Source organism: Eschrichtius robustus, chromosome 1 (assembly GCF_028021215.1).
Source record: "Eschrichtius robustus isolate mEscRob2 chromosome 1, mEscRob2.pri, whole genome shotgun sequence".
NCBI lineage: Eukaryota > Metazoa > Chordata > Mammalia > Artiodactyla > Eschrichtiidae > Eschrichtius > Eschrichtius robustus.
The window spans coordinates 161410061-161476597 of record NC_090824.1 but is presented as its reverse complement, the minus strand read 5'-3'; the positions used below and the strand labels follow the sequence as shown (position 1 = coordinate 161476597).

The window sequence follows — 66537 nt, the reverse complement described above, 5'->3', positions numbered from 1 at the left end:
CTGAATCATAGATGACACAGTTGGCTGATTCAGACCCAACCCTGAAACCCACCCTACATCTGGATTTCCAGTTCGGTGAGGCAGTAAATTTCCTTACTATTTAGGCCACTTTGAATTGGATTTTCTGTTTCTTGCAGTTGAAAGCAAATTAATAGATGCAAAGAGAAAGGCAGGTCGCCTGTGGAAAGAGTCATGAAATTCCTGCTGTCTGGGGACGTTCTTAGATTCAGTTCCAGTGTCCATGAGGCCCAGTTATGATTCCTAGTCTTGTATTTCTATAAGATTTCTGGCTCTCCTGTGCAGGCATCCCTGAGCTGGCCTGGCTGTTTCTTGTACCTAAAAGGATTATAGTTAAAATGGGAGGTAAAGCGCTCAGCCCATTGAGTGCTTGACCCATAATTAGTTCTCAACCCCTATGTGTTTACATTAACTTTGTTTCTAAAGGATTTAAAGCTGCTTTAAGTAAATCCTAGTGTCTTCTCTCCACAAATGTCCATCCAGTAAATCTCGAGAATCTTTGGAGAAACAAGTTCTTTGAAACCAAAATGTTTAAGAAAAGCAGAGACTTCAGGGGATGTACCTTCCAGATTAAATACCTCTGTCCTCTCAGCCCTACTCGGCAGGGAGCTGGCATGTCAGCAATCAGTTTGAAGCTGCTCTGGACCTTTGAGAGAAAGCTTCCATTTAAATTTAGCAGAACCTCTTTCATTTAGAGTCCTTACAGAGAAGCACATAAATCTGTGAAAAGCCTAAATTAGATAATTTTTAAAAGAACGGTAGCTTCATTATTTTCAAGTACACAGAGTAACTCCATGTCAGCCATGAAGCGTTCCTTTGTAGAAGCCCTTAGGGACTTTCCTTAATGAGTAGATTATAATTATTGGTAATCAGCATAATGGTTCTCTGCAGTGCGTGCTTCCAAAGCAATGGAGCGTATTAAGTGGTTTTGATGTTCTGGGGGTAATTTTGTTTACAACATTAATCTGCTCAGTGTATACCCTTTATAGCTATAACCCTCTGTTGTTTAAAAAGAAAACATTCTGAAGGCTCTCTCCATCGTACAGCATTTGATTATCAGAGGCAGAAACAATGTAGGAAGCAGAGAGATGCATAGTAGGACTCAGATTCTTTTTTTTTTTTTAAGATTTTTTTGATGTGGACCATTTTTAAAGTCTTTATTGAATTTGTTACAATATTGCCTCTGTTTTATGTCTTGGTTTTTTGGCCGCGGGGCATGTGGGAATCTTAGTTCCCAGACCAGGGATTGAACCTGCACCCCCTGTGTTGGAAGGCGAAGTCTTAACCACTAGACCGCCAGGGAAGTCCCGGACTCAGATTCTTTACAGAGCATGCTCTGATAGAATTATGAGAACAGCTCGGGCTTGCAAATGAGGTCTGTGCTACTGGCTTTGTAGCCCTGGGGTTGATAATAAGAACTTGACCAAAGTCTCAGTTTATCCTCCTCTAAAATGGGGATAATTTCTCATTTGCAGGGTTGATGCGAGCACTAAATGAGCATTAACTAAACACTCCTCCTTTCCTTGGTGACCAAGCAACATGAGCTTGCCCTTCTCCAGGTCCAGCCCTGATCACCCACAGGAGACTGGTGGCATCACCTCTGTCCCCACTTACCCAGGTCTGAGAAGATCAGAACACCCCTAACCCTCTTTGCAGCCAGACACATTGGACAGAGGGAGCTTCATTTGCCGCGAGTTTGTTGTTGTTTTTGATCGTTCGTGTTTAGTAAGGGCTTACCATGGACCAGAAGCTCTGCTAAGCACCTTACACGGGAGGGTATTTACCTCACTGCATCAGTTCCGGGATGCATTTTTCAGAATCGGAGTGTATCTAGGCATCTTGTGAGTGTCAGCCAGGCAGCAGTTGTGACGTCACTGCTGTCACCACCTGTGCATGAGCACGTTGAGCATGCTCTTCGTATTGTCATCATTTCTGTCAAGTGATATGCGTTATTGATGCCACATATGTTAAATGTATGTGCTGTGTAAGACGTCTTCCAAAAGACTGCACTGTGATTTGATACTACAAAGAAAGGTTATTTTGTACTCAGAAAGGTACAGAAGCAGAGCAGTGGGGTTCATTTCGGTATTAGTGAAGCAAAGGTTTGCCATTGGAGGAATGAACACGAGGTCATATTTTTTGCAAAGCAGCAACTAAGTGCTGCTTAGAACTAAAGAAAGAAAGATACACACTAGTAATTGAAATTTTACTGACATGCTGAGATTGGTGTGAAAGGTTTGCCTATCAAACACCAAGCAAGGTAAATGAATGAAGGGGAAACTGTTCCATCCTTTGGAATAAATGGAAGAATTTCTTAATGTAGTGAGAGGTCTAGTGCGACCATTTCATGCAGATCACAGGACTAATCATTAAGGTGTGAACCAATTTGTCAGAAACTTCATGCTGACTTTGAGCAGAAGCTGATTAGCTTCTGGGGATATGTGATTCAATATAGGAAGAAAATGAAACTAGAGTTGAAGTCAAATAGGAAACGATGATGAAGCTAGGTATTCTTCATCATGTCTCGGATGCCTCCAATCTAAAAAAGGCCTAAAATGCTCTTTGAATAGGTGTACATTTTAAGAGTATCGAGATTTGTTTTAATCAGTATGGTAAGACACACAGACATGGAGATGACTGTCATGAGGGAAGTTTGTTATACTCAGAGGTCACTAGAAATAGGAAGCATAGCATAGGGAAGCACCCAGGTCAATCAGGAGTCAGAGAGAGCGAGGGGAAAATGTGTGCCAGAGCCTCTAGGGTGGTTTTTATAAGAAGGAACAGGCAAGTCAGAGTGAATAGGCTTGGGATTGGCTAATTTGAATAATTTTGGTGGGCTCTGGGACAAAGGGCTGTCACTAGTTGTCTCATATCAGGCCCTGGGTAATTAGGGCAGCTGGATAGTGCCATAAAGGAGCTGGTTAGGTACTGACTCTGGATTGGTGTGTAATGAAAGGCACACTCCCAGGCAGGTTGTTTGCTAACCCTAGGAATTAGCTAACCCTGGGAGAGGCATTCCCTACAGGGTCAGCAAGGCCCCAAGATGTCAAAACATCAGAAAATAAAAGGCATGGTTAATACTGTACAAAATAGTAATTGCAAGTAATAAAAAGCATTGCCGTGGTTGAATTATCTGGGTTCTTTTTGTTAGTGATACATTGTGGTAACCAGCCTCCAGGATGGCCCACAGTGATCTCACCTCCTAGATTCATGCTCGTGTGTAGTCCCCTCCCAACATTGTATTTGGGTTGGTCTGTGTGAGCAGTAAACACAGCAGAAGTGGTGGTGTGTCACTTTCAAGACTCTGTTATAAAAGACATTTCAAGGCTTGGCTTTTGCATCTACCTCCCCCCTCTTGAATCACTCGCTCTGGGGGAACCAGCTGCCATATCATGAGGACACGCAGGTAACCTCCTGGAGAGGCCCACTTGGCAAGGAAATGAGGCCTCTTCCTGACTCAAAAATGTGCATGTGACTTTTTAGAAGCAGATCCTCCAACCCCAGTCAAGCCTACAGGTGACTGCAGCGTCATGAAAAACCCTGGTTGGCTTATTTCTTTCATTTATTAAACACTTATGGAGGACCTACTAAATGCCAGGAACTAGGAATATAAGGTTGTGTAAGTCATAGTCCCAACCTTTGAGTTTCTAGTCTGGTAATGTCTCCGGATACCGATCTCCTGCTCTTTGAAAGAAAGAGGTGTCTTGCCTTCTCCCTGGCTCACCCATCCCACCATCAGTAAAGCGACCAGGTAACCAGTCTTTGAGTGTGTGGAGTTAGGAAGGAAGAGCTGAGTGGTGGACTGCTTTTTCGTGGGAGTCCACTGTTTCTCCTTGTTTCATTAACTCCCTGATGATGAAGTTCTGTCCCCTGCAGGCAGGGTTCCAGTGCCCCAGGAGAGCTGTTTGAAACTGCTGCCTGGCAGTAAGTAGTACAGGGGAACTCTAACAGCAGAAGCGGGCTTCCGGGCTGGTCCCATTCGGCTTCCTGAGACTGGAGATTGCCTGTGTCTTCAACTACCCTTTCTCTTCCAAGCTTAGTACTTAACTTTCCAAGATTAGAAGAAGAGGCTGTCTCTTATCCTTAGTAAATTGTTGAAAGAATAGAGAGGGGTCTGTATTTCTACTAAAAGAAAAGGAAAAAAAGAAGGACGGAAGGATGGAAATATTCTGAACAGAGGAACAAAGAAGTAAAAGGTAATTTCCAGGCCTCCCCCAGCAGCTTTTGTTGGGCGTTATGAGGTTTGAAATATGTCCTTATGGAGGAATGTGTTGCTCAAAATAAATTGCTTCTGGATTGTTTTTCCAAGTCAATGTTTTTAAACTTTAAATGTCATTCTATTTATATTTTTTTAAAAATAAAGTTTACCTGAAAAGTGGTTCTCAACTCAGTGTAAGTTAGGGTTAAGATTGAAGTAGTGGGCATGCTAGAATCTTGATGGAGATTCCTTTTGAGAAAACAAGTCTGTATCATTTTTATTGAGAAAATGAAAAAATGCATACGTTTTCACATTACAAACTGTGGAGACATTGAAAAAAAAAACCTTATCTGATGAGGTTAAGCAGAAGACACAGGGATTCATAACCGGAACACATCCCCTCAAAATCCTAGAGGGAGAGGGGATTTTCCTGGTTATCAAGTAGGGAGATGACTTTTGGAAGACTGGAAAACATTTTGTTAGAAAGATGGCGAGTTTCATAAAAAAGATTGAATGGAGAAAGTTGGAGAAGGAACATTTCTATGAGTCTCCTGAAGAGAAGACTCAGGGAGGGTCAGGCAGCAAGTGCCAAGGTTGGAGAAAGATAAGGGACACAAAATGGACCTATAATTGCTGAGGTGCCATTGTCTTCTAGATTTCTGTTTATAATTTTGCAGTGAGTAAGCCCCTTTTAAGAAGGGGGAAAAAAACCTCCATAAAATTGAATACATACAAATGAGAACTTGGCAAAAAATATCAAAACAAAATCAAATGGCAAATGACAACCCATTTATCGAAGGATTGATTTCCTTAGCTTAAAACATTTAAAAAATATATAATAAAAAGATGAACAATCCCAAAGAAAAGATGGGCACAGAATATTATTATCAGGGTGTTCACAGAAAAAATAAATACACGTGGTCAACAACTGTATGAAAAATGCTTATAATATTTATTTTTCACCCATCAGATTAGCAAAGGTTAAAGATGTTTGATGACCCAGTATTGTCAAGAAGGTAGGGTGCTCTCACCCACTGTTAGTGGGAGAGAAAGTTGATTCAGATTTCTTGAAAGACAAAGAGTAGTGTCTTAGTAAATGTGCATATCTTTTAGCCCAGTTAAATTCTGTGTTATTAAGCCAAAACGTGTGCATATGTGACCAAGTTATATGCATAAGGCTTTTCATTGCAACTTTTTTATTATGAAAAAGTGGAAACTGCTAAATGTGCATCAGTAGAGATAGACTTAATAAATTATGAAATGTCCCTAAAATGGGGTCCGATACACCTGTCAAAAATAATGAAACAGATCCATACATATTGATTTGGAAAGCTCTCTGCGACACATTAATTGAACAAGTGTGTTTAGTGTGATGCTGTTTTTTATAAAAAAAGAAAAACGACTAAAATCTGAAATGAAATTGAAATCAATAAAGACATAAATACATACATGCTCTTAGAGTCATAAAACATTTTTGAAGGCCCACAGAATATGCTGTTAATGATGGTTCTCTGTGAAGAGTGGGCCTGGGGGTGAGGGAAGGTGGATATTTAATTTTTAGCTTATCCCCTTTATCTTTGTGATTATTTTACTGTAAACATGTATTACTTAAAATTTTTTAATGAGTTTTTTCCTAATTTGTAACTGGTAAAAAACATGTGACATGAAATTTACCATCCTAACTATTTCTGAGTGTACAGTCGAGTAGTGTTAAGTACATTCACATTGTTGTACAGCCTATCTCTACAACTTTTTTTAAAATTTATTTATTTATTATTTATTTTTGGCTGCACTGGGTCTTTGTTGCTGTGCATGGGATTTCTCTAGTTGTGGCGAGCGGGGGCTACTCTTCCTTGTGGTGTGCGGGCTTCTCATTGCGGTGGCTTCTCTTGTTGCGGAGCATGGGCTCTAAGCGTGTGGGCTTCAGTAGTTGCGGCACGTGGGCTCAGTTGTGGCTCGCGGGCTCTAGAGCGCAGGCTCAGTAGTTGTGGCGCACGGGCTTAGTTGCTCCGTGGCATGTGGGATCTCTGCGGACCAGGGCTCAAACCCGTGTCTGCTGCATTGGCAGGCAGATTCTTAACCACCGTCCCACCAGGGAAGCCCACTACACATTTTCATTTTGCAAAACTGAAACTCTACAACTTTTTCAGCTTGCAAAACTGAAACTTCTATACCCATTAAACAGTAATTCCCCATTTCCCCCTCACCCCAGCTCCTGGTAACCACCATTCTACCTTCTGTCTCTATGAATTTGATTACTTTAGTTACCTCATATAAGTAGAATTACACAGTATTTGTCTTTTTGTGTCTGGCTTATTTCACTAGCACAGTGTCCTCAAGGTTCATCCATGCTGTAGCATGTGTCAGAATTTCCTTCCTTTATAAAGGCTGGATAATATTCCATTATATGTATATAGTATTATACATTTTGTTTATCCATTCGTCCATCATTGCTGGACACTTGGGTTGCTCCCACCTCTTGGCTATTGTGAATCATGCTTCTATGAATAAGTGCGCAAATATCTCTTTGAGATCTTGCTTTCAATTCTTTTGGATATATACCCAGAAGTAGGATTTAATGAGCTTTTGAAAAAGTGTTTAACCAATGAATTCTCCTGTAACAGCAGAAGTGGTATTAGGTAGCTACTCTGTGGGCTTAGTTGAGCTGAGTAGTCTGAGGCCAGGATTTTCTTTACTTTACCAACCTCCTGGAGGTTTAGCAATTTCACTCCTGTCCCCTGAGCCTTTCCTCTGCACAGACAGGAGGGGCCTTAACAGGCTTGTGAACCTGCTGCTCCCTGCCTGCTCCTGCCTGCATTGATTCGGCACATTTCTATAGCTCCCTGAAGGAAGAGACGCTGCAGCAGCATTTAATTAGAGGCCAAGAACATGCTTTCCGAGGGACACGACTTATTTCTCAGCCAGCTGTTACCAGTTGCTCCCTAGCAACATGCAGCACTCACATCTGATTGCTTCTCTCCAGACAAGGTGGGTGGCCGGTCCACCTGCTGTCACAGCCTGGGGTGGGAGTGACGGGGGGTGGTCCCTGCATCTAGGGCTGGCTCTCCAGGGGAAGTGAGTGATCTGAACCTGTTATTCCTGCAAAGCCAGATATGGTGCTAAAACTCCTAACCTGCCTACTCCACCCCGCTCCTTCAAGTTCATGATTAGAGCAGAAAGAATGTCACCAGCTATAATACAGACAGAGCAACATGGTCCAAAAAAGTCTGCTGGGATTGTGAAGTGCAGCTGGGAGACTTTGGGGGAAGAGAGAGATTTGCCCCACAGTAGGCGGAGCCTACCTTTCAGGAAGGACTTGGGGGGTGTAGGAGGCCCTGGGGGCACCCTGTCCCAGGCAAGGGGAAAAGGAAAGCCTCGTTTATGGTGGCTCCAACTGCTCTGGGTTTCCAGGGGCTTTGGAAAGGGGCATGGGGACGGAGATATCAGCAGCAGCCCCAGCCCCGAATCTGAACTTGCCACTCCTCAAGGGGTGTGAGAGACGGCTGCTCAGGAACCAGACTCTGGGCCCCAGTTCTTCCCAAATGCTTCTGCAGAGGCTGCAAACTGGACGCCTTGAGATGAGATGCTGCTCAGTGACATGCCTTTTTGGTGTGTGTGGTGTTTTTACAGATTTGAAGGTGTATAAAATATCCTGCATTTTCACCTTGCCGTCAGGAGGCCCGCAGTCCCACGGTTGGGGCCATCTTAGACTGGGCGTGTGTGCCTCCGGCTTGCATAACCCACCTCACCGATCCATTGGCCTGTTTGCTGTGTGACCCCTGCACCCTTCTGTATCCGCGGAAGTGTGAGGGAGGCTGCTTCTGCAGGGGTCCTCTTGTGTTTACTCATTAATTCTTTTCACAAACATTTCTTGAGCTTCCGAGCATCGCAGCCTGAGCTAGGCACTGGGCTGAAAGGACAGTAAGCCATGGTCTTTGCAGACCTGAGTCGACAGACCAGATGGGGAGGCAGAGAAAGAAGCTCTGAGAGCAGGTGAGGATTCACTGGGAACAGGTGAGAGATGGGTGCATAGGAGCCAGGGGAGCAGACACCTGGGCACCTGACCGAGGCTGGTGGGGTCCAGGAAGGCTTCTGGCAGAGCTGTGGCCTGAGCTGAATTCTGAAGGATGAGAGGGGTTAGCCTGGTGAGAAAAGGGGAGAGGAGGGGAAATGGAAGAGAAGCGGACCCCAGCCAGAGGCATTGACCACTCCCTGCGGGAGGGAGTCCAGCGAGTGGCTGGGACTTTGGTCTCTAGAATTCTCATTCCACTCCTTCTCAGCCTCTGACGCTAGAGCGTCGCCTCTCTGAGCCCGTTTTCTCACATATAAAAAGGCATGATAATACTGACTTTCGAGGGTTGTTGTGAGGATGAAATTAGAGACTGCACATGTGGGCCCCCTTTGCTGTGTAGCTGGTGCCCAGTACCCATGGCAGAAAGCGCTCGTCAAGTGCCAGGCTAGGCAGCCCCTCTCCCAGGGAGCACACACCCTCTCCCCAGGCTTGGGTGGGCGCAAGTGAGTGTTTGAAGGGTTAATCTGGCATTTTCAAGTCATTCTACCCGTGGTGAGAAAGGACTGGCTTTTCCGTTTCTAGAGAGGCCGTGGGGGATGGCAGCCCTCGGTTCTGGCTTCCCTTCCAGCTGCTGCTTATGGAGGAAGTGAAAATAGGAAGCCACCCCCTCCCAGTTCCCCCGCTGTGCAGGCAAAGGCCAGCTCGTCCCGCCTGCAGACACCTACCAGGTATGTGTTTTCTTTTGGGCCAGGCACAACACAACAGGACGCCTGCTCAGGGGTGGGTGTGGAGGAAGGGCGGGGAAGAGCATGTCCTCTGCACACCTTCTCTAGAAAAGAGAACAGAGAGACTGGGCTCGGGCCACCCGGTGCTGCAAGGATCCCAGGACGGGAGGCAGTTGTGCGCTGCAGCATCACTGCGGTGAGGCATCACCGAGTCAGAGGCCGTGCAATTCAGAAACGCCCAACGGTTTCAGGTTCGAGGCCTCCATTCACCCTTACGTTGCCTTTAGTGGGCTCTCCCCCGCAGTTCTGCTTTTCAGACCATTGAGTGCCATTGTCATTTGTTTGCTTCCCCCAGCATTGGAACCTCTTTCTGGGTTTGTGGGATTCTATATTTTCTGAGTTCTAATAGGGAGCAAAGACCAGCTCCCCGTACAGGGGCATCACAGCTGAGGCTCTGCCAGTCGGCCCACCCGTGGCAGACTTCCTACTCCGCTGGACAGGAGGGGTACATGGGGAGCCCCTTTCCTAGGGCAGTGGCCCCCAAATACTGATATTTTAGTATAAAACTGTGTTTTCTAAATCCAGTTCACATCTGGAAACAGCATACAATTAGTGGGATTCTGCTGCTGGAGTAATGAGGATTAGGCAGCATGATTCCCAGGTTATGGACTAGGAAACCAACTAGAGAACAAGAATAAGGGAGTCACTGACAGAGCCAAAATTAGCGTGCAGGCCTTTCCACTAGATTCTGAAGGTCCTCATAGATTTCAGGACCCTTTCCGAAGAGGGTTATAAAGGTGCTTCTTTAGCTTTCCTTATCGAGTGCAGACAGATGGAGTTGAAGGCTCTGTTTGAGTTAAAGGGGAGGTCTGCTGTCGGGGTGACTTCTGGCGGGTCCGAGGGAATGCAGGGGTCTAAAAAGAGCTAGTTGGGACTTCCCTGGTGGTGCAGTGGTTAAGAATCCGAGCTCCCAATGCAAGGGGCCTGGGTTCGATCCCTGGTCAGGGAACTAGATCCCACATGCATGCCTCAACTAAGGAGCCCGTCTGCCGCAACTAAGACCCAGCACAACCAAATAAATAAATAAGTAAATAAATACAAAAAATAACAAAAAATAAAAAGAGCTAGCATTTCTCGGGCACCTGAGTCGGGCACTGTGTAAAATTCTTTATGTATGTTGACTAATTGACTCAGCTCAGCTCTCTGAAATGCTTTGTCCCCATCTTATAGATAAGGATTCAGGCACAGAGAGACTAAGTAACTTGCCAAAGGTCACAAAGCTGGAGCCAGAATTCAAATGGACTTCAGAGTCTGCAGCTCAGCCCCCTGCACCCCCCGCATGTGGTAAGGGGCCCTGGGGAAGGGCGTGGGATAGTTGAGGGCAGATGGCATATCTGGGACTCACTGCTGGCAGCCGGCCTCGTGGGAAGGGTGGAAAATCCCCATCCGAGCCACAGAACCAAGCCACGGGGATGGGAGGGGTGGTGCTGTGAGGGATAAGGGCCATCTTGAGGACACCTGAGCATCTCTGGCCAGGGAGGGCGGGTGGCAGATGGGCAGCCGTGGAGCCCAGCCCCGACCAGCTGTTGTTTGCAGAGGAGGGAAAGTGCGTGGTGACAGCTGGATTAGGTGTGCCCAGCAACCTCAGTGACCACCGGGTGGAGATGCACAGTGGGTCCTTCTGGCTGCCCCTTCCAGCACCTCCGAGCCCGGGGAGCTTAGTGCTTGCTAATCTCTGTCCCCATGGCAGCAGGAGGTGACAGGGCCATCGCTAAGGCCGTGGAATCTTCCACCTCTTGATGGCCAGGGAGCTTTTCCAAAGGATCAGAGAACCTCCTCCCTTCTAGAAAGTGAGATGTAAAGCTAAGATGATGGGCCCAGTGTCTGTCTGTAACTGTGGTGAATGGTCTCTCTCCTGTCCTACTCAGTCCCCCTCTTGTCCACGTCCTCTGTATCTGCTTTGATTTGGGGCTGCTGGTTTCATTGGTTTTGTCTGCCCTTCTGTCTGTTTCTTGCCTCATTTCACAAAGGATTTGAAGCAGCTCTCAAAAATACATTGAAAGTAACAGGACAATGAAATATATATTTGAGTAGCTTGGGGCCAGAGGACTATATGGGTAAGCCACTGGAAGAGTGTATGGAATGCCGCGATTCCTTAGGGACCCCTTTCCAGAGTATGGCTTCTGGAACCATTCTAATGTCTCATACTTTAAAACTTAGAATGATATTTTGGGAATATTTTCTTTTTCATATTACATAGGCAGTTGATTCATTCAATAAATATTTATTAAGTACCTATTTAAAAAAAGAAGAAGAAAAACATCCCCACTGTTTTCATTTCTAAATTCTTTTGTCACATTTTGGGGACATCAGTATGGTGTCCTTTCAGAATCAGACACCGGCTAATGTTTTGAATTCTAGGTAACACTCCAGAATCCACTCCTATGTATCATTTTAGTTGTTCATCTTGTTGGTAATCCAGAGTCTTCTCCTTATCGTTTTGGACCATTTCTCCAGAAATGTTCTAGAAAACCATTTTAAAAAATCACATTTTCTAATGCTCGCCAACATTCTCATGGCATTATCTGGAATATGGCTGAGTTTGCAGCTGGGTATCGGCTTCCCTGCAGTATGGGGCAGTCAGGGCAGCCTGGGTGACTGATGTTGGAGGTGAGGCCCTCACTCCAGCCACTGGCTCAGGCTCCTTCATTCGGTGAGATTTACAGGTGTTTACTGAGCACTTTCTTAGGCCCTGGGCACTGCAAATCCACAAGTCCCTGCCTTCATGGAGCTCCATTCTAGCAGACAAGACAGAACATAAACTAGGAAACTGATAAACAAGTGACATCATCTGGTTTATGTTTTGAAAAGATCTCTCTGGCTGCTGTGTGGAAAATGGGTTGTGCTCAGGGGAAGGGGTGGTAGGAAACAGGGAGGTCACTTAGGAGGCCAAGGCAACAGGCCAGACAAGACAGTAGACATGTGTAGCAGTAGACATGGTGAGAAGTGGTCAGACGGGGACATATTCTGGAGGTAGGGCCAGCTGGACCAGCTAATGAGTTCCCCATAGAGGTAAGGCAAAGGAATCCAGGACGCATCCAAAGTTTTTTGGCCGGAACTGGGTAAGTGGTTTCATTAGCTTCCTTACGTTAGACTGGGAGAGGGAAAGGGTTTCTGGGGAGGGCATGAGAATCAAGAGTTTTATTTTGGCCATACTGAGTCAAGATGTCATGTCAGTAAAGAGATCTGTAAACTTCTAGTGATCAGTCAGCACTTCAGTGAATCCGGACCGGGTGTGCCGGAGCAGAGGGATGGTCCCAAGGAACAGGCTGCCCAGTGCCGCACTGCCTGTGATCAGGGCAGCCCTGGACTCCCCTGGAACCCCCCCGCCCCCGCCCAAGGCAGCTTGCTCTAGGCTTATACATTCATTCATGCATGTGACACATTCAACACATATTTACTCTGAGTGCTATACTGGCTGTTTTCCATTTGCCCCTCAAAAACACATGCTTTTGGTGTGATCTAAATGGACAACATGTTCTTTTCTGGTGTTCCATTTAGTGTTCTGCTTTTGAAGAAACATGAAAGCCATCTGAGTGAATGGGTCTGTTTATAAAAGATAGTTAATAAGGCCCACGGAGCTGGGCTCCTATAATCCGGGGCTGGTGGGAGGACATGTGAACTTGGAACCCTTTTATCCTGTGTCTCTGCTCCTCGGGCCACCACCTCCATCTCCTCCTGATGCCGTCATGCCTCTGATTAGAGCCCTGCTCAGGATCCTTAGGGGCACCCCAAATTCCCTTGCAGGGCCTTCCCAGTCTGGCCTCAGCCCCTTGTCAGTCCTTTCCCTCAGCATTCCAAGCCCGACCTTGCCCCCTCTCTGCCCATCCTGACCCTCGCATGGCTCAGGAGGGCTGTTTACAGAGCATGCCGCCCAGCCTGGCCTTCCAGCAGTGGTTCCGCTGCTCCTCGCCCACCCATGATGCCCTCACCCTGTCACTGGGGCAGAGGCCCAGCTCGGCAGCTGCAGCCCCCTGCGCCTTCCTTCCTTAGTCCACTGCTGGGGTGAGCGCCTAGCCCCACCGTGCTCCTAAAGTGCTCGTCCGTTGAGGAACAGAAACCCTTGTCCAACCAGGAAGCACTGCTGGCTTGTGCCTGGGGAGCGGGACAAATCCTTTAGTCACCAGGCATGGAGAAGGCGGGAGGCTGTGTCCCCATGGCCCACCGGGCTCTGTGCCCAGTAGGAGAAGGCTCACTGATCCTGGAGGCCCCGAGGGTGTCTGACTCCTCTTTGCACCTCCCACGCACCTGGCCCAGGCCCCGCTTATGCAGGATGGTAAAGGGGCTTCTTCCTGCTGCCTTGGAACTTCCGCTAACAGCCCAGCTGAGGAGCACAGATGCTCAGCACCCTCACAAGCTAAAGCTGTGCTCTTGAGCATGTCTGGGGTGGGAATACTGCAGAGGCATTACCTGGAACTTGTCAGAAATGCAGACTCTCAGGCCTCACCCAAGACCCACCGAATCAGAACCTGTATTTTAACAAGGGTCCCCAAGGATTTCACGTGCTCAGTCGAGGATGAGAAGGGCTGATAAAGAGAGGGGCTAGTCATATCCATGCAGGACTTATAAGATGGCAAGACGAATCCAACAATCGCCACCCCATCCAGGCGAGGGAAGAGATGCGGAATTTGAAAAGGCGTCCGGTGCCAGTCAGGTTCGCGGTTGCAGGAAACAGAAACCACTGTGGCTGTTTTAGGTAGAAGAGGATTTGTTACTGGAAATTCAGTGTTTACAACCCTGTTGGAAGGGCCCAGAACACCCCTGCAGACCCTCTAGAGAGCTGCTGCCTCTGCCCCATCAGGAAGGCAGGGCTTCAGGAGTGATTGAGGGCGTGGGTGACCCCAGACCACTGCCTCTCTTTGACCCAGAGCTGGGGACGCCGCCGCGGCCACTGCCGCAACTGCCTCTCCACACTGACGAAAACCCCAACATCTCCCCAGCCAAAGCAGCGGGGAGGCCGTGGTCTCTGCCTCTCTTCTTCCTTCCAAATCTAGTGCAAGCACAACTAATTCGCAGGACTGCTTTGTACAGCCAGGACTGCTTTCCCCTGCTTTGAAGTCAAGTGATGGGGGAAGAGCTTGCAGAGTTTGGGGCACCTGCCAGAAGGGGAGGGTGGTGTCTCATGCCCTGGCTGGGAGCACACTGAGCTGCAGAAGACCAGAACCTGCTCCATGCCACCGCCAAGGCAGGGTTCATTTCGAGAGAGTCCTTGGCAGCAGAACACTGATGGTATCTCACAGGTAGTGGGGAGGGCATAGACATGAAGACGGAGGGTGGTGCCTGCTTCCAGCTGGGAGAAGCCTGGAGCAGGGAGGCTGGCAGAGCGGGGGCAAAGGGAGATGGGGCAGCAGCTGGGTAGGCCATGCCGCTGGCGTTTGGTGGGGCAGGAAGAAGTGGGGCATCCCTAAGGTCCCTGTGGCTCAGTGGGGACCGTAGGGGGAGCTGGGCTTGAGCCAGCACTGCCGGTACCCCACTCACGTAACGGGGCTCAGGGCTCCCCGTAGCAGCACCCTGGGTGGGGTGGGCCACAGGGCCAGGAGCTGAGATGGGTGGGGAGGGGTCAGCCCGAGTGCATGTGCTTCTTGCTAAAGGGGTCACGTGTGGGTTCTCCGGGGAGCAGACTTGAGACACTTGTGTGGGGATGTTTATTAGGGAGTGGCCCAGGAGTGGCCCTATGGAAGGGAGGGGAGGAGGCAGGGTGGGCAGAGGGAAGCCGAGCTGTGCTGCAGGCCTAAACCGACCCGAAGGTGCCTGTCAGAGCTGGCCAGGCCCTATGCCCGGGCCTCTATCAGCCATCGGTGGACCTGCCGTTGGAAGGGTGACAGCTCTCTGTGACTGTCCCTGGGGCTGACAGCAGCTGGGCAACAGGCCCTTCCTTTGGAGGGGTGTCTGGGCAGCCATCTCCATGTCCACCACAGACGGCCCAGGGCAGAGGTCTCTGTGTGGGTGGCGGGCTGGGGACTGGTTCCAGAGAACCCACCACGGGCCCACACAAGCCAGCCTGTCAAGACGAAGGTGTGACGGCCGCTGTTGGCCAAGAGAGCCCCACGGAGAGCAGGACGACTTTGCACTTCCCCCTCATTCCATCCTCCCTCATCCCGTTCCCGGAGGAGTGAAGATGGGGACCACAGAGGGGCGAGGGGAGAAGCTGTGAAAGGTCCGAGATCAGAGTTTTCCAATAGATTTGTCTGGACTTTTAGACCCCTGGAAGAGAGTTGAACTATCAAAATGGGACTTATTCTTACAACTAAAAGAAGGCCATGGACTCTTCCTGAGATGGGGGTTCAGGGGTACAGAAAAGGAGCTCTGACACAGTTGATGCGAGGCAGAGATGGGAGAAAAATAAAGTTGTACCCTGATAGTCCAAATTCAGCCTGTTTGCTGAATTTGGCCGTCACTGAGGGGCTGCACAGAGCTGGCGATGTCCTTGGTGGGGCACAGGAGGGGGGGTGGGCCTGCACTCTTTGCTTATTGCATCCGAGAGGCTCTGGAGCCTGTGTGGTGACCCAGTTTGCTGCCTTGTCTGAGCGACATGTGCTCTGATTATAGGGCTGTGAGGGCCCTAAATGACTGCAAAGTACTTTTCAATCAGACAGAAAATAGGTAAGAAATGCATTTCCATTAATGCCCCAATTATCCCGGTCCCAACAGGACAAAAACCTGTGCTATGCCGGCTCCCAGGGATGTGTCGTCAGGATCCCGACTGTCCTCTCCCAGAGGCAGCTTGCGCTCCGCTCGCACAGCTGAGGGGCTAGAGAGGGGTCCTAGCGATGGCTGAGGCTCATCCCTCCCTTCAGAGGCCCGGGTGCAAGGCCCAGGAAGGGAGCCCTGTCGGTCCCTCAGAGGCAGGGCCACCGGCCCAGGGTGTCCGTGTGAAGTGGGAGCTGCCGCAGCCCTACCAGTCCCTTTTGTTAGACATGCCCTGTGGCAGCTCTGGTGCTTCTCGGCCCCCTTCAACCCAGAGAGCAATTTTGCCTCGTAAACCTCTCTTGAATGGGCCCTGCGCAGCAGTCCTGACTGTCTGTTCTCGGTCAGACTCTCATCTCTCATCTCATCTCCAGGGGAGAACCTTTTCCTTGCCTCTACCAGCTTCTGGTGGCTCCAGTAGGTCCTTGGCTTGTGGCTGCATCACTCGTCTCTGCCGACGTGGTCACATGGCCTTCTCCTCCTCTGTGCAGTTACATCTCCTGCTGCCTCCATTTCTTAAGGGTACACGTGATCTCATTTAGGGTCCACCCAGGCAATCCAGGATAATCTCCCCATTTTTATATCCCTAACTTGATCACATCTGCAAAGACCCTGTTTCCAAATAAAGTGACACATACAGATTCCAGGGTTAGGATCTGTTATCTCTGGGGGCCGTTATTCAGCCTGCTACAGCCTCCTTTCCTCCCTCACATTATGTTCTAAACTGCTGGTAGTTTACTGCACAGACTGTCATTTCTGCCCCCTGCCCTTTGTCCATGCGTGCATCCTCTCTGCTGGAAACTACCCCCCTCACCCCTCATCCCCCGCATTTGCCTCCTAATGCTTACTCTTATTTTGAGCTCAGGTGTCACCTCCTCCAGGAAGTGTTCCTTGATACCTCTTCTCATCACACACACCCCTGTTCTGTGGTAGCACCTGCGGGATTACAATGGATTCTTTTCTGAATTTGTCTCCCCCACCAGCCTCGAAGCTGCTGAGGGCAGCTGCCAGGTTCTAGACATATTTTATCTGAGTATGGATAGATTTTCGAGGAAGGAGGGATGGAAGAAAGGCTCTTGAAGGATAGAGCTTTGGCTCTAAATTTGGCTTTTAAATTTAATTTAATTTTTGGCTGCAAATTTGTAACCATCTGGCTTAATCTACAATTGAGTGGGTTTAAGGGAGTAGGAGGATGGGTGGTTGGCTCCATCAGAACCTTCTCTGATTAAAATCACAGGAAAGAAAGCTTTGGGAATAGTAATAATAATAATGGCAGCAAGATGGGCTTGCATCTGCATCCACCACCATTCTCAGCCAGAACCCCACAGACTGGAGCCCACGGGAGCAGTGTGGGGAGAGCGCAGAGGCATCCTTCATGAGCACCAGCTGTGTACAAGCAGGTACACAGCTGTCTGGGCGAATGCTCCTAACAGTCCCGTGGACGTGGAGTAGCTGAGCGTCGGACTGATGCCGAGCCGGGGTCCCAACCTGGGCTGGGTGTCTCCGAAGCCCCGGCCCTCCCCACTGCAAGCAGGCAGGGGGAATGGAGCCCTGGGGAGAGCACACGGGGAGAAGAGCGAAGGGCATTTCCGCGGCATCCAGTCAGGCCTGTGCTGCAGCCCTGAGGGTCTCCCCCAGTGTGGGCTAGTGCATCCGAACCCGGGCTGTCCTCCCAGCCACAAAGGAGCTGTGGGTTCCTGGGTGCCAGAGCTACAGCCCACTCAACCGCCTCTTGGTCCTGAGGGGGAAAGTGAGGTCCATTTGGGGAAGGGGGGTGTGGCTGACAGCCTGCTGAGTCTGTGCTCAAGCTGGGTTGAGACAACAGGTGTCCTGCCAGCCAGGGCCCCCTGTGACACCACACTGCCCCTCAGTTGACATTTCCTTTCCGTTCAAGGGGATTACGCAAATCCAAGGTGGTTAAGCTGCCACAGGGCACTATGGAAACGGGGCGCTGTGCTCTGTCTGCCCCTTCCTTCCAGCCAAGCAACAATGACATGGAGGCCAACTTTTCTGGCCAGACTTGTTAGGCTGAATCACAGAGCATGTGTACAATTTAATTTGAACCTGGGCGGGCAGAGGGGAGAAGCCAGATTGATTACCAGAACAAATTTCAGAGCCAAGTCAGAAGTCCTCCCCCAAATACTGGGCCAGCTGCAGGGTGGGGGGGTGTTACAGATCTGTGTGTGTCAAAATGTCTATTGAAAAAATGTGATCTGCCCACTTGAGATAATTTACGTAGTGCCTGACTCTGCAGCTTCTACGCATTTCTTATAAACCAGTTTTTTATTTCTATTTTTATTTTATTTTAATTGATTCATTAATTAACCTGAATAAGCAACAACATGGACAACTGACCCTTGAACAACACAGGCTTGATTTGCGAGGGTCCACTTCTACGTGGATTTTTTTCACTAAATCCGTTCAGTACTACGACATCCAAGGTTGAATCCGTGGATGCGGAACCATGGATACGGAGGGTCACTGTGAAGTTACACGTGAATTTGCACTGCACGCAGGGTGGGCGCCCCTAACCCCGGCGTTGTTCAAGGGTCAGCTGTACATGGCACCCTCTTCTGAAGGTGGAAAAGGTAAAAAATCTTCTTTCTGCCTGTTACCCAGTCACTGAGTTTCTCTCCCTGGAGGGAACGCTCCCATTTGGGGTATGTCTTTCCAGATAGTCAGTGCATCCACATTTATGTACACATATCCTGTCCTTTTCTACAGCAGTTCGCAACTGTACTCTGCACTGTCTTGCCTGTCCCGCCCCCCAACCCCCTTGTTTTTCACTTAGCAATACATCTTGGCTTGTTTCAGGGCTAACATTCCGTTATCCGGATGGGCTGTCATTTCCTTAGCTAGCGCCCTGTTGATGGACATTTAGGTTCCAATCTTCTTCCGTTACTCGCAGTGCCTCAGGGGGTATATACCTCTGCCTACCCCCACCCACGTGAGAGCCTGTCTCCGCTGCACTGTCCGAGACAGTAGCCACCAGCCGCATGCCGTACTTACATTTCAGTGAATTTGAACTGGATAAAACCGAACTGCCAATTCCTCAGTCATGGTCCTGCTCGCCACATCGGCAGTGCTGAGAGTCCCGCGGGGCTGGCGGCTGCTGTGCTGGCCACGCAGCTCCAGGGCACGTCCGCGAGCAGGGACGGCGCTGCTCCACGTGGGAACTTCCTAGGAGGGAACTGTGAAGGTCTGTACATCGTAAGTGGTGAACGGTATTGCCAGATCTCCCTCTGAAGAGGCTCTAGCTATTTACATTTGAGAGCACTTTTATTTCAGAACAATTTATGGAATATTGGGAAAAAAAGAAAGGTTCCCTGTGTACCAATTGCAAGGACGTTCTGTTTCCGTTGTCAGTGCCACGTTGCTGGAGTTGGACGCTGCTGTTCCCGCCTGTCACTGGAGCCCCACTCTGGCTGTCTCCCCCTGAGGCCTGGCCTCCTGCTGCCTTGCTGAGGTCTGCTTCTCCCCAGCTTGAGGCCTCTTCCCTCCCCCCTCCCTCAGGTCCAGGGCTCCTCCACACCCCGACTCACAGCTGCCATGTCTCAAGGGAGACAGCCCGTCTCCTCATCCACCCCTGTTGCCATGACACAGCCTCTACGGAAGACTTGGCATCCTGACTCTCTTCCACCCTCCTTCCCTTCGGTGAATGGGGACCTCCACGTTGCCAAATCCATGGCCACTGCCCAGTCCTCACCTTGCTTGAGCTGCCAGCTGACCTCTCAGCCGCACCGTGCACCCCGACTGTTCCCTTCTTCTGAAGTGCTCGGCCCTTTGGCTTCTGAGACGCCACACCTGCTGTCTCTCTGATCGCTGCATCCCTGCCTCTTTGCAGCCTTGCCCTCCTTGCAGCATTTAACACTGGGTCGTCTTATTTTCCTCATTCTCTGCTTTTTTCCTGGGAGAGCTCATCCCCACTGTGGCTTGGATCAGCATCATTTGGGGAGTGATGGTCATGCATTTGAATTCCCATTTCTTTGATTACTTGTAAGATGGGTCATCTTTTCATGGCTTCCGGCCGTCTGTATTCTTTATGAAAGCAGCTTAGAAGCAGAGCAGACACTGGACACAGGTTCCAGTCCAGACCACAGCCATGGCAGGTCCCTGCCCTCACCCCCTCCAGGCCCTCCCCGGCCTCATCTCTCTCCACACCCTCTCAGCATCTGCAAAGTCACCAGGCCGGACACCCCCAACCCAGCCCACAGCCTGCATTCTTCTCCAGGACTCTCATCACCCCGCTCCTTCTTCTGTGGTCCCCAGGTTCCACTGAGAAGAGACAGTCTCTCATCACCACACTCCTCCCCATTCCTCCCCAACTCTGCACATCTCATCCCAGTGCCCAGGCATGGGGGTCAGCATGTGGCCAGTGCCTCATCTCCCTTCTGGGACATCGTTCTGCCACCTCCTCCCAACAGTCCTTCTCTTTTGAAGTTCATGCTGTTACTCCCCTCTTCCTAAACCCATATACTCCTTCCTGTACTCTGGCCGCTCTGTGTTGTTTGGGGACTTTGATTCTCCCAGACTTTTCTGTCCGCTGCCCTGATGCCCACTTTGGGGCTTCAGCATCAAGACTGACAGCTTTCTTTGTCCACGTCTCATAGTTTCTTGACTTAAACCTCAGTGACTCTTTCTACTCTATTTTAGATGCCCACACACCTACCTTCACCGCCTGCAAGTGAGCTTGACTGCAGCCTTCTACACGCCCACCTCCCTTTCTCCGTCACATCTTGTATGGCCACAGGTTTTTTGCCTCCTTCCTTTTCTCCCAATCCTTTGGCAAGATTTTACCCCCATTTGTCTTCCTATCATGACCCACCACGCCAACTAAGCCATATCCGGTAACCTGGGCCATGCTGCTTTGCCAGTTTCCAATCCTAAAGATGCTTGGTGATCCTGCTGGGATGAACTGAGGGGATCATCCTTTCACTCAAACACCAATAACATTCATGCCTTGTATGGAACTTCCTTCTGACTAATTCAGCCATGTGCCTGTCCCGCTTTCTTGGTCTGTGAGCTCCAGGACAGGAATGAGAGTGCCATATCTGTTCTCCCTGTGCTCAGCCTGTGTTTGTGCAATAGCCCATGTTTGCTCACTTTGGCTGGATAGACATTTTCTGCTTTGGCAGTGACCACTCCATCACTGTGGGCTGATAATACTCAGATTTAAAAAGCAAGGTATCTATCCAGGGTAGGAAAAAATGACTAGAGAAAAAGAATAAAGGAGTCCGGGGGAAGCCATATATGCATTAAATGCCTTTTAATTTAATATGCATTAAAAAAAAATGGACATACGAGAGTCAGGTTGCAGGTAGAGTCGATTGCAAAATGGTTTCTCCTAAACTGCCGAGTTGTATTCTGCCAGCATCCAGGTACTCTACTGTTAAAAAGGTTTATTTTGGTGGTGAAGGTACAGCTTGGTGTCGGGTGATGACCTTGGCCAAAAGAAGGGAAAACACTGCATCTATGCTGAAAGGAAAAAAATTATGTTTGCCTTTTTGCCTGCAGATGAGAGAAGAGAGGGGAGACGGGAGGGGAGGCTTTCCTTATGCAGCTAGTCCTGGGCCACCCGCTTTGCGCTTTGATGCACTCATAGCAATAACCCAAGGCCCTGCTGCCAGGAAACAAGGAAGTGTGCTGTCACACAAGTTGATGCCAACACTCTGCTTGTGCAAATACTCAGGACCCAGTGCCAGGCTCTGCATCTTCTCTGCCAGGGGGAAGTGCAAGCACACGGTCACCTGTGTCTCAGGACCGAGAGGCTGGCTTCAGAGAAGGGCTTGCGGCAGCAGGGGAAAGGGCAGCCTGGCATTTTGGGTGAACGATAACTGCCTTAAGTGGTCAGTGAAGGTCCTCCCCTGAGGAGGGGCCGGTCTCTGAGGCCAAGACCCCACGATTAAGAGGTGATAGAGTCTAAGAGAGCACAAGTTCACTGGCCTCTTAGAGCCTGGACCCAGCAGGGCACCGAGGCTCCCAGCAGCAAAGCTGTGTGCGCTCCCCCCAGGCGCCCTGTCGACGGTGCTCCCCCCACCTGGCTCCCGGCGGTGGAGCTGGGCTTCCATTTCTGGCCCTGAGACCATTGATCCTTTAGGGTCCCCTGTGTCCTGTCTACTTGTAGGCACTCTCAGGCAGTACCTTCCTTTTCAATGCTCTCTTGGGAATAAAATAACACTTTCTAAAACCACAGCGTACAGAGGATTTCACTTCTGGAATGATGGAGACCGCCTGTGCTTCCTCTTCTCCATGTGTCCCTCCAGATCTGTTCTGCTGCCTGGGAGGCTGGCCCTCCAAGGACGGCACCACCCTGCTCCCCTGCCTTCTGGTTCTTGTTGGGTTCAGCCACGGGGGACGTCAGGTGGTCAGAGGCTTGAGCCGTCAGGGTGTTTCTTTCCTCTCCCCCTGCCAGGCCGTGGCTTTGGCAGAGGCCGCATTCCTGTGACTATAGCTCCGGCCAGGTTCTGGGGACTGTTCCTTCCCCTGCTCCTGCTAGCCCTTGAGCGCTCCAGCGTGTTTATCCCCTGACCCTGCCCACACCTCTGTAAAGGACTTTCTTTAAGCTTCTCTTTTGAACCGCCTGTTTCTTGCTCTGTTAAATTAATTGCTCCAGGCCCTCTGTCCACCCGAATAAAGGCCAAACCATATCACATCACAGAGCGGCTCTCACGAGCCCCGTGTTTTTTACGCATCGTGTTTATATATAGTTTTAAAGTGTAACTCCTTCCGTCAGTGGTTTCAACACAAGAAGCCTCCAGTTGGGTTCCTTTAGTCATTGGTCACAAGTTAACCTTCATAGGTCCTGCTAAGGATGGAAGAGAAGGCAGTAGGGAGACATTTTCCTTCTAAATTCACATTCAGGTCTTGGTCCTTTCCCCTTCTCTAACCTGTGTAACTCAGCAGCTTTCCTATGTAAGAGGGCATTCGTGCACTTACCACACGGGGTTCAGGCAAATCGCAATGCTTGGCTGGCTGTGCAGGCGTGGAGCCCCTCGGTGGTCGGCAGGCCCTTCCTGCAGACTCCCCTCCGACAGACGTGCACCTTTTCATCTCCTGGTAATGCTCTCATCCTTGGTCCTCTCTGTCCGAGGAAGAGGGGGTCTCTCCTGCTGGGTCCCCAGAGGCCCCACCTTTGGCTTCTGTGTGGCATCCAGGGACCCCCGAGTCCCGACTGAGCAGTCAGTCAGTGCTGCCTGGGAGCCCGGCTGAGCCCGCTGTGTCAGCACCACCCGGACTCGCTTTCCTGCACGTCTCAATTTGGGCTCTGCTCTCGCCCATCCCTCCATCTCCCCTAATTTCTAGAGAACCCTGTTTATACCGCTCCACCCTCCCTCCTTTAGGGTCATGCAGTCTCGGGTGTTGGGGCTGCTGACACTCACGGAGTGTGTAACGCAGCCTTGACTGTGGGGAGTCTCTGATGGTTCACACTTAAGGGAACCCGATTCCAGGATCACTCTCCCGTATTGTTAGGGCTAATTAACTTCAGACACGCCTGCTAACAGTGAAACCTGCTATCAGAATGCTCCAGAGGGAGGAGGCACAAAGCTGTCAATCTGGGGCCAAATTACAAGTTAGTAAGAAAAGTTGCTAATGAGCTCTGGAAACCTTGGTTAAGGGGCTAAAAAGGAAATATGTGAAACCAAAGAGGAAGGTGCCTGGTACTTAGCGGCCCACATTTACATCTTAATCCTTCCATCGAGGGTCTCACCTCAATTCACAATCCCATTCTCAGGAGGAAGTGGGGGGTTACTGTTTGCAACGCTGGAAGCAAAAAAACCCACAAATTACTACAGATGGTGGAGATATTTTTATTTTTTTCAGAGCAGCTGCAGCATTTACTGGTTGGAGTCTGGGCCACAGCTGCCCCTGTAGCTCCCTTCCTGTCCAAGAGAGGTATGGCGTCACTTCTGGGCAAACTGGTCTCCAGTCGAAGGAACAAGCAAAGGCCATCACATAAGGAGGCAGAGCTCTCCCTTACTGCCTGAAGGGTCTCTAACAAGCCCTCCCTGGAGAGAGCTCTGACAGTGTGCTTTCCATGATGTCCAGCGGGAGGCGGGACTTGAGGTCAGGTTCAGGTGCAGGCTTCCTGCCCCTCACAGCCTCCGAGCCTTCCTGGGGCGGCAGCCGTTGTGCGGGATGGGGGTGTTGTCTGTGATTGAGATCACTTCCAGGCCCCCCATGGTCAGTCCCTTGATGGCAGACTGGAAGGAGAAGGAATAGCAGGATGGCACGGTCCCAGAAACGATGGCCCAGTGTGTCCAGACAGGGCTCGGAGAGGAACCGGTCGGGCGGGGCGGGGGGGGGGGGGTGCGGCGTAGGGATGAGAAAGCTCACTGGCTCTGATATCTACAGTACCAACGTGATGCCCTCACAGAGCTCTCCCTACCAACCCCTTCACCAAGCCCTCAACGCCGCCCACATCTCCAATCCCACCTGCCACGTCCCACCTTGCGCTTTACAATCTAAGAACAAAGACTGCTGTAAATCTCAACGCATCTTAAGCATTATGCTTTTGTAGTTTCCTCTGCCTGGAATGATCCCCCCACCCCCAATCCCATACGCATACCTGGTTAGTCCCTCGTCATTCTCAAAAAAATCAGTAGAGATGTCACCTCTTTGGGGACACTTTCCTGATCACACCCAACAGGCTCCCAGCACCCTGGGCACAAGCTTTACCACTGCACTCACTAGTCTGTACTGAGGGACCCGTTTGTGACAGTCCCCCAGGGGCCACCTTTCTGTTCCCAGTGCCTGGCACACAGCAGGCACTCCGTAAGTGTCTGATGAATTGAAACTAAGGGATCAGGGCTTGCTTTGAGAAGTTTAGTAGATTAGAGGCAATGGAAAGAAACTTCAAGCCGTTAGGGAAATCCACTACAGGGTCCACTCTCCCTCCTCTGCTCTCACCCCCGTTTCTCTCACTAACTGAAGAAGCAAGCACACATGCTAGGCTGTGAAGAAGCGAGGTCACTTACCAAGCGCCCTGGCCCCAGGCCTTTCACCACAACTCGGACGTGGGTCACACCCTTCCCCGTAGCTTTCTGGAGAGGAGCAGCAAGTGGTTAGTGCTCTGAGAGAGAAGTGCGACATCCAAGCCCCTTGCTACTGCCACCTGGAGCAACAGGGTTATGAGCTCCATGGAACAAGCACCCACACATGTAAACAGGCAGAAGACAGGGAAGGAAGCAAAGAGCAGATGGCTGAGGTGCAGGACAGACACCAGCAGTCAGCTGGGATCTCTTTCCGCCCAGGACAGCACTGCCACCTAGTGGAGACTTCTAAATATCGCTCAGATTTTTCCCAGGTGGATAAATGCAGAATTTCAGACCATAAGGTGCCCTGGACTCCAAGGCTAAGCCTCAGTACCCTCTTAGAAAGTGTTATCTTATCGTTTTAATCTTTAGTTATAGTTAAAATTTTCCTTCTTGTTTATAAAGGCAGTTTATTGCAGAAAGTCTGGAAAACACACAGGTCACTCAACCCACCATACAGAAGCCACCGTTAACACTGACATATTTCTTTTAAGTGTATAAACCTGCCCACTGGTGGCCATTTAGTATGTTTTGATGATCACTGATACATAGCAATCAGTATTTTGGGGCATCAAGCTTTGTCTGAAGGTCAAGGTTTTCCTTCCAGAGATACTCCCGGTTTGGCAGTGAACCTTTGTGAGGCCTGTGTGGTAGCAGACAGTGCCCAGGCCCTGGTCCCAGACCTGGTGGGGTCACTTCAGAGAACTGGACTGGCTGCATGGCTCTGAGCAAGCCACACACCCTGAATCCTAAATGACTCTTAAAAATGTGGGCAATACCGAGGGTCTTCTGAGGATTCAAGATAATGAACGTAAAGTGTCTGGCGTATAGTAGATACTGAATAAATACACCAGCTGCAGCTCACTGCCACCTTGCTTCTAGAAAGGTCCGCAACAGTTCACGCTCCCTCTGGTACTGCAGGAGAGTCCTCACATGCCACCCCTCCTCCAGATGGACCGTTACCACAACCACACCCCACCCACCGCACTGGGCTTTAAATCCAGGAGGCTTCGGTGAGCCTTCAGCACCTGGCTCCTGCCTCTTCTAGAATGAACCGAGTGTTTCACTTCTACTGAAGCTGAGAGAAAGAGAAAAGAGAAGCCTTTTCACACACACCTCTTCAAACCACCCCCAATGTTAGGGTAGCTGCCTCAAGGACAATTTTCCTGCCAGTGATCAGCCATGCAGAAAGTGGAGCCCAGCACAGAGGGAGCCGGAAAGAACACACACTTACCACCGCGGCAGCTATGCCCGCTGTTTGCGCTGCAATGCCCGTGCCCTTCTTGGCATTCTGAAACCCCTCCGTGCCACAGGAAGCGCGGGCAAGGGGCTGGTGAGCAGCAGAGACTACCTGGATCTGTGTGCTGGGAAAGGAGGGGAGGTGTACAGAATAATGGCTCTTCAGGGGAGTAAGAGAGTGCTAACCCATGCCCAGACAAGCCCGAGTGTGAAAGAAAAAGACCGTTAGCTGCTTTCACTCTGAGCTTATGAGATGAGTGTTTTTTGAACTCCTGTAGGAGGTGCCAGGAAAGGTCAGAATCAACCCCTAAACCTCACTAAAAATTGACAAGTCGTATAATCTAAAGAGAGCCATTATGCATGGAATGTTTGGGCTCCGCCCCCTAAATTCATGTTGAAATTCTAACCCCTAATGTGAAGGTATTGGGAGGTGGGGCCATTGGGAGATGATTAGGTCATGAGGGTGGAGCCCTTATAAACTGGATTAGTGCCTTATAAAAGGGACCCCAGAGAGCTCCCTTGCCTCTTCCAGCATGTGAGGACACAACGAGAAGCCAGCCATCTGCAACTTGGAAGAGCTGTCACTAGAACCCGATCCTGCTGGCACACTGATCTCTGACTTGCAGCCTCAGAACTGTGAGAAATAAATGCTGTTTAAGCCACCCAGTTTGTGGTATTTTGTTATAGTGGCCTGAGCTGACTAACAGGAGCTCCATAATCTGAGGGTGCTAAGTGTCATCCAGAGGAAAGGTGGCATATTTTCCTCCTAGTATCTTCCCTGTAGCCAGTGTTTTAAATTAGATTCAGGGTCCTTTCTGGCTTCTTTTTTTTCCCCTAAGAAATCAGATTTTCAGATCAGGTAATTTTTAATGATTTTTCATTGGTAAAGTTTCAGATATACACAAGAGTGGATAGAATAATGTCTGAACTCCCATGGACTCACCATTCAGCTTCAACAATTATTAACTCATATCCAATTTGGTTTCACCTATAAACCCTGTTTCTACTCCCCTCTATCCCCTAACTAATGGATTATTTTGAAGCAAATCTTAGACACATCATTTCATCTGTAAATATTTCAGTATATATCTCTAAAAGATAAGGACTCTTTAACAAGTTAAACTAAAATTAAGAATAACTTCAAGAAATCCTTAGACATGCTTTCCATTTCCCTCTTGATCACTGCCCAGTCTCCTGGTCTGAAGAGCTCCCTGAGAACTCACCACGGAGGGAAGTGGAGAGTGGTTATGGGGAGACCTGCTGGAGCTGGCCCTGGGCTCAGGCCACCTGCTGTTGGCCTGGCTACGGCTGCCATTTCCCTATCAGGGCTTCTTGGGTTTTCTACACTGAACAGAGTAGAAATAGACAAGAGAATGGCTTGTCCCTGAGACAACCTCAACAGAGATCTACAGAGTGGGCCACAGACCTTTAGAAAAGCAAACGAACAAAGAGAGCTTACCTGTGTCCTTAGTAGCCTGAGAAGAGAGGAAAATCCAGGGGCTCTCATTCTGAGCTTACCAGATGAAAGCTGAAATGCATCCTATGGCACCTCGCCTGTGCCTACCCTCTAGCCCTGACTACCAACAGTCTCTTGTATTGTTCTCTAAATTGCTTCATAGGCGACTGTTGACCAAACACCAATCCCATCTCCAAGTGGGGGCTGGTGTGCAAAGATGTTACTGACGTCAGCAAGGTTTCCGTTGCCAACACACAGTTGGGAACTTACCCAGCACTGTCTGAAAGCCACACAGAACGCTAGTCTTCCAACCTTGTGCAGCCCTACAAAGGCAGAGGTCGGTGCACGGTGGCCCAAAGCGAGTACTTTAGAGCAACTCTTATTTGGAGGTTTCCATTTTGCTTAGTTTGTTAGTAAATCATATATTCTGAAATAATCTCTCTCATTTATTAGTCACCCATCCCCAGTGCTAACACTTAACAAATACTTTCACAGAGGGACTTTCTGGCCGTAAAATATACTCTTCTCCAACTCTTGAGCAGAACCAGGAAATACAATTCCCAAGGACAGCAATGAAATCTTATGAATGTGATATGCCTAACCTAGTTCACATTTTCATGAAATCTGAATCAACTATATAAAGAGAGAGGTGGTCTCCCCAAACCAGGAGAGAGCCCGGGGGACCTCTGCATCAGCGTCTGCGTGCAGAACGTGGCAGCCTGACTTGCCCGCCCCCTCTGAAGGGGAAAGAAGCCCACTCGAGCCCTACCAGGTGCTCCCTTCCCTGCTTACTTGTTGTACGATGCTTTGATGTGTGCAATTGGGATCTCCTCAAATTTCTTTCCTGCCCACCTCAGAGAGCTCTCTTGTCCTGGAATTGGAGGGTAAATGCTGCAATTAGAAGAAAAATTTTAGGTACGGTTGTCCTGATTTTTTTTTTTTTAATTAAAAAAAAATTACAAGGTTTAAAAAAAGCCAACGGTACAGACAAACTCATACTAAAAAACAGCAGCTCTCTGCCTCAACCTGCTCCTGAGGTCACTGCCCCCAACCCTTCTGGCGCTGCTGCCACATCTGGGAACACGGTGCTTCAGCAGCCGTTTCCTGAGTTGTTGACTCTAGACACAGCTAGTGACTTTCTGCTGGGAGGAAAGAGAATTTAATCCATGCTCCCCATCTTTCCCTGTCCCTTCTAGTATAATCAGATCACTCTTTCCAGTCCTCTATAAGCTACTCTTTCTGCATTTAAAAAAATAAAGGCGAATCTCTATTTCTTGTTTTATCAACCACAGATATCTTGACTATAGTATTGTTCATTTGTACAAACAATATGATTTTTCATATCATATTGATATGACAGAATTATCTTAATAAAAAAAAGACAAAATTATCTTAATAATACTTATAAAAATCATTATTATAAAAAAAAAATCCAGTATTCCCTGGAATAGAGGTCAGCAAACTTTTTCTGTAAAGGGCCAGATAGTAAATATTTTAGGTTTTGCTGGCCGTAAAGTTTCTGTTGCAACTACTCAACTTTGCCACTGTGGTGCAAAAACAGCTACAGACAACAGTAAGTTAATAGGTGTGACTACTGTCCAATAAAAAACAGGAAACTGGCCAGATCTGGGTAGGGGCCAACTTGCCAAGCCCTATCCTAGACCAGCGGCTGTCCATGCTGGCTGAACAGCTGGATCACGTGATTCTTGCTTACACTCCACCCCAGACTTCTGGATGGGGCCTGAGAATCCATTTCTGAAGTAGCCCAAGTGAGTCAGAATGTGAACTCAGGGTTTAGCACACTGGCCTAGACATCACGTCGAGTTCAAGACCCCTCTCTATCTCAGTCCGATCTGTCCTCTGGCTGTCTCTCGGTCAGGACTCTTCACTTTCAGGTGGAGAGACTGAGTACAAATAGGGGAACAGGGTTAACAAGGGAAGCCAGGCCTTGGGTCAAGGGGCTCTACCCTGGTTCAGAGCTCTGCTCACCACCTGCGCTTTTTTTTTATTCTAGACTCGAGCAAACCTGCTGCTGCACCCTGCCTACACGTACAGATCAGATCAGTGTTTGTACTCCCTCAGCCACCTGAACTACAATGGGTTCTGATTTAGAGAATACACTATTATCTGAGCATTATCCTCCTGACTGGCTTTCCTAGAGAGATTTAAAAAAAACAAAACAGTAGCACAGTGGTATTCAAGAGCTACAAGTGTATTCTTTCCTGCTTGGCCTGATCTTAGAGATGATTTAGCATCTCAGCAGGTTGCCAGCTTATCAGCCTGCACTGAGGTGGAATGTGGACGAGGCTCTGAGATGACATTAATATTTAAAACATTATCATTTCCCCATTGATAATTTCCCCTATGGACTTGTGGGTCAAAAACTTAAGCCTTCTAAAGTCTGAACATACCAGCATAATGCCTTTTACATAGGCCAAGATTTTTGAACTAGGAAGGATTTGGAGCTTGAACCATTTAACTGAAGGCGCAGACAAGATCAAGCTTTTAAGCCTCCCAGGTCCAATGTACAAACGAACAAGTGGTTCACCCCGAGGCAGGCCAGAAACAGGAAAGACAAAGCTTTCTGGCGCTGATCTGCTGCCTCTTCATACCATCCTCAAACCAGGCCCGCACACACGGCATCTCTTGCAAATGGCTGACGAGGACTGAAAATAGCCTGCACAGTTGGGTAGAGAAAAATACACAGTAGTGCAGTAGTACCTACTGTCTGTCTCTCTATCACAGTTTCTTGACCTCAGTACTACTGACATTTTGGGCAAGAGAATTCTCTGAGGGGGGGCTGTCCTGCACACTGTGGGGTGTTTAGCAACATCCCTGGCCTCTACCCAACTAGACATTGTCCCTCAAGTTGTGACAACCAAAAATGCCTTCAAACATTGCTAAAAGTCCCCTTGGAGGCACAGCCGCCCCAGGCTGAGAACCGCTGCTTTACTTTAATGACTTCTAACATCCAGTGGGCCCTCATTGCTGGCAATCATACAGTGCATCCACAGTTCAATTACCCTTTCACTGTCCTGGATGACTATTTTGTACCGTCTTTTGTCCTCTCAGACCTTCAACTCTTTCCTGCTTCCTCACTGCCCGCTGATGACCTTCACAGAGAAATAGAAGCAATCAGAAGCTCTTCCAGCTCCCACTACCAAACATCTGTGCCCACAATCTCTGCCTTCTCTCCTGTTATGATGTTCCACTTGTGTGTTAGCCCCTCAAGGACAGCAGTCCGGCATCCTCATTCTTTCCCCTCTCTACTGCATCATTCCCATCAGCAAAACATGTGGTCATTTCCCCAACCTAAAAACAAACAAAAACCTCTTGATCCTAAAGCCTCCTTTAGCACCTGCCCCTTTCTATATTCCCGCTCAAAGAAATGACCATACCTGCTGTTTCTTCCTGTCTTCTATTCTCCTTGAACCCATGCCACTCAGACCTTAGCCCCTCATACCTCCACCAAAAATGCTCTAGTCAAGGTCACCAACCAACTCACAATGTTAAGTCCAATGAGCAATTCTGTCATCAGTCTATGGACCTATCATATCAGTAGCATTTGATATAGCTAATCTCTCTGCCCTTGAACCACATTAAAAAAAAAAACAAAAACCCTCCAGGTTTTCTTAGTACTTCTCTGGAGGTTTCTTCTTTCTCTTTTGCTGATTTTTCCTCATCTCCCAAATCTCTAAATGCCAGAGGTTCCAGGGTTCTGTCCTTGGACCTCTTCTTCTCTTTGTTTACCCTTTCTCTCTTGATGATCTTGTATCTTATGGTTTTAAATATCATCTAGGGACTTCCCTGGTGGTCCAGTGGTTAGGACTCGGTGCTCTCACTGCCAGGGGGCCCTGGGTTCGATCCCTGGTTGGGGAACTAAAATCCCATAAGCCTTGTGGCAAAAAAAAACCCAAAACAAACAAAAAATCATCTATATGATGAGTCTTCCAAATGTATACCTCTAGCCCAGATCTGTCCCCTGAACTCCATTTCTAATAGTCAATATTGTATCTCCACTTGTATGTTAATGAAGCATCTCAAACTTAACCACCCAAATCCAAGCTCCTGCAGTCTCCCCCGTCTTCATGACAACTCTATCTTTCCAGTTGTTTAGGCCAAAGATTTTAGAGTGCTCCTTCAGTCCTCTCCTTTTCGCACATCTTACATGAACAGATCCTGTTGGTCATCTTCTAGATGTATCAGTCTGACCATTTATACTACCTCCACAGCTGCTACTCTGGTCCAGGCCAGCATCATTTCTCACCTAGATTACTTCAGTAGTTTTTTAGCTGCTTAGGAGACTTCTCCCACCTTCCATCCTCGCTTCCCTACAGTTCAATATCAACACAGTGGCCAAAGGGACCCTTTAAGATGTAAGCAGGATCATGTCAATCCTCCGTTCAGAATTCTCCAGTGACTTCCCACTTCACTCAGAGAATAAGCTGAAGTCCTCACGATGGCCCACAAGGCCGACAGGATGTAGCCCTGCCTGCCTGCTGCACCCCTTTGCCCTCCTGCCCCCACTTCCTGTTTTGTTTTTTTTTTTAACTTTGGGTGTATTTATTTATTTATGGCTGTGTTGGGTCTTCGTTTCTGTGCGAGGGCTTTCTCTAGTTGCGGCAAGCGGAGGCCACTCTTCATCGCGGTGCGCGGGCCTCTCATTATCGCGGCCTCTCTTGTCGCGGAGCACAGGCTCCAGACGCGCAGGCTCAGTAGTTGTGGCTCACGGGCCTAGTTGCTCCGCGGCATGTGGGATCTTCCCAGACCAGGTCTCGAACCCATGTCCCCTGCATTGGCAGGCAGATTCTCAACCACTGCGCCACCAGGGAAGCCCCCACCTCCTGTTTTTAATCACTCCACGTTGGCCTTCTTGCTGCTGCTCTCAAACACTAGACACACTCCTACAATCTGTCGTACTTGTTTTTCTTGTTTTCTATATACTGTCCTCTATCCACTCGAATTTAAGTTCTACGGGGGCAGGGACTTTTGTGTGTTTGGTCACCGATGCATCCCCAACACCTTGAACAGTGCCTGACGTTGCTGAGTGACTATAACAGAATCTTGGCTTAAATTCCTTTGGCAGCTCCCCACTGCCTACAGTGGGGACTGCGTAAAAGCCCCAGTGTTACAGATAAGACCCTCAGCATTCGGATTCCTTCTCACCCTGCTGGCCTCATCTGCCATCACACATACACTTGAATACACTGCGTTCTTTCACAATGCATGCCTTACACAGACTGTTAGTTTGCCAAAAACGACCTTTCACCTTTTCCAGCTGAACTCCCATTCAGTTCAGTTCTTAGCTTCACATTATTTTCTTGGCACTCTTGCCTGATTTCCTCTGGAGTCAGACACTCACTCTTTCATACTTCAAAACAACCATCTCTTACCTCCAATATACCACTAGTCAGATTATGGTGAAAACATTTGTATGTTTGTCTTCCGTGGTAGACTGTGAACTACTTGTGGGGAGGAATGATCTTCTGCATTTGTATCCCCAGCACCTAGCACGGTGCCTGGCACCAAGCAGGTTCTTAGAAAAGGTTTGTTAAATACAGTGAAGTACAAGTAGCACAAAGAGGCAGTGGCACTGTGGAAAGCAAGTTGCCAGTCGCTGGGGCTAAGCACAAAAACCACCCTGGACCTTAGACCAACTCAAAAAAGTGCATAATAACATACACCCTAGGGTAGCCACCCATCCCCGCCCCCTTTTGTGTCCGAGACCCAGGGAAGGTTGTTAGTCTGACGTGATCCCAGAGGGAAACAAAGGTGATATTTACTATACAACTTCGACGTTCACTCATTCATTCATCAAATGTTCATGAGCATTCATTTTGTGCCAAAGCTCATCTCATTTGATCCTTACAACCTCTTCCGGCGTTATTTCCACTTTCAGACGAAAAAGCTGAGGCTCAAAGATTAATCTGCATAAGGTCCCGCAGATGGCAAGTGACAAAGAGTTGGGAATTCACTGGTTCTCTGACTCTGGAGGGTGGTGCCAGTCTCCCGAGAGCTGGACCTAAGTGGCCCTCACCTGAAGCTGCTGCGGTTCGGAGCTGGCGCCGGAGCCTTCGCCTTCTCAACTTCCGGCTTGGCCGCTGCGTCTTGCATCTGCTGGGCGCTAGTGTGGATGGTGGGGGCCGGCACTCCGGCCACGGCGACCCTGTGGAGAAGGAAAGGTCGGTGAGGTCCAGGCCTAATCGAGTCCTAACTGGAGTCCAGGTGTCTCATGGGACACGGGCAGGAGCGAATTCCCGCGGGTGGCCGTAGGCTCGTAGGGAATAATCATTCTTACCTGGTCGTCGGTGGCCAAACCCATAACCGCAAGAGCCAAGACCCCGCGTTTCTTACAACCTGCATGACTTGAGTTGACCCCAGTCAGCTCCCGTCCGCGGCGACCGCGGAGCTTGGCGGGGCTGGAGCGGAGCCAGCACCACGAGCGCTTGTGGGGGAGGGTGAAGAGGAAAAGTCACCTGATTCCTTTTTATAACATACATTAAAGATTTTTCTTCCCATTTAAATAATGTATAATAACTATCGTTGAGAGCGGCCACTGGGAATCCTCCCCCCTTTTCCTAGTTTTCTAACATGAGATCCTCACCCACCCCTCCATATTGGAATGGTTCGTTCTACTAGTTCCGGGGAACCTAGCTCTTCCCGTCATGCTGTGCCCGCGCTGCCTTGTGGGAATATAGGATTGGCCCAGGACCTCGCTGGGAGCCGCGGTACCTTGTGGGAAGGTTGACAGATGGCGGCGCCCGTAAGGCTGACTGTATTAGGGGTGGCGAGGGGCTGGCGGCGGTTCGAGGGCCCCTGGACCCGTAGACTGGGTTCTCGCAGTTTGGCCCTTGCGGCCGCACCCTCGAGCAGCGCGTCTCCATGGCGCTTGCTGGGCGCGTTGTGCCTGCAGCGGCCACCGCTGGTCTCGAAGCCGCTGACCCCATTGCAGGAAGAGGTGAAGGCTCTGCTACAGCAGGTGAGATTGAGCTGCGGGTCGTCGCTTCTAGGTGCAGTTGGGGAAGCAGTAGAGGCACGCTGACTTGCGTTTGATCCCGATTCCGCCACCGATTAGTTTGTGTGACTTTGGGCAAGTTATTTCACTTCTCTGAGCTTCAGTATACTTACCTGCAAAATAGTGCCTACCTTACTGGGTTGTTGTGGTACGTAGTACGCGTTCAATAAAAGGTACTTCGTTTTCATTGATCTTTTCTGTTGTTACCGTCGGCAACTCTTTGGAGATGCTCTCCTTTTTCAGTCAATATACTGGGGATACGGTGGTGAACAAGAGGGATTCAGTCCTTATCATAGGTAGTTGACAGTTTACAGAGGAGAAAGTCTTTGTTATGTGATGAGCATAAGGAAAAGGCAACGGGCACATCCGTAAGATGTCTGTGATAAAGTCTGTTTGTGTGAGGGGCAAGTGAAGAGACATGGGCAAAAACGGTGTAGTGGCTATTGAGGGTCTTAAATCCCCATAGATAGTGATTAAAGGATATTATGTTTCCCCAGAACCTGAGACGTTTTTGTCTTGGCTACTGAGAGATAAAAACTTCACTTCTGTGCTTTTTACTTGGCTTATTACTCTGCAAACATTTTATTAGTCGCTTTATAGATAATCATATAGGACCCACTTTGTACAGACACTGCTAAGTGCTAGGCATGCAGTGGTGAATGAGACAGACATAGCTCTGGTTCTCAGAGCACTTCAATTTGGTGGAGGGGGCATCAGTCAGTAACCAAGTAACCACGTGATTATGGAATTGAAGTCTCTGGTAAGTGTTGTAAAGGAAAACACAGGATACTATAATAGTGTTTAACAGGGACATTAATTTGACTTTAATGGGAGGTGTCATAGAATATCTTTCTTAAGAAAGTGATATTTAAAAAAAAAAAAGTGATATTTAAATTGAGATCTGAAGGCTGAGTAGGAATCTTCCAGGAGAGCATGAGGGAAAACATTCTAGGAAGAAGGAATAGCATCTGTAAACTCCCTGAAGCAGGAGAGTTCATGGTGAGATTCTGATCAAAGACTGGCCTGACTGGAGGGAGGAAGTGGGCAGGCAATGCCTGTCCTAGTCCTCTGTTCTTTGTGGCAGTCTTGACCTCCAAACACATTCTAATGTTTTAGCAAATATAACTCAAGCCCAAAGCGCAGGTGATCTTTTTTCTCTGTTTTCACTGTGGTGTTTTGGTTGTATGTGTCTGTTGGGTGGTAAACTTCTGAGTCTGTCAAGTGCACTGTAACTCTGTTTTATTTTGGTTTTTTGTCCTTTTAATTTTCCCAGTTTGGGGTAGATTTTTGCTCTTTTAATTTTCCCAGATCGAGATAGAGAGAAGCCTGTATTCAGACCATGAGCTTCGTGCTTTGGATGAAGCCCAGCAACTGGCAAAGAAGAAAAGCGACATTTATGGTGAAGAAGAAGATGAGAGGAATATATTGCTGTTACAGGATTTGGAAGACATGTGGGAGCAGAAATTCCTACAGTTCAAACCTGGAGCTCGAATAACAGGTTTGTGGTCTTTTCAGGCCAGTTAGAGGTAGAAAAGGGGGGTATTCTGGTTCCCAAACAAAGGATTCTTGCTTAACCCCTGCTTGTGATTTAAGTAACAAATAATTTCAAATGATAGAACTTCTTTCACGTGGGAGAAAAAGAACTTCTTTTCCCTGTTCCTCACATCCACCCTAATATAATTTTTTCAAGGTCTATGTTATTTTTGAGTGGGATGTAAGGGTATTGGGATAGCCTTATCCGTCTCAGTTAAGCCTCAGGAATGTTATCTGGGTTTAACTCCTAGTTTGGGACTAAGAGTGGGGGAAATTAAGTGTTTCCCACTAGTTTCCTGTATTTTATCTGAAATCCCTCCCAAAGCAGGGGGTTGAGTTCTTTTATTCTTATTTCACGATAAAGACTGAAGAACAGAGAAAGTAGGGGCTGGTTAAGTCGGTAACAGTGTCAAGACCAATGAAATAGTAGTGTCTGGGTATTGCTTCTTTTCCAAAGGCTCAAAGTACTTTGTGTTTGGCTTTTCGAAGGAGGAGTTCAGCTTTTGGTTTCTTCTTGTTAAATTTTAGTTTCCTCAAGATTGTGAGACTTTGTCCTGAGAGAGGTCAGGGTTAAAGAGACGGGTCAGGGTTCTAATTTGATTATAAGTTCTTTGAGGGCAGAGGTTGTGGCTCTACCTTAAAGGAGGACTCTAAAACTCTAATCTTCTTGGTTCTGGCAGAACCCAGTTCTCTTGTCTCCTGTGACCCCCTCTTTTCTTCACAGAAGCCGATGTAAAGAATGACCGAACCTCACTGCACCGGAAGCTAGACAGGAACCTCATTCTGTTGATCAAAGAGAAGCTTGGAGACCAGGATGGTTGGATGCTGCCCCAGGCAGAGTGGCAGCCCGGGGAGACCCTCCGCCAAACAGCTGAACGAACCCTGGCCACACTCTCAGGTGAGTTCTCTGCCTCCCTCTAAACCCCACGAGACGCACTTCAGACTCAGCCTGAGGATTTGCAGGCTGACTGTGGGCCTGGCTTTAAGGGTAGGAGGTTGCAAGGTTTTAATGGAAACTTTGATATTTATAAAATTTCAGCTAGAAAAAAATCTTAGATCCAGTGAGAGTCTTTGTGCCACTGAGATTTTTTTTGTTTTTAATATTTATTTTGGCCGCGCCAGGTCTCAGTTGTGGCACGTGGGATCTTTAGTTGTGGCATGAGGGCTTCTTAGTTGCGGCATACAGACTTCTTAGTTGCAGCACGCGTGTGGGACCTAGCTCCCTGACCAGGGATCGAACCCAGGCCCCCAGCGTTGGGAGCGGGGAGTCTTACCCACTGGACCACCAGCGAAGTCCCGGCACTGAGATTTTTAAATTTTATTTTTATTTTATTTCTTTTAAACTATTTTCTTGTCTTTTTTTTTAAATAACACATCGGTTTTATTGATGGCAGAAGAAAAAATTCTTTCACTTGTAAAAGGTAGTTGCTTTATCTGACTCCATATTTTTTCCCATTCTTTGTGTGGGTTGATTTATTTTTCCCCCTAAAATCTGTTTTTTCATTCTCCAAATAATAATATCCACAGTGGCTGCATTTTATTCTAAAGGGAAAGTAGGAGGTCTAGTCACTGGCTTGTTTCTTCACAAAGACTCTTGTCATACTCGTTCTGAGCCCGGGGAGGTTGGTAAAGCTGCTGGGTTGGCTGAGTGGATCGTCCTGGCTGGCCATCATCTCCTCTACAAGGCTCAAGAGTTTGGCTGTAGATGCTGTCTTCCTCCCATCTCCCTATTTGAATGGGCCTGATGTTGTTTAGAGGCGGCTTCTTCATAGTTCCTGTACTCAGTGAACTAACAACTGCTGTTATACCTGAAGGATGGAGAGTTTCTGCTTCTGATCACTAAAACTTGTCTTCCCAACAGAGTGCAAAACATTCACCTCCTGGTTTCTACAGTTTTGCATTCTCCATAGGAATAGGTGATTCTAGTACTTTTTTTTGGTTTAATTGGCCCAGATCTTCTTTGGGGCCCAGTATTGTAAAATATTTTGTCATTATAGGGTGTAGCTATGAGGGGTCCTGTTGGCTTAATAGGTCCTACTCGCCTTCCCTTCAGGCATTTCTGTCTCTCCACTCAACACCAGTGATACTATTCGTTCCAGTGGGATTCTGGTAATTAATACTTACATTAAAAGGTGCTTCAGTTTTTATGACACTGAAAGCTTCATTATTTATTGTTCATGGTTTCTTGTCATAAAAATGATCAGGATTAGCTGTTTGGTTTTCTCTCTTTTTTAAAAAAATTAATTAATTTTTTTGGCTGCATTGGGTCTTTGTTGCTGTGGGTGGGCTTTCTCTAGTTGTGGTGAGCGGGGGCTACTCTTCGTTGTGGTGTGTGGGCTTCTCATTGCGGTGGCTTCTCTTGTTGTGAAGCACAGGCTCTAGGCACGCGGACTCAGTAGTTGTGGCACGTGGGCTCAGTAGTTGTGGCACATGGGCTTAGTTGCTCTGCGGCATTTGGGATCTTCCCAGACCAGGGCTCGAACCTGTGTCCCCTGCATTGGCAGGCGGATTCTTAACCACTATGCCACCAGGGAAGTCCCTGGTTTTCTCTTTTCCTACATTTTTGATTCTTATAATTTATGGATTCTTCAGGAAGTGGATTTTTTGTGTGTGTGTGCCTCTGCATAGTATGAATCTTTTGCTTTGCACAGTTACTCCCCTTCCCTTTTTTTTTTTTAAGCAGCATTGTTGTGCTAAGAACTTAGAGGATATGGAATTTCTTTAGTTCTGTCGCATCTAGAATATGGTCTGTCCACACTTGATTTTCTCCTCAGCTCATACTTCAGATCCTGAAGAAGTACTCAGTTTTGCAGAACCTGTTTCTAGGTAACCCACTGCTTTCTAAAATTGACTTTGAATTTTGGGTCTCTTTGAAAATGAGGTTTTTCATTTCTTGGCCATCTGGTATCATCTTGAGGAAGATACCTTGGTTGGTTATCATCTTTTGCTCCATTTTGTTCAGTATTTGACAATCTGTGTTATCCCTGACAGACCTGTGATTTAGGTTCTACCCCAGAGCCCAGTGCAGAGGCAGCCAACTGAAAAACACCCAGCCTTTCTATAAAAGAGGCTTGTTTGTTTAACATAAAGCATCGGCCTGGGGGAACAGGCGTCCAATTCAGCACACACCTAGGTGCCTGTGGAAGTATCCTGCGGGGACAGAGGCTGGCAGATGCCGTCCCTGTGCTCTCCCTCACCCCCACAGAGATTTTAAAATTTATTACATTTAAAATTGATGCTCCTGCCAATCTCTCAGCCTGCTTCTCTTTTTGTCCTTGCAGGCTTGCTTATTGGTATCACCACTTACCCATTCACCCAACTAGAAACCTCAGAGTTCTCCTTGACCTCATTCCAACATCCATAAGTTCTTGAGTCCTATCTGGTCTGTTCTAAATAGTCCCCTCTTTATTCCTGCAGCTTTTCTGGGAGGCTTTTCACTTCTCACTAGTCCAGATTTTCTCAGCCTTGGCACTATTGAAATTTGAGGCGGGATAATTCTTTGTGGGGGCTTCTGTGCCTTGTAGGATGTTTAGCAACATCTCCGGCCTCTACCTGCTAGATGCCAGTAGCACTAACCCATCCGCACTCCCACTAGTGTGACAACCAAAAATGTCTCTCGACACTGCCAGACATTACGTGGGGAGTGGAATCACTGTGGTTGAGAACCACTACACTGGACTATGGAGGTAGATGCCAAGTGAGTTCCCCCTTGCTTTTGTGTTGTCCTCTTCAGTGCTGCCAGAATGAGCCTTCTAAAATACAAATCCCTTGTCACTTCTCTGCCTCAAATTCTTGAAAGATTCCCCATAAAAGCAGACTTTCAAGCAGGGCCTACAAATCCTTTTTGCTTTGGTCCCGAGCTCATCAGTCTTCCATCTTGCCACTCATTAATGTATATTCCAAGTTCTAACCTAGCGAACCTTTTGCATCCTGTGAATAATGTGGTTTTTCATACATCCCTGTTTTGGAACCTGCTGGTCCCTGACTGGAATGCTTTACTCCTCCCTAGTCTGACTGCGCAGTACATCCTACCTTCTGTGGTGGAACCTTCTGGGTAGAGAGAGCTGCTCCTCCCTCTAGGCTCCCGTAGCACTTGTGTGTGCCCTTACTCAGTTTATGCAGCAAACATTTACTCTCTGCCTACCATTTGCCGGACACTCTCCAGGCAGTGGGGTCACAGTGATGAACAGAACGCTACCTGTGCTTCCTGGGAGCTTATGTCCTAGTGGAGAAGACGCTCTTCACGTATTCCATTGCCGTTTAATTGTTTATTAACACGTTGTCCCTCCCCAGCCAGAATTCTGACTCCCTTGAAAATACAGGTACTATCTATTCCTCTCAGTCATCCCAGCTCTCAGCAAAGTATCTGGCACATAGTAGGTACTTGCTGAATGTTTATTGAGTAAATGATCTGGTTGTATAAGTGCACAGCCACTTTTCTGGCTCTGCCACCAGCGTAAGTACCTGCTAACGAAACGTCAGCAGCCAGTGTGCACCCCCTTGATCCTTTCCCGAGAGCGACCTGTGTGGCCTGCAGGAGAGGGAGCAAGACAGAATGGAATGGGAGGGGACTTTGCCGCGTTCTCGGTTTCCTTAGCCATCACACAAGAGTTGGCAGCTGGGTTTCTTGCCAGGATCATTGGACTCAGATGCTTAGCTTCCCTCGGTCAGTCGTTCATGTTCACGACTGGTGCTCAGCTCCACCTGCTGTGCACCACGTGGAAAGGGGCTCCCCTTGGCACCACGCTTTTCTCCTTTGAACATTCCCGTTGCCATAAATAAGTGTGAAAGGATATATTAGTATTTTATAGGTGCATATAAAATGAAATATGTTGATTTATTTCAAATTCATTAAAATCGTAAATAAAATAATTAAAATGGCAAAGAAAAGCTCAAGCGGTATAAAAGTATAAATATAAAACAGTCAAAGTCTATTCCTTTCCTCCCCTTTGGTGCACTTCCCGAGTAGTTCTGCAAGATGGAATTCCTAGAGGTGGAATTAATGGTCAAGGATGGACATATTTATGTTTTTGATAGGTGCCACCCAAGTTCCTGCAGAACGTACATAGCATGTGACATTTTCAGGAGTGGGATATAGGAGTGCCTGTTTGTCTAGACCTCACCAACATGTGAAATAGTCTCTCTTTAAAATTTTTGCCTGTCCAATCAGTAAAAAAAATTGATCTCTTTTAGATTAGCAGTTTCCTGATTGCTAATTGATCATCTTTTCATATGTTCATATGTTTCATATGGCTATTTGTATTTCTTCTTCTGTGAACCGCCTGTTCAGATTCTTTGCTCATGTTTGTAATGAACTGTTTTTTTTCTTTTTGATTTAATTACATTTAACCCATTTCCCCAGATTATAGAAAAGTAATATGTATTCATTGAATTAAGTGGAAAATACAGAAAAGTATAAAGAAACATGCCAGTATAATTCCACCACCCACAGATCCCCACTGCTGACATTTTGTATCATAGGTGATTTCACATCATACATGAATTCCTCATCTAATGCTGATGCTGTTGTTATTGTTTGTAATATTGAGAAAAGCAATTCATTGTATATGGTGAAAAAATATCAAACAGTGTCTGGTAAATGTCGTTGTATAAGAAGTAATAAGTAATTTTCCCATCTTAGAGGCAATCACCATGAACACTTTGTGTATCCTTTTAGAAACTGCAAGCACATACATATTTTATCTGTTCCTTTTTTCCACACAGTGGGATATACATGGTTACATACCTTCCTTTCTCTTCTTATGCACAGCTTTTAAGCATATCTCTATATCAGCAGGTGAAGCTGTATCTTACACTTTCAGCGCCAGTGTAATATTTCATACATGTATGTACTGCAGTTTGTTTAACCAGTGTATTGCTTTTACAAACGAAGGTGCAGTGAACATCTGTGTACACTCCACTGTGCTCACATGGGCAAATAACTATATCCAGGAGGATGAATTCTAGAAGCAGATTTGCTAAATCAAAGGGTTTGTATAATTAAAATTGGTATCTCTCGCCAAATATAGCACTTGTACTAATTACACTCCCACAGTATGTTTGAGAGATCTCAGTTTTCCCTTATCCTTGACAAGCAGTGTACAGCTCAAAGTTTTTTTTTTTTAATTAAATTAAATTAAATTAATTTACTTATTTTTTTTATTGGGGTATAATTGTTTTACAATGTTGTGTTAGTTTCTGCTGTACAGCGAAGTGGAGTTCCCTGTGCTACACAGCAGATTCTCATTAGCTGTCTATTTTATACATATTAGTGTATATATATGTCAGTCCCAATCTCCCAATTCATCCCACTCCCCCTTTCTCCCCTCGGTGTCCATACGTTTGTTCTCTACATCTGTGTCTCTATCTCTGCCTTGCAAACTGGTTCATGTGTACCATTTTTCTAGATTCCACATATATGTGTTAACATATATTTGTTTTTCTCTTTCTGGCTTATTTCACTCTGTATGACAGTCTCTAGGTCCATCCACGTCTCTACAAATGACACAATTTCGTTCCTTTTAATGGCTGAGTAATATTCCATTGTATGTATGTACTACACCTTCTTTATCCATTTACCTGTCAGTGGACATTTAGGTTGCTTCCATGACCTGGCTATTGTAAAGAGTGCTGCAGTGAACATTGGGGTGCATGTGTCTTTTTGAATTGTGGTTTTCTCTGGGTATATGCCCAGTAGTGGGATTGGTGGGTCATATGGTAATTCTATTTTTAGTTTTTTAAGGAACCTCCATACTGTTCTCCGTAGTGGCTGTATCAATTTACATTCCCACCAACAGTGCAAGAGGGGTTCCCTTTTCTCCACACCCTCTGCAGCATTTATTGTTTGTAGATTTTTTGATGATGGCCATTCTAACCTGTGTGAGGTGATACCTCATTGTAGTTTTGATTTGCATTTCTCTAATTGTTAGTGATGTTGCAGCTCAAAGTTTTTGAACTTCGGTAATATGATGTGTTTTACACATCAAATAGAAAATAAATTTGTACAAATAGAAATAAATTTTATTTCTACAAATAGAAATAAGTTTGTATTTCTTGAATTATCAGTAAGATTGAGCATCTTTTTTTAAAAAAATTAATTACTTAATTAATTAAATTTTTTTTGGCTGTGTTGGGTCTTCATTTCTGTGCGAGGGCCTTCTCCAGTTGCGGCGAGCGGGGGCCACTCTTCATCGCGGTGCGTGGGCCTCTCACTGTCGTGGCCTCTCCCGTTGCGGAGCACAGGCTCCAGACGCACAGGCTCAGCAGCCGTGGCTCACGGGCCCAGCTGCTCCGAGGCATGTGGGACCCTCCCAGACCAGGGCTCGAACCCGTGTCCCCTGCATTGGTAGGCAGATTCCTAACCACTGCGCCACCAGGGAAGCCCCTGAGCATCTTTTTATGAGTTTATAGTTCATTGATAATTATTTTCATGTGAACTTCTTGTTCATATGCATGGTTCATTTTTCTTTTAGAGTTGTTTTTTTCCTCATTGATTTCTAAGTACTACTTATACCTTAAGATATTCCTTTGTTGAATGTGTTGAAAATATTTTTCCTGGTTTGTCATTTTGTCTGTGACTTTTGTATGCTTCGTTTTTCCTTGCGGAAAGATTTTAATTTTTATGTAGATAAATGTTTTTTCTGTTTTGGATTTTTGAATTTTGTGTCTTGGTTAGGACTTCCCCTCTCAAAAATGATACAGAAAATATCCCACATTTTTTTTTTTATAGTACTCTTATGGTTTCTTTTTTCTTTGTGAAAAATTTTTAAATACAGAAAAATTCAGAAAATATTAAACATCCATGAAACCATCAATCCAGAATGAACAAACCATTTATGAAAATTTTAACTTACTGTTAAATCTTTGACCTGTATGGTGTCAATTTTGATGTGAGGAATGAGGTTGGGATCCAGCTTTATTTTTTCCTTTTAGCTAGTCCATTCTCCCAATGCCATTTAGTAATTAATCCATCATTTTCCCATCCTTTGAAATGCTGGGTTGGGGTTATTAACCCATTGTTGTAGATTGCAGATGTTGTCTGTCCATCTGTCTTTGCCTTTTAACTTTCGTTTTCACCCTGCAGCCGTCAAATTGGGTCCTTTTTATACTTTCCACATGGCATTGCGTTTAAAAGCCTGACGAACTTTGCTTTACAGATACCAAGTGTCTTGGTCCTTCGTCAACAGATGGTGACCGGGCTGAGTCTAGAAGCTCGGTGCTCTGACTCCCAGGTAGTGATATTTGGGCTGCATTGCTGATTTCAGTCTGAGAGCAGTAGCTTGGCACGAGGAATGGACCCAGTGAATCTGGAGCCTATGGGCCAGGAGCCTTTGGATGGAGAGGAGACAAGGGTCTTCAGGAATGACACTAGTTCTCACTCTCAGGGATTGCTTTTACCTCAGGCTGGAAGTGGCTCTCACAGAGACCCCCAATGATTTCAGGCGCCATAGTAAACAGGTGGGTGTATCCTCATCTTCCGATTCTGTTCCCCCCTTCTCAGAGAACAACATGGAAGCCAAGTTCCTGGGAAATGCACCCTGTGGCCACTACAAGTTCAAGTTCCCCCAGGCAATGCGGACAGAGAGCAGCCTCGGGGCCAAAATATTCTTCTTCAAAGCACTGCTGCTAACTGGAGACTTTTTCGAGGCTGGGAAGAAGGGCCATCATGTGTGGGTCAGTAAGGAGGAGCTGGGTGACTATTTGAAACCAAAATACCTGGCCCAGGTTAGGAGGTTTCTCTTGGACCTCTGATGGACAATGCTCAGACAGGTCTGCAATCGGGCCTCAAGGACGTTGCGTTGCCTCTTCTCTGCAGGGAATATCAAGCAGCAAACTAAATTCTGAGTAATAAACAAGTTTTTCATTGTGTGGGTCTCTGTTGATTTGTTCCTTGAGGACTACTGGCTTCTTTCTGTCAAGAGAGAACCGTCTCTTAGGCTGCCTTTCCCTTTTTTTCCCATGCTCATAATTGAGTAGTATTGCATTACTTTGTAGTGAATCAACTGGCTTCATGGACCCAGGAAGAAAGAACGGAAGGAAGTGAATCAGCCTTCTAAAAGCCTTGAGTTCTGTGAAAGCTTTTAGGCCCCTGAAAAAAAAAAGCCTACTGCTATGTAGTTTCTTAGTCATTTTCTGTTTTGTATTTCTCTCCCTTTCTACTTGATAAGAGAATGTATCAATCTAGCCTAGGAAATGATTCCTTCCTTGTTTTCTTTGCTTTGCTTTCCTTTCCTTCCCTTCCCTTCCCTTTCCCTTCCTCCCTCCTTCTCTCCCTTCCTATTTTCATTCATTCTTTTTTTTTTTTTGAAGCATTTTATATTTAAACAGAATATAATCACTTCTTACATGTTTTGAAACAGTCATGTGAAATAAGCAGGGTCAGCCTGTTATCTCCCATTTTAGAAAAGGTGGCTGGATGTCGTGGCCAGGTGTGATTGGTTGAGAGTCTTACTGCAGGTCACTGATGGTGCAGGAGGAGACTGCTGATCTCGTGCCTCTGGGTTGGGGCTCTTGACCCCTCACCAGGTTGCTTGGGTCACCGCTGGGCCCGGTGCCTGGCACAATGGAGGGCACTCAGTGAGCATTTGCTAAAATGAGGGGAAGGGAGGGAGGGTCTCAGGCATGCTTCTTTCTGCCCAGAATAGTGGTTCCAGTAGCAAGACTGCAGTCCTGGATCCTATCAAACTAACTGGTTTCCTCTCAGAAGGCCTTCTGGGTTAAACAGTCTGGCCCCTAGCAAATTAATTGTACACAAGAGGGAGTCCTTGGAACCTCTGATTTATAACCAGTTGGTCAGAAGCACAAGTGACCACTTGGACTTGTGGTTGACACCTAAGGGGGAAGAGGAGGAGTCTGGTAGGATGGAGCCCTTACCCTGTGGGAGCCGATGCTTTCTTCAGGTAGATAGTGTCAAAATTGAGTTGAATTGTAGGACATCTAGCTGGTGTCACAGAATTGCTTGGTGTGGAGTTGATACCAGAATCTTAATGGCCATTCGTAAGATGGTCTGTTTTGTTAACAGGGTTGTTTCTTTAAAGGGAAATAGCATATATAAAATTGGTAAGTAGAGAAATGGTGTCAGGATAACCTGGAATGAGGTTGCTTCCTGTGAGGTTTTCCCCAGACTTTAATATTTTGAAGTGATCAGGGGCAGATAGAATACCTTAAGAAAAAAGCTGAAAATTGTGTAGAAGTGACTTTCTTTATTGCAAGTAGTGGCTAGTTGAGTAGCTTCAAGACTCACCACTAGCTTTTCCACTGTGTTAGGCTGTCTGGGGAAACTGAGTGGAAAGGAAGACCACTCCCCACCCCCGCAATCCTGCTTTGTTTTACAAAACTGATGAAGAAAGCCCTGTCCTGGATCACATTTTTGATTTTGATGGAACTAGTCTCTGCTAGGACCTGCATCTCAAAAGACCTTACATCTCAGGAAGAAAAAAACCCTAGGATTTAAGGCTGTAAGGGACCAGTGTACGCGCCAGTGGAGGTTTAACTGTGTTAGCATCATGTGGGGCTGGATTCTGTTTTGTTGGCGCCCTGGCTACAAAATTCTGGAGGTTTTGAGTGGTCTGCCCCAATCCCCTTTCCCCAGAAGCCCTGTTATTTTGGGAGTGTAATTTTGCAGAATGCAAGTGTTTTTTGGCATTATAGTAGAAATGACCGTATATGCTGAGTGCCAACCTGAATTGTCCATTGGCTGCCAAGCATAACCAAAAATCTGTTTCTAATGTGTCCTTGGGGGAAAGGTTGCCATGGAACAAAGTAAAAGGTGATGATCTCTGTATTTTAAGGGATGTCCTTAAAACAGTGAGAGGAGGAAGGAATATTGTGTGTGATGTGGGTGTTAGGAGTTGCAATTTGAGGTGTGTTTGTGTGCTCTAAGAAGAGAAATGCTGCTGTGTGTGTGTGTGTGTGTGTGTGTGTGTGTGTGTGTGTATCTGTGTGTATAACCTGAAAAACAGACCACCTCACTAGAAGTCTCCAGAAGTTTAGCCCTCACCTGGTCATTTTCTTCCCCAATGATTTCCAGTCACTTGTTTTTCCCCTTTGCGGGGACTATGGAGAAAATATCACTTTTATAAACCTGTTTTCCTGATAACGTATCCTCAAGAGTCACCTCCTGCTGGGCCATTTCTGCACCTTGAACATGCCTCTACACATAGCACTTGATAGGACAATGGTCTGTCTCCCACACCTAACTGAACTTCCAAATCCTAGGGCAGGGCCTGCCTCACAGCCATACTAAGACATATTCAAGTGAATCAGCTTCTTTCCCTGTGAGCGCTGAACTTGGAAATCAGAAAACCTGGGTTTGAATTTGTTTTATGACCTTAGGCAAATTACACCTCCTGTCACTATTTACAACAGTGGAATGACCCCTGAGTGCCAGGTACTGGGCTGGAACCTGTATCTACAACGTACATTTCTATTTAAACCAGCAGGGCAAGCATTGTTATTCCTATTTTATAGATGAGAAAATAAACTCAAAGAGGTTAGTTAACTTGCTTAGGGTTACTCTGTAGTAATTTGAACCCAGATCTGTGTACAAAACTAGCTCTTAACCTTTCTTAATTTTTGTCATCTGTAAGATGAAGATGATACTGTTTCTCAGGTAATGTGATAATTTATGTAAAAGTACTTAGCACCATGCATGGCTTATTATAAACACTCAGTAAATGTTTCCCTCCTTCCGACATATTTAGGCTGCTAAATTCTCCGGAGTTCAGCTGTATCATCTTTAGCTTTCACAACTCCCATTCTCACCTTTTCCAGGTTATACATGTGACAGCCAAGCATTTCTGACCTATTTGGAGAGGAACATGGGTAACTTGGACATTGATGGATTCCATCAGCCCATCTCAGAGTGAGTGGATGGCAGGTCAGTCCCATAACCACATCCATCTGGCTGGGCATGATTCCCACCCTGGGCCAGGAAATCCAGAGCTACTGTTAGGTACAGGCTTGGGGGCACTAAAACCAGAATGGACTGGCTGACCCATTCCGTTACCCCAGCAGGGGGAAAAGGAGCACAGTGGAAGGGCCAGCAACCCAATTATTAAGAGCTCACAGGTCGCTAAGCTGCAAGCACACACAGCAAGTTAAAGCCTGTTTGCCTGGAATCTTAGGGCAGCCTCGGCCCCCCGCCCTTCTCTGCTTTATTTCCTAGAAGCCTGGATTATAGCCAGTCACTTCAGGCCATCAGTCACTTCCCACCTGCCTTGGAATGTCAGTGCTTAAACCACAGGACATGAAGGAGGAAACTGTTCTTGTCCTTGCTTCCAGAAGTATCCAGAATAGGTGCCTCTGTAAAGACTCAGGGCTGGGTCCAAACAGTGAGTCACTGCTGCAGCGGAGGGGCTGGCACTGGGATGGGAGGCCATTACTAGCCCACAGCAAGGATCTCTCTCTCTCTCTCTCCCTCTCTCCCTCTCCCCCCTGCCCCAAGCCATCCTCAAATGGGCCAGGGGAGCCAGCAACATGTTTTGTTCAGAGGATTTGGCAGTACGGGCACACCATTGATCATTGAAAAAATCAGATACCCAGGCCTCAGGTAGCTGCTGAGTGGCTGAAGAAGGGATGGAGTTGGGGGCGGGGAAAGAGCCCCAGTTTCTCTTTGGGCCCAGGAGGGAGAAAATGGCCCTAATACAGTTAGATGAGGACCATTGAGAGTAGGGCTCTTTGAGGATGACAGGACTGGTAGTTAAACTTGAGAACACCCTGGGACTAGGGTCTTTGGGAGGACACGTAAGGAAGCCTTGGGGTGGCACAGCTGAGAAGAGGGGAGGGGACGCCCCCAGAATAAGAAGACGGCTGGAGGCGGAGGGGGTGAGGCGGGGCTTCAGGACGAGTAGGATGGTCTCTTATGCACGGGCACCACAAGGTGGCAGGATTTGCCTGACAAACACTTTGTCCCCTGCAGCCTCGCCAGGCCCGGCCTTAGGCCGCTGCCTTGGAGAGGCTTCTTTTCCCAGGCTCCGCAGAGCCTTCAGTACCCGGTCCTCCGGGGTAAGACATGCACTGGCCAGGACAGATGGCGGGGGTGTTCACATACTCTGCTTCTCTTGATTCTCGTGTTAGCCCTGTGTGGCAGCTTTTACTTTCGCCGTGTTTTGATCAGCAGACAAGCTTGGGGAGGTGAGGGGACTCTGTGAAGGTCCCATAGCCAGCGTGCAGTGGAGCCAGGATTTGAACCCAGAGCTGTGTGATTCTAAAGTCACCACTGCCCCGTGCTGCCTGGACGATTACCTTTGTGGCAGAATTCCCACACCTGTTATCAAGGGGCAACCTATCACAGGCCCGTGGACCCCTGGAAAGGCCTGAACGGGGACAATTTGGGAGAACATGAAGAGGATTTGGAGTGGAGAACAACTGAGACAAAAGAGATTGAAGTTGTTGAACTTGGAGAAGAGAAAGATGAGAGAGTCATGGTCTTCAAGTGTGTATATTACTTATTCAGGGCACTGAGCTTGAAATGCAGCACATGGAATTTTGGGAAATTACAACATGGGAAGAATTCCTTGACATTTAAGATTATTAAACATTAAAGTGAGTTCCTGAGACATTCCAGTCACCATTCAACAAATGTGTGTGGAGGAGGTGCTTTGACTGCCAAGCACTGGGGATAAAATGGTGATCAAAGTTCTCCCGGCGGATGTCCTCCTGACGGTTTAGTGCTGAGGATGGGGGCAGGAGACAGACCCGTCGACCAGCAGATAGAGCTGTGCCATGGGAGGACATGTGCTGTGCACCCAGCGCAGTCAGTCGGGGGCTCAGAGAACACCTCCTGGACAGACAGGGCTAAGCTGAGACCAGAAGAATGAGAAGGAGTGAGCCGGGGAGGAGCGGGGAGGGAGCGCCTGCCCGCAGAGGTCTGAAAGAAGTTCTGTGGGGCCGGAGTGCGGCACATGTGGGAGTTATTTTGCAGTGTTTTACATTCTTAACTGTCCAGTACAGCTCAGGAGTTGTTTTGTCCAAAGGCAAATGAGTCCCATGATCTCTTATTACAGTGGAGCCATATCTTACCTGGGGGCTAAATTCTAAAGTCAGTGCTTAGGGAATTCCCTGGCAGTCCAGTGCTTAGGACTCAGGGCTTTCATTGCTGTGGCCCCGGGTTCAGTCCCTGGTTGGGGAACTAAGATCTTGCAAGCTGCAAGGCGCGGCCAACGAAACAAAACAAACAACAAATAAAGTCAGTGCATACGTCACAAATCATGTACAGTTAAAGCTACCATTGAACTGTCCCTTAGAAAGGTGTCACATATATGACTGACACAGGTCTGTTGGGGGAATCCAACATGGCCAGTGTTTCACCCAGCGATGGAACCAATCATGGTTTATTTGGTTGAGCACAAGATTAACCAGTTGGCTTGTGTTTAGGGGCTATATTGTATAAAATACTAGGGTTTCCGTACCTGTCGCTGAGGGGCAATTGATTGCAGGTCCGTGTCCTCCCCAGGAAGGGCCCGTATTGCGGCAATTTGGGATAATATGAAGGAGATTCAGAATCACACTCAGCATTATGAGATGCTCACACAAAGATAGGCATTCGGGACACAATGGAGTTGCCTCACCCATCTCAGGCTCATTCCAGAGCAGGAGCCCTGGGAGCAGTAAGCTCATCAATAGTGGATGGAAATGCCTGCACGATTGGCAGATTATTGGTCTCCCCTTTAAAAATCCCAGTATAATAGTTTGAGTTCATAAGAGTAACATGTGCGTATGATGTGATTCTATGGTATTCATTTGGTTCCCAGTTGTTTCTGTAGCTCCCAGTACACTCCCATCGGCAGAAGCTAATTATCAAGCAATGAAGCTTATACCCAAATAACCAATATACCCAAAGGAGGCTTGGCCTCAAAGGTGACAAATTAACATTTTTTTTAAGGTGAGAGATTTGCATTTTAGGAAAGTTCTAAGTCAAGCCAGTGATGAGAGTGATTAAGTGATTAAAGTTGGGTAATTCTAGCCTCAGCCAATAAGAATAAGTGATGCTTGTAGTAGTGAGTGTAGATTTCATGTATGGCATACAAACCGACTGAAGGCAGGTCCCCAAACTTCATTGCACTGTGGCTGCGTCAATAAAATAAGAATTTAACTTTTTTTCTTTTCTTTTTATTTAAGAATTTTATTTTTTAAGATGACTGCTCTGAAGCAGGTGACACTCATTTGGATGGAAAAGTGTGTTTGCTGAAGAAGTACCTTTCTTTCTTTCTTTCTTTCTTTCTTTCTTTCTTTCTTTCTTTCTTCCTTCCTTCCTTCCTTCCTTCCTTCCTTCCTTCCTTCCTTCCTTCCTTCCTTCCTTCCTTCCTTTCTTTCTTTCTTTCTTTCTTTCTGGCTGTGTTGGGTCTTCGTTTCTGTGCGAGGGCTTTCTCTAGTTGTGGCAAGCGGGGGCCACTCCTCATCACAGTGCGTGGGCCTCTCACTGTCGCGGCCTCTCTTATTGTGGAGCACAGGCTCAGCAATTGTGCCTCACGGGCCCAGCTGCTCCGCGGCACGTGGGATCTTCCCAGACCAGGGCTCGAACCCGTGTCCCCTGCATTGGCAGGCAGATTCTCAACCACTGCGCCACCAGGGAAGCCCAAGAAGTATGTTTCTTTTAGTCGCACCTCATATACAACCTTCTCTGAACATCATCCTCGCAGCCATTGTGTGTCCATAGGCGAGAATGAAAAGTTTTGATTACATCTCTGTCCCCAACGAAGACACGTGGCCCCATCTTCTCCCATGTCCATAGAGAACATCTCTGTGCACTTCCGTTCTCCCATCCCCACTTCTCACCAGTCTCTCACACACACCCTTACACATCACATCACACACCTGTGAATTCACATCACACAGCTTTGAGCATGCACAGCACACATCCACCTCCTTGAACATTCACAGCATACACCCCCACCCCGCACCCGCCAAGAGCTTTAAATATTCTCATCACATATACACATACCCTTGAATGTTCACATCACAGACAAACCCTTGGATGCTTGCTCCCATCACACATTTATACAAACCCCTGAAATCCACCTGATACATGTGTACCCTTGAACAGTCACACTGAAACACACACTGTACATTCTGCAAGCACACGCCTTTGAAACTGATAGCAGAATACACATGCAAATTCTTGCACGTTCACATCACACACAGACTCTTGAAGATTCACCTCACGTGCTGTTCGCTGTGCAGGTCATTTGCCTGTTGCTCTCAGATTTATCCCCTGCCCTTCCCCTGCTCTGCAGTATGTGTGTGTCTGTGTGTTGAGGGGGGTGCTGACCCCTGAAAATTACATTTTCCAAGCTTTCTTGCCACTGGATTCAAGTTGGGTTTGGCCAATAAGAGTTACCAGTGAGAGGTGGGAGGGTGAAGGGAGAAGCCAGGTATTTCTCCTCCTTCTTTGCTTGGGTGGCCTTCCCAGCGTCCCTCTGTGGTCCCGTCTCCCGCTAGCAGACTTATTCATGATTCCAGTTCCTGCAGGATGGCAAGGGTCCAGGCAGCACCACTTCTTCTCTCTGTCCCTCCAGCTCTAGGGGTGGTGGTGGCTTCTACACTTGCTAATCTCTGCGTTGCTTCATCATCCTCTGTTTTTGTTTTCCAGACTTTCCAACACTTCTGTAACTGGTTTTCTGTATTAAACTCCCTCTTCTGAACTACCTGGCATGGGTGACTTTTCCCTAACTGGACCCTGACTTCTGCTTCTCTAAGACCCACCCTTTAAAATATCCTCATCCCTGACCGACACTTTCCTCCAACTGTGCTCAGGTCTTTGTTGGATGGAATCCTGGTACAGAGTAGGTGTTCAGTATTTGTTGAATGCATGAGAACAGTGCCTCCTTCGCTGTTGCAGGATTTTTCTGGGACAGAGCTTGCTGGACCCCGGGACTAGATGGCTCAGGGGCACGTTCAGCCCTCTCTAGATGGACCACAAGCGATGACAGTGAGCGCAGCCTCATGAGGGTCCAGGCGATCTCAGACGGAGCCCATTTGGAGAACGGAAGGTAAATGGCCTTCAGCTGAGTCGTGGGAGCTTTCGTGGAGCCTCACGATTTTGCATCACGGGGCCAGACGTGGTTTCAGAAGCAAGGGGACTCTCAATGCCTGAGATAAATAGGGAAGAATGGGAGTGTCTGTCCCTCATGACTTGGGTGCACCTGTGGTCTGAGCAATGCCCCCAAATCTAAATTCCTAGTCGTGAAACTGACTTGGGCAAGCTGTTCCTCATCTCAGCATTCTTGCTTATAGAATCACGAGGGACCATTACCCATCACTTATTCATGTTTATAAAATGTCTAAGGAACTGTTTGGTCTTGAACAAGTAATATGCCCCCATGTGGGCCTCGGTTTTCTCATCTGCAGCCTTAGGACGTTGGCTTCGCAATGCTGGTGGGCGTTGCCTTGGGTTGGTGATTGGTGGTCAGGGTGGGTCCCAGGTGGTACATAAGTCTTCCACAGGGAGGCGCCACACACAAAGACATACACAGCCCCAGACACTCCAGGCCAAAAGCTGTGCGGCCCACGGAGTCAGAAAGCCCACGTTCCTCTTCCCCGGAGCGTCCCTGCATGCCAGTGCCTCTGCGTGGCCCTCTGCCTGTTACAAACTGAGTTAAAGCCTTGGAGATCACTGCAAATATGCAAGGATAGGGTGAGGCAGAAGTCAACAATCATTAACACATTAGAATTACTATAGCTCATAGGATTAAACAGAAGCATGAAGAGGGTGTGGGCACTCAGGACAGGTAAAATTTGAAAGGGAAGACAGAGCCACGAGAGAAGAAGTATTAACACCAACATCCAAGCATTTTCACACATATTTGATTCAATTTAATATAGCTTTACTTCGAGCTGACTGATACGCTATATTCTCCCTGTAGTCCAGTGTCCTAAATTTATGTGATTTTTTACAGTGTGCTCGAGGAAAGTAGGGTTGTGTAGGTATCCTTAATTGACAGGTGCAGGGAACCAGGAGCTGAGGAAGTGGAGTGGCATGGCCCTTGCCACACACCTAGTAAGCGGCAGAGCTGGGACTTAGATTGAGATCCCCATGAGCCATGAAGGATACCCCTGGGTACTGGAAACAGTCAGTAGGTTGGGCACCCGCCTCAGGGTGGTTTGGGTGATTCTGTCAGCTGTGACAGGGAGGCAGTGCTGGCCAGGTCACACATGGCAGCAGGTGAAGTGGGTGAGCCCCTCAAATCACCTGTGCTTCTACTTCCTCTCTTTACATTTGGGGTAACGAGACCTAGAGAGGGAGAGTCTCTTATCTCAGGCCTTATACAGAGCCAGAGGCAAAGGCAGGAGACCCAGGGAGTCCTGACTCCCACCCTCAGGCTTTTGCCCAGATGCCCTGTGCGGGAGCTGGGCTCCAGTGTGAGAGCTGGGGCCTGGCTCCAGTGTGAGAGCTGGGGCCTTCTGGAAGCCTCGGGAACTCCCCTCCAGCTCACAAACGCCAGGCTCTGAGGATCCAGCACGGCCCTGGGGAGAGCCTCTCCTCGGGCCCCTGGCAGGGCTCCTTGGCCCTCATAACCCCCACCCAGTAGAGCAGGGATTACTCAGCATACCAGGGTCTGTGGAGGTAGGGAGAGCTGGGCTCTTCGCCCAACTTTCCCTGGGATTACAGGATAATGCATGTGACGGAACATTCGCTCGTCCAAGTTTATGGGTTATGTGGAAATCAAATTGTAGTAATCTCCCTGGCCATCTGGTCTTGGCACCGCTAGCCAGGACCTCCCAGAGGTCTTCTCAGACCCCTGAGCAGGGCTGGGGCCAGGGCTGGATGTGCTTGTTGTGCATGGGGCCAGGCCAGGATTTTCCAAGGGTCCTGGAAGGATTTCTACCCCCGGTACCAGAGAGAGGAAGGCAGGGCAGGGCAGCTGTAGCTCAAGCAGGGACGTGGAAACCCATTCATTACCAATTCTGCTACATATGGACGGTCCACCTGCTCTTGTAATGAAAACTCAAACTTGCATTTCAGAAGGTCTCATTAGGCACATTTCTGGGGTTGGGATGGTGGGAGGAGAATTTTTCTCAAGATTAGATGCAAAGATCTCCCATCCTCCATAAGAAGTCTAGCCTAAGAGGTAGAGTGTGCTTTTGAAGCCCAGGCCTTTCCTGCCTCCAAGGAATGGGAAGTCAGGTTTTCTGTAGCTAGTAATTTGGGCTCTGCTTTCATGGCTGACAGAAAGCCCATAGCCCACTGAAGCTTTTGAGGGAGGAAGACAAGAGGCAGGGCAGTGTCATGTAGGGGAGAAGCATGTGGACTCTGGCTCCAGATGGCCAAGTTTGAACTCAGCTCTGCCCCCTGGTAGCTGTGTGATCTTGGGCAAGTCATTTGACCTCTCTGTGCCTCATCTGCAAAATGGGAATACACATGGAACATACCTTGTGGGGTAGCTGTGAGGATCAAATGAGTGTGTATATTAAAGCACTTAGAAGATTGCCTGGCACCAGGGTCCCTGAGTCCAGAGACTGTCCTGTGTGTGGGGTTGTGGCTGATATTTAGTCAGTGCCAGCGGTGTGCTGGTGAACAGGTTCTTGGAGGTGGTGGGCAGTGGGGAGAGAGTGCTGTTTTGTAACATTTGCCAGTTTCCATGGTGTTAATACTCCCACCATGGCTGGTTTTGAGCCACCACTGTGGTGTCACTAAATGAGGGACTGGGAAGAGGTGCTCATAGTTGGCTCTCAGGAGTTGGTGTGATCTGGTTCCAGCACAGTTCTGGTCCAGTACTACTCGTGTGATAAGGCTGCTTGATACATATTAAAGATTTTCATACTGGTTGGTAAATAGCCACTGACTCAAGAGTTCTCCTACTGTTCCGTTGACCCTGGCCCTCCGCTCTTGATCCTCCCAGAGCTCCCACTGGTCCATTAACTAAAAGAGTTATGAGGACCCTGCTCCTGTGATTTGGCCAGTATCAGTTCTGATGGGTCAAGGATGTGCCAGACCAGTAGATAAATTATTTGGGTATCACAGGTCTATAGACTAGTGTCAGGCCAGTAAGCTGAGTGACCATGGCTTGTGGACATGATGCCTAGCCCACCACTGTCGGCTATCTTGGGAGGCCCCATCCCCAGAGTGTTCCCCAGCACAGCCATAAGACAAAGATGGAGCCCTGCATCTATCTGGAGGTTGAACAGGGGCAATAGTGTACATCTCTGTTAATGTAGAGTTTGCACATGATTTGCTTCAATGATTTAAAAAATGTAATCAATATGACCTGCTTCTCCAGCTTGGAATGCAAATACCATCACATTTCTCTTATTCCTTCAGTTGATTGCTTGAACAATCTTTATTATTCGGAAGATCAGGGTCTCTCTTTTGAGGCTTCCTGCCCCTTGAATCGTTGGCTAAGTATGAAGGAGAAGACCTACTTCCAAATACCAGGCAGAAAGACAGCTAGAGTCTGACTAGTCCACTCCCTGGCTGTCTTGGTGGGTGGCTGCTGTGGTGCCCTCACTCAGGACTCCCAGCTTGACCCGTGTGCCAAGGTGGTTGGATCTGGTTGGAGCCAGGCAGGTAGCAGAAATGAGTGTGTTGAGTTGTGGGTGACAATAGAGAGTGGTGGCGTCTGTGGTGAAGTGGCATGTGCATTCCCCCAGCCAAATGTGGCCAAATGTGGGCCCTGTGTTGCCAGATTTTCTCGTTTTTTCAAAAGAAAGAGGATATATGTGGGGTTTTATTTTTGAGGCATAATTTAAATACAATAAAATATATAAATCCTAATGATTTTTTATATATGTATACATTTTACATATGTAACCACCATCCATATAGAGATATGGAACATTTCCATCTCTCAGAAAGGTCCGTTGTGCTTCTTTCTAAGTCAATAGCTACCCCTCCCTCCCCAAAGGTAACCACTGACCTCTATATCCATAAGTGAGCTATGTCTGATCTTGAACTTCTTATGATTAACATCTTACAGTATGTATTCTTTTGAGTCTGGCTTCTTTTGTTCAGTACAGTACTCTTGAGATTTTCCATCTGGCATGTTATCAGTAGTTCATTCCTTTTTATTGCTGAGTACTACCAAATACCACAATTTGTTTACCCATGCTCCCTTTGAGGGATATTTGGATTGTTTTTACTTCTTGGCTATTGTGAGTACAGGTGTTATGAACCTTCATGTGTAAGTCTTTTTTCCTGGACATATGCACTCATTTATCTTGGGGATATATATATAGTATATATACTATATACTATATACACACGTTGGAGTAGTATTGCTGGGCCATGGTATAAGTCTTTGAAACTTTATTAGACATGGACAGTTTTCCATAGAGGTTATGTCAGTTTACATTCTCACCAGCAATGTGTGAGAGTTCTCGTGGCTCTATATCCTCACCAGCACTTTCAACCATTCTAGTGGGTGTGTAGTGGTATCTCATTGTGGTTTCCATTTGTATATCCCAATGAATAATGATACTGAGCACCTTTACATATATCTATTGCCCATTCAGTATTTTCTTTTGTGGTGTTCCTTTTCAATTCCTTGTCCTCTTTTAAAAATTGGGGTGCCTTATTTATGTAATACATATGATATATATATAATAATATATATATACATATATATATATATTCTTTATTCTTTATGTATTCTGAACACAAGTCCTTTGTCAGATATGTGTGCTGTGAATATTTTCTTGCAGTCTGTGGCTTGCCTTTTCACTTTCTTGGTGGTGCTGTTATTTTTTTCCTTAAATGTTTGGTAGAATCCATCAGTGAAGCCATCTGGGTCTGAAGTTTAATTTATATAAGGTTTTTAACTACAGATTAAATTAACAAAAATAGGATTTCCTTTTTCTTCTTGTTTCAGTTTCAGTGGTGTTTTCAAGGGATATTTTTCATTTCCTCTAAGTTGTTTATTAACATAAAGTGCTTCATAATATCCCCTATTGTCTTTTTAATGTCTATATGATCTATAATAACATTCTCCTTCTTATTCTTAATATTAGTATTATGTCTAATCTCCTTTTGTCTTCATTATTCTTACTAGACATTAGCCAATTTTATTAATCTTAAATAACACAATTTTCGCTTTTTGGATTTCTCTGTTACTTTTATCTATTTCATTGATATTTTGCTCTTATATTTTAATTTTCTTTCTTCTACTTTGGGTTAAATTTGTTCTTCTTTTTTTAGCTTCTTGAGGTAGAATCTTTGGCCATTGATTTTATACCTTTATTCTTTTCTAATAGATACCTTTAAAGCTATAAATTTCCCTCTAAGCATTGCTTTAGCTGCATCCCACAGATTTTAGTATGCTCTTTGTTCACTTCGAAATATTTTCTCATTTCCTTGGGATTTCTTCCTTCATGCTTGGAGTTATGTTTGTTTTTTTTTTAAGGATTCTACTTAATTCCTACGTATTTAGAGACTTTTAAGTTTTGTTTTGTTGATGATTTCTATTTTAATCCATTGTGGTCAGAAAACATACTCTATATGATTTTAACCCTTTGAGATTTATCAAGACTTGCTTTATGTCTCAGCATATAGATTATTTTGGTGACTGTTCCAAGTAGATTTAACAAAAGTTATATTCTGCAGTTGTTGAATATTGTTTTCTATGAATATTAATTAAATCTAAGTGGTTGATAACGTTGTTCAGGTCTTCTATATACCTCTTGATTTTTTGACTAATTGACTATTAATTAAAAATATTCATCTATGATTGTAGATTTGTTTATTTCTCCCTTTAGTTATGTTAGTTTTTGCTTCATGTATTTTGAAGCTCTATTATTAGGTGTATATGCATTTATGATTGTTGGGTCTTCCTGATGAATTGACTCATCATTATAATATGTTCCCTTTATTTCTAGTAATATTCCTTGTCTAGAAGTCTATTTGTCTGATATAAATATAGCTACACCAACTTACTTCTTTTTTTTACATCAACTTTCTTCTGATTAACATTTATATGATATATCTTTTTTCACCCTTTACTCTCAAACCATGTCTTTATATTTAAAGTGTCTCTTGAAAATAGCATAATTTGAGCTCAATTCTTTATCCAGACAGACGATCTTTTATTTTTTTAAAATTGAAGTGTCTGGTGTATTTACATTTAGTATAATTATGGCTGGCTTTAAGTTTGCCCTTTTACTCTGTGTCCAATCTCAATCCCTTTCTTATATATTTGTTTCTTATTTTCAGCCTTCTTTTGAATTAATCAAGTATTTTAAATTATTCCTTTTTATTCCTGTATTGGCTTTTAAACTGTACTTTCTTATATTATTTTAAATGTCTATTACAGAAATTATAATATGTATGCTTAACTTTTTCACATTTAACAAATTGTGTAATTAGTATTAGTGTTAGTCTATTTAATAATGTAAGAATCTTAGAAAGTATGATTCCTTTTACTTCCTCTCCCACCATTTGTGTTATTTTTTCAGATATTTTACATACACCAATATTTACCCTTTCCCTTTACTCTTCATTCCTTCCTGAAGATCTGGATCTCCATCTGTTCCTCAGCCAGAAGAGCTTCTTATAGTATTTCTTTTGGTGCAGTCTACTAGTGGTGAATATTCTCTTCTTTCATTTCTCTGAAAATGTCTTTTTTTTTTTGGCCACACTGTGTGGCACGCAGGATCTTAGTTCCCTGACCAGGGATCAAACCCACGCCCCCTGCAGTGGAAGTGCAGAGTCTTAACCACTGGACCACCAGGGAAGTCCCAGAAAATGTCTTTATTTTGCTTTCATTTTTGAATAATGTTTTCACAGCATATAGAATTGTAGGTTGTCTGTTTTTTCTTGCAGCACCTAAACAGTGTCATTCTACTGTTTGCTGTAAACAATGTTTATATTACTGAGAAGTTTTCTGTAAATCATACGGTTATTACTCTAAATTTAATGTCCCTCCTTTCTTTGGCTGCTGCTTAATTTTCTTTTCATCTTTGGTTATCAGCGTTTTGACTATTATGTCATCAGATGTGGTATTCTTTGTATTTATCCAACTTGAGATTCGCTAAACTTGAGTCTGTGGATTGATATGTTTCATAAACTTTTGAAAATTCTGGTCATCTTCCCTTCAAATATTTCTTTTGCCTTAATTTTCTCTTTCCTCTTCTTCTTGGATTCCAGCTGTATTTATATACACTGTTTGATTTTTTTCCCACAGCACTCTGATGCTACATTTTTTTTAAGTTCTTTTTTTTTTTTTTAATTCTCCAAGGACCAATTTATTCAAACTTTAGTTCTTTTTTTCTCTTCGTGCTTCAGTTTTATTATCTTCTTGTTGATCTTTTTTTTTTTTTTTTCATTTACTGGTCCTTTCTTCTGCTTTATTCAGTCCATTATTGATTTACTTCTTTATTTCAGACTTTTTTTAGGTCTGAAATTTCCATTTGATTCTTCTTTAGAGTTTCTGTCTCTGATGAAATTCTCCATCATTTTACCCATCATGTTTATACTTTCTACTAATTTCTTAAAATTTTTATAACTGTCATTTCAGAGTTCTTGTCTGTTAATTCATTATCTAGGTCATCTGTACATCTGCTTCTATTGACCACTTTTTTCTTGATTAGAGTTGTCATCCTTCTTTGCATTTATTGTCATTTTGGATCAAAAGCTAGATATTTTGTAGAAAAGAACAGTAGAAACTGAAGTAGGTAATATTTATCCCCAGAAAGGTGATGTGCTTTTTTCTCTCAGCAGTAATATAGTGGTTTCATCATCATTGGTTTCAAATGCCTTGAGGATGGGATCAGGCCTCTTCTCTGGGATCTAAATATTAAATGATTTTAATATCTCTCTCTGATTTCCTTTCCTGCTTTCACATTTTCATTCTGTGGGAGACTTCTTGCTCTCTTTCCAGTCCAAGTCCACATGCTGCTGCATAGTTGATAAACATCCTGTGGGGGAAGATTGGCAGGTAGTGACTGCCATCTCTACCTGAGGGCTCAATCAGAACCCAATTCATTATGCCAGCCCTTATGGTCATTATGAGTTAATCTGGTTTCCTTTTAATTCAGCAAAATACCCCTATCTATTATGAGTTTGCTTCTCTGCCTGCCCATGTTCCCAAGAATTAAAACAGCCACTGGTCTCTATTCATTTATGAAAGGCTTGTCTCTGTCTAGAATTTAGTTCATTTAGATCGCTCTCCATCCTTAACTCTTTGCTGGGTTTACAAAATATGATTTTATGGTTTATCTGATGTTTTCTCATTGTTATGGTAAGAGTGACTGTCTTTTATGACCTGCTCTATTAATTGGAAACCCAGATGATTGTTCTTTTAGTGTGAAATCATCTCATTTTCAGGGTAACAAAAAATTCCAATATTTAAAAAATGTTATGTAGGATGAAGGAAATGCTTTTGCGGGCTAGATTGCTTTAGGCCATAGGCCATATGTTTGCATCTCCTGATCTAAAATAATTCACCCTCCAAAATTTACAAGCAGCTCATGTAGCTCAATATCAAAAAAAACAAACACCCAATCCAAAAATGGGCAGAAGACCTAAATAGGCATTTCTCCAAAGAAGATATACAGATTGCCAACAAACACATGAAAGAATGCTCAACATCATTAATCATTAGAGAAATGCAAATCAAAACTACACTAAGATATCATCTCACACTGGTCAGAATGGCGATCATCAAAAAATCTAGAAACAATAAATGCTGGAGAGGGTGTGGAGAAAAGGGAACCCTCTTGCACTGTTGGTGGGAATGTAAATTGATACAGCCACTATGGAGAACAGTATGGAGGTTCCTTAAAAAACTAAAAATAGAACTACCATACAACCCAGCAATCCCACTACTGGGCATATACCCTGAGAAAACCATAATTCAAAAAGAGTCATGTACCAAAATGTTCATTGCAGCTCTATTTACAATAGCCAGGACACGGAAGCAACCTAAGTGTCCATCATCGGATGAATGGATAAGGAAGATGTGGCACATATATACAATGGAATATTACTCAGCCATAAAAAGGAAAGAAAGTGAGTTATTTGTAGTGAGGTGGATGGAGTTAGAGTCTGTCATACAGAGTGAAGTAAGTCAGAAAGAGAAAAACAAATACTGTATGCTAACACATATATACTGAATCTAAAAAAAAAAAAAAATGGTCATGAAGAACCTAGGGGCAAGACGGGAATAAAGACACAGACCTACTAGTGAATAGACTTGAGGATATGGGGAGGGGGAAGGGTAAGCTAGGACAAAGTGAGAGAGTGGCATGGACATATATACCCTACCAAACGTAAAATAGATAGCTAGTGGGAAGCAACCGCATAGCACAGGGAGATTAGCTCCGTGCTTTGTGACCACCTAGAGGGGTGGGATAGGGAGGGTGGGAGGGAGGAAGACACAAGAGGGAAGAGATATGGGGACATATGTATATGTATAACTGATTCCCTTTGTTATAAAGCAGAAACTAACACACCATTGTAAAGCAATTATACTCCAATAAAGATGTTTAAAAAATAAATAAATAAAATAAAATAATTCACCATTACTGATGAGATAACTGTGAATTATTGTAGTATCTTACTTCTCTCAAAAATGGTTTGAGATTTTTGTTAAAATCTGCCTGTACTTAGAGAGTCTATCATGCTTATGTTCTTCACATATTTCACAAGTGTTATGATAGGGAAAATGTTAAGAATCTGCTTGTTAAAGCCATTGGTGCCCATGGTCAACAGTCTTTCAACCACTTAAGTCCTTGGGTCACAGCAAGCCCTACCTTGAACGCAAATAGTATGGGATCTCTTTGTGGGGGGAAGAGAAAGAACTGACATTGCTAGGGTTTTTGTGTGTGTGTGTGTGTGTGTGTGTGTGTTCAGGGTTGGGGGTGGGGAGCACTTAGGGAAAATAATTAGCTGCATAGGGCTAACTGGTAGTCCAAATTGTCGAGTCCAGTATAGTGTATAATCTTAAAGACCTGGACAGAATGCAAGGCTGCTCTTTTAAGTCCAGTGAGAGCCTGAGGCATGGATCAGGAATTCTGTCAGAAGGATCCAAAAGATAGAGAACAGCCCCAGGGGCAGAGGCCGGGAAATGAGCCATATCCAGTGTAACTAACACACTTCATTTCAGCAGATCTCATTGTGATATTAATAAAATCATATATATATATGTATATTTTTTTAAATCTATCTCATTGTGAAAAGTTAATCTGACTCTTCTCAAATATAACCCTTAATGAGCTCTATGATAAAACTCTTGACAGAGCATATCCTTCTCCAGTATTTGAAGTTCTGCCAAAAGTTTTTCCCTGGGGGCTTATAGGTAGGTGATCACTGAAAAATCAGGAACCTGTTCTTTTGAATATGGAGGGGAACAGCAGGAGAGAGAGGTGAATAGTGTCTGAGTTCACTGTGATGCTCATATTTGTTACATATATCCTATCTTGGGCCCCAACCATGTTGATCATAGCTCAGGTTGCTATAACAAAATACCAAAGACTGGGTGGCTACAGCAGATATATATTTCTCATGGTTCTGGAACCTAGGAAATCCAAGATCAAGGTGCTGGCAGATTCAGTTCTTGGTGAGGGCTCTCTTCCTGGCTTGCAGATGGCTGCCTTCTCACTTTGTGCTCATAAGGTGGACCGAAGAAACTCTGGTGTCTCTTCCTTTACTAATAAGGGCACTAAGCCCATTATGGGGGCTCCATCCTTAATATCTCATCTAAACCTAATTACCTCCCAAAGGCCCCATCTCCTAACACCATCACATTGGGGGTTAGGGCTCCAACACATGAATTTTGGGAGACATAAACATGCAGTCCATGGTACTTATTGATGATTTATATCACACCATCTCTTTGTCTAGTCAGTTCTGCAACATTTTCTTTCCTCCAATTTGTAGTCTTTCCTGCACATCTTCATTGTGACTGTTTCATTTCAGCATGACAGTTTATTTCATTGCTTCTCTGAAGTTGTATAAGTAGTTCCTTTGTGGTTTCTTGGAGTTCTTATATTTGGTTGGCCATCTTTGCCCTTCTTGAAAATTTAAAACCTTTAATTAATTAAATAAATGCACAAACACATACAGATTTATCTGCTTTTGATTAAGCAGATAAATGCTCAAAACAATGCAATTTTTGTGAATATTTTTATGTACTGCATTAAGAGAAAAATAAGTGACGTGCTTAACATGGCACTTTGTAGAAATTCAAAGGTTAATTGAGAAGATTAAGTAAATACTTGGAAATGTATATCGTTCTTATAAACACTTTTATATACAGTTCAAAATAGGTGACACATTTAATATCAATATGTAAATATTCTAAATTTAATTTGGAAATATTAGGTAAACAAATGCTCAGAAGCATATCAGTTCTTTCAAAGGCAGTCACCAAATGGATAGGCATGTTTTCAGTGGCTGTAGTTATTATTTAAAAAAAACGCATGATCAGTGGAATCTTGGGGAAATAAGCCTTTGTATTTTATACGTCAATAAATTAGGTTCATAACTCAGCCCTGCCTCGCTCCAGACTCAGTAGGGACCTGAAGGGTGGCAGGAGGTGGGGGCACTAACAGAGAATCCATTAGGTTGCCTGGCACCACAGTTCTCAGCTCAGCATTCATTCCTGCCCCCAGGGCTTGGTCCCCAGGCCACATGACCTAGCAGCAAGACTATCTCCAGATGTGTAGGGATAGAGACCCTGCTGGTCAGTTTACTGGGTGGGCAGTGGTTTATTGTGTCTGAATCTAGCTGGGCTGGGGCAGCAGGGACCCAAACCATGGTGCTGATGTCCTCTCCTTGTTCCCCTGGGTGACCACACAGTGGAGAGGAAGAAGCCCATACTTTTTTTTTTTTTTTTAAAGTATTTATTATTTTATTTATTTTATGGCTGTGTTGGGTCTTCGTTTCTGTGCGGGGGCTTTCTCTAGTTGTGGCAAGCGGGGGCCACTCTTCATCGCGGTGCGCGGGCCTCTCACTATCGCGGCCTCTCTTGTTGCGGAGCACAGGCTCCGGACGCGCAGGCTCAGTAATTGTGGCTCACGGGCCCAGCTGCTCCGCGGCACGTGGGATCTTCCCAGACCAGGGCTCGAACCTGTGTCCCCTGCACTGGCAGGCAGATTCTCAACCACTGCGCCACCAGGGAAGCCCTTTTTTTTTTTTTTTAACATCTTTATTGGAGTATAATTGCTTTACAATGGTGTGTTAGTTTCTACTTTATAACAAAGTGAATCAGTTATACATATACATATGTCCCCATATCTCCTCCCTCTTGCATCTCCCTCCCTCCCACCCTCCCTATCCCACCCCTCTAGGTGGTCACAAAGCTAATTAGCTGAGCTAATCTCCCTGTGCTATGCGGTTGCTTCCCACTAGCTATCTATTTTACGTTTGGTAGTGTATATATGTCTATACCACTCTCTCACTTTGTCACAACTTACCCTTCCCCCTCCCCATATCCTCAAGTCTATTCTCTAGTAGGTCTGTGTCTTTATTCCCGTCTTGCCCCTAGGTTCTTCATGACCATTTTTTTTTTTTTTTTTTTTTTTAGCTTCTGTATATATGTGTTAGCATACAGTATTTGTTTTTCTCTTTCTGACTTACTTCACTCTGTATGACAGACTCTGGGTCCATCCACCTCACTACAAATAACTCAATTTCGTTTCTTTTTATGGCTGAGTAATATTCCATTGTATATATGTGCCACATCTTCCTTATCCATTCATCTGTTGATGGACACTTAGGTTGCTTCCATGTCCTGGCTATTGTAAATAGAGCTGCAATGAACATTTTGGTACATGACTCTTTTTGAATTATGGTTTTCTCAGGGTATATGCCCAGTAGTGGGATTGCTGGGTCATATGGTAGTTCTATTTTTAGTTTTTTAAGGAACCTCCATACTGTTCTCCATAGTGGCTGTATCAATTTACATTCCCACCAACAGTGCAAGAGGGTTCCCTTTTCTCCACACCCTCTCCAGCATTTATTGTTTCTAGATTTTTTGATGATCGCCATTCTGACCGGTGTGAGATGATATCTCAGTGTAGTTTTGATTTGCATTTCTCTAATGATTAATGATGTTGAGCATTCTTTCATGTGTTTGTTGGAAAGCCCATACTTTAGGTTGAGAAGTCCTGTGTTGAGACTCGGCTCTGTTACTCACCAGCTGGGCAAGTCACTTACCGGTCGATGAGCTATTTAGCTTCACTCATCTTCAGTTTTCTTACCTATAAAGTAAGACTAATAATGCCTTTCTTACAGGGTTTTCGGGAAGATGCAGTTAGATAATGGATACAAGAATGCTTGCTAAATTGTATAAAGTGCTGCATACAGTGCTAATGAGGTCCATTGCAGATATTCATTTCAATCCAAGAAGCAGGTATTAAGCACTACTGTTTACCAGGCAGGTCCTGTATTAGGCACTTCAATGGGTAGAATGATGAATAAGAATCAGCCCTTGGGAGGAAGATAAGATACATTGAAAGTAGCTATGATGGAATTCTTTTTTTTAATGTGTATTTACATCTGCCATGGAAATGCACTTTTTAGCAATATATGAAGTTTAGGATAACTTGTTATAGTGGACATGTGTTATTTGCCTCTCGAGTATTCTTTCCCCATTATCTGGTAATAGTATCCTCCATTTTTATCTGGGGG

General features: G+C 46.0%; 2 protein-coding genes and 1 pseudogene across 3 annotated transcripts; 1 reads left to right on the top strand and 2 right to left on the bottom strand.

Annotated features, from left to right (window-relative positions):
* Positions 1-23488: 23488 nt before the first annotated feature.
* MRPS11 (mitochondrial ribosomal protein S11) lies at positions 23489-34070 on the bottom strand. 2 transcript variants are annotated; one of them, XM_068557362.1, is made up of 6 exons: positions 33726-34070; positions 33465-33593; positions 28220-28318; positions 25967-26096; positions 24676-24741; positions 23489-23901 (listed from the first exon to the last, which is right to left on the bottom strand). In XM_068557362.1, exons 1-6 carry the CDS (start codon positions 33788-33790, stop codon positions 23794-23796), a joined length of 597 nt encoding a protein of 198 aa, XP_068413463.1. In that variant the 5' UTR covers positions 33791-34070; the 3' UTR covers positions 23489-23793. The 2 variants fall into 2 exon arrangements, with proteins under 2 accessions (XP_068413463.1, XP_068413472.1); XM_068557371.1 differs by lacking the exon at positions 24676-24741.
* Positions 34071-34139: 69 nt separating this feature from the next.
* Positions 34140-44841, top strand: MRPL46 (mitochondrial ribosomal protein L46). The gene is made up of 4 exons (XM_068537641.1): positions 34140-34406; positions 35751-35940; positions 36700-36873; positions 44476-44841. Exons 1-4 carry the CDS (start codon positions 34179-34181, stop codon positions 44724-44726), a joined length of 843 nt encoding a protein of 280 aa, XP_068393742.1. The 5' UTR covers positions 34140-34178; the 3' UTR covers positions 44727-44841.
* On the bottom strand, positions 37542-44423 carry LOC137767522 (tudor domain-containing protein 3-like; annotated as a pseudogene).
* Positions 44842-66537: the final 21696 nt, after the last annotated feature.

Coding starts and splice junctions, on each gene's coding strand:
- MRPS11 (XM_068557362.1), bottom strand. CDS start 33,790: ATGCAGGTTGTAAGAAACGCGGGGTCTTGGCTCTTGCGGTTATGGGTT. Junction 33,594..33,725: donor GTTTGGCCACCGACGACCAG/GTAAGAATGATT, acceptor CCTTCTCCACAG/GGTCGCCGTGGCCGGAGTGC. Junction 26,097..28,219: donor ATCAAAGCATCGTACAACAA/GTAAGCAGGGAA, acceptor CTCCTTTCCCAG/CACACAGATCCAGGTAGTCT.
- MRPL46 (XM_068537641.1), top strand. CDS start 34,179: ATGGCGGCGCCCGTAAGGCTGACTGTATTAGGGGTGGCGAGGGGCTGG. Junction 34,407..35,750: donor TGAAGGCTCTGCTACAGCAG/GTGAGATTGAGC, acceptor TAATTTTCCCAG/ATCGAGATAGAGAGAAGCCT. Junction 36,874..44,475: donor AACCCTGGCCACACTCTCAG/GTGAGTTCTCTG, acceptor CCCCCTTCTCAG/AGAACAACATGGAAGCCAAG.